At 33.3% G+C, this 72089-nt stretch overlaps 6 protein-coding genes across 7 annotated transcripts in view; 4 read left to right on the top strand and 2 right to left on the bottom strand.

Annotated features, from left to right (window-relative positions):
- LOC141692895 (ras-related protein RABF1) overlaps positions 1-3341 on the top strand; it is a 6891-nt gene extending 3550 nt beyond the window's left edge. The window contains exons 3-8 of the mRNA XM_074497849.1: positions 1756-1839; positions 1983-2077; positions 2231-2336; positions 2527-2616; positions 2716-2802; positions 3079-3341. Of these exons, the coding sequence (XP_074353950.1) occupies positions 1756-1839; positions 1983-2077; positions 2231-2336; positions 2527-2616; positions 2716-2802; positions 3079-3120 (504 nt within the window). The 3' untranslated portion in view covers positions 3121-3341. The remainder of the gene's footprint in view (positions 1-1755; positions 1840-1982; positions 2078-2230; positions 2337-2526; positions 2617-2715; positions 2803-3078) is intronic.
- An 8531-nt stretch (positions 3342-11872) lies between these two features.
- Positions 11873-18666, top strand: LOC141692693 (amino acid transporter AVT1C). The gene is made up of 13 exons (XM_074497608.1): positions 11873-12018; positions 12792-12983; positions 13372-13688; positions 14113-14327; positions 15141-15164; positions 15697-15877; positions 16553-16772; positions 17040-17175; positions 17637-17660; positions 17768-17912; positions 18078-18121; positions 18232-18294; positions 18434-18666. Exons 2-13 carry the CDS (start codon positions 12808-12810, stop codon positions 18527-18529), a joined length of 1641 nt encoding a protein of 546 aa, XP_074353709.1. The 5' UTR covers positions 11873-12018; positions 12792-12807; the 3' UTR covers positions 18530-18666.
- Positions 18667-24382: 5716 nt separating this feature from the next.
- LOC141690874 (uncharacterized) lies at positions 24383-25210 on the bottom strand. The gene has a single exon (XM_074495631.1). It carries the CDS (start codon positions 25208-25210, stop codon positions 24383-24385), a length of 828 nt encoding a protein of 275 aa, XP_074351732.1.
- A 14018-nt stretch (positions 25211-39228) lies between these two features.
- Positions 39229-42472, top strand: LOC141693292 (thioredoxin-like 3-2, chloroplastic). Of its 2 annotated transcripts, none has more exons than XM_074498335.1 (5): positions 39229-39632; positions 40941-41015; positions 41483-41585; positions 42030-42047; positions 42173-42472. In XM_074498335.1, the coding sequence occupies exons 1-5, from the start codon at positions 39325-39327 to the stop codon at positions 42275-42277; spliced, it is 609 nt and encodes a 202-aa protein (XP_074354436.1). In that variant the 5' UTR covers positions 39229-39324; the 3' UTR covers positions 42278-42472. The 2 variants fall into 2 exon arrangements, with proteins under 2 accessions (XP_074354436.1, XP_074354438.1); XM_074498337.1 differs by having other exon boundaries at positions 39230-39632; positions 41519-41585.
- Positions 42473-43442: 970 nt separating this feature from the next.
- On the top strand, positions 43443-46227 carry LOC141693038 (putative disease resistance RPP13-like protein 3). The gene has a single exon (XM_074498024.1). The coding sequence runs from the start codon at positions 43504-43506 to the stop codon at positions 46135-46137; it is 2634 nt and encodes an 877-aa protein (XP_074354125.1). The 5' UTR covers positions 43443-43503; the 3' UTR covers positions 46138-46227.
- A 2228-nt stretch (positions 46228-48455) lies between these two features.
- On the bottom strand, positions 48456-50790 carry LOC141692853 (small ribosomal subunit protein eS1-like). The gene is made up of 7 exons (XM_074497803.1): positions 50679-50790; positions 50543-50590; positions 50347-50452; positions 49413-49550; positions 49145-49330; positions 48844-49044; positions 48456-48760 (listed from the first exon to the last, which is right to left on the bottom strand). The coding sequence occupies exons 1-7, from the start codon at positions 50687-50689 to the stop codon at positions 48665-48667; spliced, it is 786 nt and encodes a 261-aa protein (XP_074353904.1). The 5' UTR covers positions 50690-50790; the 3' UTR covers positions 48456-48664.
- Positions 50791-72089: the final 21299 nt, after the last annotated feature.

Raw genomic sequence — 72089 nt, 5'->3', positions numbered from 1 at the left:
ATATATTTTATTACACTATATATATTTGGATAACATTGATAAAACATATTATTCTCTAAACATGTTTATTATTTACCGAACTTATATATTTTCAACGAAAATATGTTTGCATAAAATATTCCATGCAAACTAATACATTTTATGATGATCTAGTTGCTAACATATGTAGTGTTCAGAATCTCTAATAAAATTCAATCCGATTTAAATTAGAAAAAAGCCCGATCCGATCCGGCTCGAAAAAGCCCGGTGAGGCCCGCCTCGAGGGCCCAAACGGGCTCTGACATTTTCAGAAAGCCCGGCTTGGTCAAAGTCAAAGCCCGAAAAGCCCGGGCCGGTCAAAGCCCGGGCTTTTTAAGGCCCGGTCAAAGCCCGGCCCGGTGGACCTTTTGTGCATCTCTTCTATCCGAGTAACATAGTTCTGACTTTTCCTGGCACGAAAATTATTAGCAGTAATAACTTGATCTCTGCAGTCTGCCACTGTGCATGTATATAAACTGAGGTGACTTATTTTTTTTCTCTGCCTCATGATCTTGTCATGATCTTGTTGTGGTACTTAATTTGTATATGCTGTGAAGTCCTCTGGACTTTGCCTAGGTTTTGTTGGACAGTGTGTGAGTGATTATAGAGGAACTTTATTCAATTTTTGTATCTCTTTCTTGTATTTCTATTTTATTCCAGCAGTTTAATTTAGCTGAAAAATACAAGTCTAGTTTGCGGGCCTTTTAAGAGATGACGATATTGAATTGGGCATCACAAATTTGTAATTAAATCTGCAAAATAGGCAAGATGACAGTTTAATCCTTGTAGAATATATTTAAACAAAACTCAGAGGATCATCGGGAAGAAGTTAACAAAACATATTTTATAATCTTATTGATGAGGATCAAGGAATGAATATGTTAATTAGGATTTGGATATGTGTACTAGTTGTGATGTTCAATTGGAGATGATACAAACATGGGTTATGAAACTTATTTGGACAACAAATAAAGGAGCGATGCATGAAGTTGGACAAGTAGTTGATTATTATATAATAATTAATTAGAATTTTGCTTGCAAGTTTTTACCTTTCACTTGAAAGGGTTTTTCTTGTTTTAAGTATTTAGGATTTTATTTTCATATTTGGATTTGGTTTTTGGCTTTTTTCTATTCGGGGTTGGTTTTTAAATTTGTTTCCTGGAAGGATTCAGATATTGGCTAATTCAAACTGATATTGAATTTCTCTTGGAATCCTATTGGTTTTGGGTTATTGTCTAAGCCTATAAATACCCCTCTCATGTAATCTTTTAAGACAGATAATGGATGATATAAAATTTTTGTTTTGAGATAAACTATGAGTAGTTTTTCTTTCCTCTTCCTCTAAACTTCAATTACTGGATTGTTTTGAAGGTTAGATTTTAATTACTTTGTTTCTGGATTGATATAAGCAATTTGAGATTCAAAGTTCACGTTTCTGGATTGATCGTGTTCTTTTGAAATATCATTTTCTTCTCTTATCCCTTTTCTTCTTGTTTTTGTTTCTTTGTGGTGTGATCCACATCACTTATGAACACAGATTGTAAGTTGTAACTATTTAAATTTATCCGCATTTACTCATATATTGTGAAAGGTTATACGGTTTTGTGGAAATTATAGTTCAAAAGAATTGTAGATCTGGCTATGTTCTGAAAATGATTAGTGGGTTCCAGTGCTTCCCCTTTATGATTTCTGTTCATGACTGTTCACCTAATTGGTTGGCTTTAATAATGACTGTAGCTGGTGCTGTTAGGGGATTCTGGTGTTGGGAAAAGCTGCATAGTTCTTCGCTTTGTTCGCGGTCAGTTTGATCCATCATCCAAGGTAAGTTAATTATGAGTAGAAAAAGTTCTGCTATTTTAAAGTGGCGTAAAGTCTTTGTTATGCTGCATGCGTGTGTAATAATTTATGAACAGTCCTTAATCATTAATCTATTTTGATTTCTCATATAAGAATTACATTTTCAGGTAACTGTCGGGGCTTCGTTCTTGTCACAAACAATAGCCTTGCAAGATTCTACAACAGTCAAGTTTGAGATATGGGATACTGCTGGCCAAGAGAGGTATATTTTTATGACCAAATTATCATCCTGGCTGATTGTACCATTTAAGAATTCAAAAGTTATTCTTAAGGGCGCAGATTGACTTCTGTCTTTACCTGTTTCACGTGTATACATATCAGGAGCGATCACTAATTCTATGTGGTATCTTTTCAGGTATGCAGCATTAGCACCTCTTTATTACCGAGGTGCTGCAATAGCAGTTGTGGTGTATGATATAACCAACCCTGATTCATTTAATAAAGCACAATATTGGGTTAAGGTATAACAGTTTTTATGCTAATGCGATCATGCATCCTTCACATATTTTAAAATGTTACTTGCATATATTTTTGTTTTCTTCGGCATTTCCTGTTGCTAAGTATGCCTTAGTTGAATATCACACTTCTTCTAGAAATTCTTTAGTCTTGTTCTGCTGTCTTTTCTCCATTACTTATTGAGCTGTGTTATAGGAACTACAAAAACATGGGAGTCCAGATATAGTCATGGCATTAGTTGGCAACAAAGCTGATCTGCATGAAAAGCGAGAAATACAAGTTCAAGTGAGTGAACTGTTTATAGTCTAATACATTCAGAACATTTTATCTCCCTATCAATGCATGCTTGTTCTTTTCCTGATGCATTGGTGTTTTTTTCTGAAGGAGGGCATCAACTATGCCGAGAAAAATGGGATGTTCTTTATTGAGACCTCAGCAAAGACTGCTGATAATATAAATCAGCTGTTTGAGGTACATTTGTAACATTCAGTTATTTTTGTTTAAATTGTGTTTAATGCTTTAAATCCAAGCAAGTGAGCAGTGGTTAGAGCGGTTTGGGATACACTCAATGGTCATATTTTTTGTATGCCTGTTGATCACAGAAATGCTTTATTATATTGCATTAAAAAATTTGCAGTACTGTATATAATATACACATCTGTTCCTTTGGTTAAAGTTGTGTTTCCTTCCCTACTGTTTGATCATCTCATGTTGAAATCAATTTATTAATTTGTCCTTATTTTATAGGAAATTGCCAAGAGGTTGCCTCGCCCGTCTACACCTTCATGATTTCTGAAACTGGAGGTCAATTTAATAACATCCCAACTGGAGGAATCGGGTACTGGCCTATTATATCCATGATCATGTATGTTTGACTGGGGTTTGGTACTTTGACTTCAACATGTGTTTGTTGTGCCATATATTTTGATATTGTGATTTGACAGATTGGGATGCATGTAATATGTGAAAGACTTTTCTTCAATTTATTTAAAAAATTATTTATTTTCTTAGTCTTATCCATCAGTGAATTGGGTCTAATTGCCCTGATATGTTTCGTTCTTGAAGTTAATCCATAAGGTCGGCTGAAAGGAAACTGTGAAACCTCTCTCTTTCTCTAACACGTATATTATGTATATCTTGGCTCAATGGTTTCACGACAGGTTGCTTATATAATATGATAAGACTCTGTTCTCTTCAAATGAGATTTTGTATTCACTTGAGTAGAGATAATGCTGTTTGCGGTGTAAATTTATCCTCTTACACTCATGATCTCGGTTAAGAAGTTGAGTTGATTCGGTGGTGCCATGACCGAAATGATCATGAGAGGTCAATTTCAATAAACAACCTTTACATGCTTATCCAATACGTGCAGAGGTCATTTACATTAAACAGTATTTATACTACTTGACCAGGGGAAATGTTAAATAAATCCTACGATCCTCACACGGGATCTGTAAATACGTCTCTCTTTGCAAAATCACTTCGTTGATAATCCTTACGTCGCCCCATAACATGATGCATCTGAATAAGACGTTAAGACGTTAGAGTAAGAAACTCAAAAAATGCTCATTTATGGGTCGAAGAGTGCATCATAATCTTTTGGATTGTGAGAATGTTGGAATTGACATGAAGTCGAACATAATTTTCTCCCCATACCGAGTTTTGTGAAGGAATTTATCGTTCTAAAACCTCTACCTTTTCATGATCTTATAAATTTTAGAATTGTTAATGGGAAAAAAATCCTAACATAATTATGTGGAAAAGAAATGATGTGAAACAGAGGCTAGAGATAAAGCACGTGTATTTTATATAATATTTCATTTCATTCTGAGCTGTCATTATTGTCATGTACATCTTCCTTATCTTATAGAGCTACTCTATTATTTCGACACACTAGTAACAAAATTCCAAGGCGGCAACAAGTGGTAACAAGACTCTCTTCAAAACGCTGCTTCGATAATTCGATTAGTTGAAATGATTGAAATACATTGTTAATTTAGTAAAACTATGAAAAATGTTAAAATTACATTTTAATTCAGTAAAGCTATGATAAATGCTAAAATCTCTAAATTTAATTTTTAATAAATCTCAATTGTGAAGTACCAAGTTTTTATTACCTACATTTATTTTTAATAAGATGGACGTGCCTTTTGCATTCATGTGAATCTGAATAATAAAAATATTTATTTAAATCAAGGATCAATTATGCCACGTCATTCGTTAGTATTCAGTTTTGCGGTTAGTTTTTTATTTTGACAAATTTAGTACTTCGATTAAAAATGATATATTATAATTAGTAAATTAATAATAATAATAATAATAATAATAATAATAATAAATTGACATATCGGGGTTACAAACGTTTGATTTTGGTACCATCAAACTTCAATAGCACCGGGTAGGGCTATAAAATGATCCGGTTAGAACCGGACACCCCGTGCTCAAGTATAGTATCGTTTTGCTTTTAGTATGTCCAGATTTGGGTTCGGGATCATATTATTCGTATACAAACTGATCCCGAGTATTTGAGAACCGGATCCAAATCAAATATGAGCCTGTATCATATTTTTATTTTTTAATCGGGTAGTTTATGATCCACCGGATACGAGTAAAATATGATCCACTAACATTAAATATCATTTTTATTTCAATTATTCAGATTATTATTGGTATAAAATTAATATAATACTATAAAAATAATAATCATAACAGTCATATTTTATAGGAAATTAAAAATTATATAAGATATAAAGAAATATAAATTGTTTATTTAATTACAAATATAAAGGGTTTGAAAATATATTCTAAATATTTGGTCGAATCGAAATATGAGACATGGATCATATTTGGATATTCGGGTAGGATAATTTTATAAAAAATAATATGAAACCTAATTTGAGCGGGTATATGATTGCTCAGATATGGGATCATATTTTATTCGAAGTTAATTTTTCCGCCATATTTGGATCGTTTATAAAACTGATATGAGACATATATAATATTTTTGAGTCGGATATAAGCCGAGATATCGGATAGGCCAGATCAATTTAAAGCCCCAAGATGGGGACATATGATTATGTTGTTCTTGTTTGTACCTGGTGTCGAGAATATTAATAAATAACGTAGTCCGTAGGTCCTTCCATGCAATAAATTGTACTCCTTCCGTTTTTTTTCGTTTTTTTACATTTTTTTTTCGAATTTCTCATTCATTTCTTTACATTTCAAAATTTACCAAAAATAGTCAATGGTTCCCTTATTTCCTCATTTTTTCTTCATTTTTACACTATTTTTACCCCACTATCTCTCTTTTATACATTAAAAATCAATGGGTCCCGCCACTTCACCCACTTTTCTTTCTCTTTTTCACTACTTTATACATATTTCTCAATCTCCGTCTCCAATCTTTTTGATAACAAATGAAAAGCACGGAGGGAGGGAGTAGTACTAGTATGTATGTTTTGATGAATAACAGTTCATCTTTTGTCGGATGCGGTGGTAATTTCCGTTAACATGAAATAAATTGTGTTAAAATAAAATAAAAATTAAATTTCTTACTATATCATTTTACGTTATACAGTAGGAAACTGATTACATGAGGAATTGGTTGATTTTGAAATCCAATGGTACATAAGGAGATTTGACGTATTGTAATACATTTTTATTAAACATTTATTTTTTCTGCTTTCGCGATATTTTATAATTATCAAAACTTTTTTAAATTCAAATTTTATGGATCACAATATATTTCTTTCTTATCTTGATTTTATGACGTAATTTAGGGCCCATTCGAGTGAGTTACCTTTGGGCAATCTCGAACGGGTTGGTCCGAATTTGGACCGAAATTATTTTCGATTCCAAAATTTAATATTTTTGTGAATTTATCATATAATTCAGTTGTAGTTATGATTATGAAAATTGACTGATTTTTTGAAAATTGACCGAAATATTAAAAATATTTATTCAATTTGATCAATTTTTGATCAATTACAGTTAAATTATTCTAGTTTTAAAAAATTATTCGATAAATCACAAATTAATATATTAATTAAATAATTTTGATTATTAAAATCCGTAGACTTGCAGTAATATGATGACTAATATTACTAGAGATGCACAAAAAGCTCATCGGGTCGGGCTTTATCCGGACTTTAAAAACCCGTTTTTTTAAATCGGATTGGGTCGGGCTTTTTTAAAATCGGGTCGGGCCGGACCGGTCTTCCTAAGAAAAATAAGGCTCGTTTTAGGCCCGCGAGCTGGGTCGGATCGGGCCGACCGGGCTTTATCCGCGCTTTTTATTTATATATTAAAAAAACATTTTTATATTTAATAACTCGAATTATGAGTAGTTTAAATACCGGAGAAAATAATATCTTGATATATTAGATAGAGTAGTTTAGATACCGAAATAAATAATTATTTTTAATATAATATATAAATAATCGTATATACCTTAATTGTTTCTAATATTATAATATATTATTTTAAAAATCATAAAAAGTATTGTAAATTTTCAAATTTTATATAAAAAATTCGGTTTTTTAATCAGGTTTTTTAAAAAACCCGGCTTTTTATCCGGGTTTTTCGAGTTTGGGGCCGGGCCGAATTTTTTTGCCGGGCCGAATTTTTTTTAAAAAAAATGAGGCCTATTTAAGGCCCGCGGGCCGGGCCGGGCTTTTCCTAAACAGGCTTTTCGGGTTTTTTTCCGGATCGGATTGAATTTTGGATTTCGAATTTTTTAAATATCTGTGATGATGACCGGGTAAATAGCTTAATGTAAAGCAAGTACGTATGTTATCCAGACTCGAACACTCAACAGACAAGATATGGGTAAAGGAGGTTAGGGAAATAGCTTTCAATAATGAGAATAGCTTTCAATAATTTTGGTAATGTTTCAGTTTGGATCTAGATGCGATGGGTTGTAGTTATTATACTCCATACATCAATTTTAAAAAATGTGTGTGATGTGGAGAATCGACATGATCATTTGATCATTTTCATTTCTTTAGTAGATAAATGCCAGCTCGTTTATTAGTCTTGTGACTTCTACGCACTTGTAGATCCGATCTCTATCATTATTGGTTTCATTATTGTTATTGTTCACGTATCTTTTGGGATGGGAATTTGCGATTATCAAAGTATAAAGTTAATAGTTAATCTTTTCAAGTATATAGAGAAAAGAGATAAGTTGAGTTTTTTTGGGTATAATTCATCTATGTGTATATAAATCTAGTTCAAAAAAAAGTGTTTTCTGTCATAATAATAAAAAAGGGGCTTTTATAGATAATAACCAAATAATAATAAATAAAAATATCACAATAAGAAAATTATTATAATAATAAATTATTCATTAATAATACTATTATACATGTTAATGTTTCACTCAATCTCACAATGATGGATTGAGAGTTTTTTGATAATAAACACCGATAATGAGTCAAACAATTTAAAAACTATCTAAAAATAAATTCACCGATCCAAATGAACCAAAAATTTATAAATAAATCCAAAAGTCGTCCCAAAACGCAAAATAAGCAAAGATACAATCACAGAAATAAGAACTATTCTTGAAAGCCAGCCAAAAATATTTTAACTATTGTTAATAATATAACCAAAAATATTGTTAATAATTTTAACTATCACATTTATAATTTTCTTGTTAAAGAAATATAAATATTTAAATATAATAATTACAATCGTTTATACCACAGAAAACTTAACGACTTTTCATATTCTTCTGACTAAATATTTTTGCAACGATAAATTCACGAAAAATATCGAAAATTGATAAATAAAATTTAATTTTATCATAACCGTGTCTGAAATTTAGAGAATTATGTGCACAACTAAAAAAAATGGCCTAGTGTTAAAGAAAAAAGTACATGAAATAATAATAAAAAGACAAAAATTACGAGAAAAATGCAATTAAATATATAAAATAATTTCATTACATGACTAAAATTAATTAAAAGCAACACTTTATACATGTTAATATTAATATATTATATTATATACTAGAAATTTATCTAAGAGAAAGAAGTTATGCATGTCAATTTTAATATATAACAGTAATAAACAAAATGTCAAATAACAACTCTAACTAGTAGTTTACAATGATGTCATTAAAATAGCAGGTAAAACTATATACTTCAAGCACATATAACAATTTCCAATGCAAACGTTTATTGATTTTAACATGATTTCTATATTAGTGTTTTTTTAATTTACATGACATATTAAAGAAAAATTAAAATTAATTGAATGTACAATACTTTTAATATTTTTTATTACAATAAAAAAAATTTGCCTATCATCCCTAAATACATATACACTTACTTAAAAAGAAAGCGCCCCTAATATATTTGAGGCCCCCTATTGGGTAGAACAGCTCACACATATTAAAGAATATTATTTAATCTGTAAAAAAAGTATTTTATTTTAAATTTAAAACCAATAATCTAAAATATAAAATTCACATGGCACAAGACAGTGTATCTTGGTTAACATTTAATTTGTTTCTGATATACTGGATATAGGTGCACAAAATAAGAATATAGAGCGTTTTTAAAATCACAAATTTTTTGTCAAATGATGCAAATAATATATGATGGATTTTGATTGCTGCATGACATTTCTCTAACCATTATTACTAAAATAATAATAATTTTTGGGATTGTTATTTTGCCAAATTCTGGAATAAATATAAATTTTAGACATTTAAAGTCGATATATGTTGTTTGATTTGTAAAATAAGAAGAAAATTTGTTAGACATTTCTCAAACTCCAAAGATACGTCCAGCCTCATTGGAAAATGTAGGAGAATAACTTTAGAACATTTTAATTTCTTTTTTTTACATGTCTAATATTTTAATTTTTATTTAAATAATTAAATAAAAGAATTTTTGAAAAAAAATTAAATGTAAATGATTAATTATAAATAATTTTATAAACTAATATTATGTTTGATACTTCATCCTCCTATCATTTTAATTAGATTTCTAAGCATCCTTAGAAAGTTTTGAATTTTGTAAAATATGGAATATGCTTGTAATTTTTTAACAAAATAATTCGATCATTTGTATCAATATTATATGCAACTAGCTCTTAAACCCGTGCATCTACTAATTTTTAAATATTTTAATATTTATTAAATATATATTTTACAAATATTTGTAGCCGAAGGATATGGGTATATTTATAAAAAAATATGTAAGAACATGTAATATTCAAAGTGATTGTTATATAAAGAAAAACATTATTTTAATTTTCTTTATCGAACATTTTACTCTTTAAAATGAATGATTTGAATTAACTACGCAATAAGAATTGATCTAGATCATTGAAGTAGAGCATGATTATTATTAATGATGATAGCTAAACATTTCATACCGAGATGTTTTTAGTTTTTAACAGTAATAAAAATTTTAAAATTATCGTGAAATGGGCGATGATCGTTATATGCGTTGTTTTAAGAGTTTTTTTTTTCTTCTCACCATGTTCAAGTATCAGCTGTATTAATTACTTCCTCCATGCAATTCGTGGGCATACTCGACGTCACGTATTATGTGCTTACGGGGGTATAGATTGATTCTAAATTATTTATTCATAAATATGATTTTATGTTCATAATTTTTAACTAATTATCGATTCATAGAGAATTATCCCCTGCTCTTATTATAAGATCGTGAATGGATATACATATATTTTAGTAAAGAGAAAAATCTTCTTCTTTAAATCTTTTCGTCTCAAATCTATTTCTTTACGACCTTCTTCCATAGATGACTAAAAAAAGTACCGAGTTATTTTTGTACCGGCCTATCCCCTTGCCATTTTGCTCCTGCTGGGATAAACATTGATTATTTGATTGTGTTATAAGACATATATAAATTATACGTCAATTTTAATGGTAAAAAAAGTAATCAACCAAATTACCAAAGTAATGAAAATGGAGGGTAATCAATTGACTTGTGAATTACAGATGTGTTGAAAATTTGTGAAGGGTTTGGTTCGGTCGATTTGTATTCGGTTTAAAAAATATTAAAACCAAACGGCAACCATATTATCAGATCGGTTTTTATTTGGTTTGGTTATTAATTGGTTTGGTTTTTAATGGTGCGGTTTGGTTCAGTTTTGTTCGGTCTTGATTTCGGTTTCAATTTTTGGTTCGGGTTTGCTCATCCTTAGAACAATCACAAACGTGTACAATAAAATCTCGATGAATGAATACATTCGGAAATGTAATTTTTTTTTTACCGAGATTATTAATTTATTTGATGAGTTTATTTATTTATCGAATGTTCGTCTATCGATACTGTATATTTTATACTTATGAATATCCTACATTATTCTTTTATAAAATTCGTATAAAGAGGCTAACATGCTTCGATGGTTATAGAGAAAAATATATTTTTAAAATTACTATGATTCGAAGATCATGCTTCGGTTCATTGATTATAATAAGTTGGCTATGTTACACAAGAAATTTGGGTTTAAAACGATTTTTTTTATTAAAATTGTCTATGAACTCTAAATTTAACTATAAATAAAAAGTTGTACAATGAAAATACATGTACTCTTTGTTGTTTTGCCCTAATATAAAGCTAGTATATAGAAATGAGTTAATTAATAAAGTCTCAAATCGTTATATTTTATAGATATATTAAAATAAATATCAAATTAAATATATAGTAAGACACAATGTAAATAAATAACCTCTATCTCAACACTTAATATTATCAAAAGTTACACAAATGTGTCACTAACTCACGTGGTTGATATGCTAAAGTTACAAATAGGTGACTTGGGTTCGATTCCCATTCAAAGCAACAATTTTTAATATTTAATAAAATACAGGGTCAAAATGGTAATTACGAATAAAATGTTTTGGGTACAAGGGTAAAATATTAATTATGAATAAAATGTTTACCCAAAACTTGATGTTGCGGTATTATATATATAATAGATGTTTTTTATATCTTACAATTTTATTTATACTTACTATTTATCATATAAGAGATAACAACTTTTCTAAAATGAAAATCAATATAATATATTAGTCACATTTACTTAAAAAAATTAGAATTTTTTTTAGGACTAGCATTCATCTCAGTCTTAAAAGTTAAACACACATATCCTCAAATATTTTGTCTAAAAATTGAGCTCTAATTTAAAAAGGATGAGATAATTGGGGTTCAATTATCTTTCATTCCAACCATATCTATGAAAAATTAAAAAAAGGTTGAGTTTCTATGTTTACATTTTCAGATTCAAAATTAATAATATATTTAAATGTGTGTATGTGTATTAGATGAATCTTTTTGAAAAGGCGCAGTACCCTAGTTTTTTGGAAGAAAAAAACAGAGACATAAGAGGAGATGTGGATTTGAAGAACCATATAAAATATTAGGCAAACATATTAGTGATTCATTTACTGAATCATTTAGTGAATCATTTCCTATTCTAGTCATTTAAATAGTTAATAATTTTCCTGTCAAAAAAAATAGTTAATAATTTAATGATTAATTGCCCAATTACATGAAGTGCCCATATGTGTGACACATCAGAAGTAGCATATAAACCAAGGAGTGTAGAGACAAGCTGAAGTGAAGCCCCTTGTCTGTCATAAAGCCTTCTCATAAAGCTTCCAAAACAAATCTAATTGCCCCTGTAAAGCTCTGTACCTTTATTTCAGTATGTCTTCTCTCTCTCTCATGTCTGTGTTTATAACTCTCTACATTTATGTTTTTATCTTTGTGAGTGTTAGTATTTGTGTTCATCTTTTAGTCAAAATTATATTGTAGTTTACAGAGTTAACACTGTACCAACCGCAGCTCCTTGTTTCTTGTACTCTAAGATCTTTTTAAGCATTGTTTGTGTGTGTGTAAGAGAGAGGGAGGGGGAGGGGGAGAGAGAGACAGAGAGAGATAGAGATAGGGAGAGAGAGAGAGGGAGGGAGAGAGAGAGGGATAGAGAGAGAGAGAGAAGGGAGGGAGAGAGAGAGAGAGAGAGAGAGAGAGAGAGAGAGAGAGGGAGATAGAGAGAGAGATTACTTTTTCTTGAAATGTAAATAAATCTATTTTAGCTTGGTGTTCAAGATTTTCCTTAATTGTTGATATGGTGATTATTGGGAATGACATTGTGACCGATTATTATTTTATGCTTTTTGGTCATTCAACACATGTTAGTAATAGATATTATTGCAGATTCTTTACCAAGAAACTTGTAAGTGGCTTAAAGAGACTGGTCGCTGTGTTTTAATCTAGTGTATCTAATTTTGGACTATTATTTAAGTTGTTTTACAGTAAACTTCTTAATTTTTTGATTTGGTTGAAGTTTTCTCTTGCTCACTGATCCAAAAAGGGCATTTATTTATTTTTGGTCAATTTTGGTAAGGTTGTATACTAAGGAAAAGTATCCAGTACAGGTTAATTTTATACATGTGTGTTTGTATATTGATATTTCAGGTGAAATTTCGTTGAAATGAAGAATTCTGTTTCGGAGCAGAGTTTTTATATAGACAGTGACGAGGATGAAGAAATTAAGGACAATAAAGATGAGGATGATGAGGCTGATTCCGATTCTTCTAGCTATTCAAATGAGGATCAGCAACAGAGCAAGCCCAATTCTTTAAGTAATGCATGGCCTCAAAGTTACAGGTGATGAGTTCGATTTATTTCATTTTAATTTTAAACCTATTAAGATCTTACCTTGAACTTCAAAGAATACAAGATGCCATTTGGTAGGGGAATTGTCCAAATTTTAAACCTAATGATTTCAGCACATAGAACTAGTACAGACAATTCTAGTTTATGACTGTTACCGGTAAATTTGCAAAGATAAGGTGTTACATATTAATTTAGCGGTGATTTATTCCTTATTATTTCCATCTGAGTTCTATAAATTTTGGATTGGAAATATATTTATGTCCTTTTCTTATGCTTTGATGAAAGTTTTTAACTTTTTCTACGTTCGGTCTGTCTCTCTGAGCAACGGTTTATCAAGTATATAGCTCTTACAAGTCACATCATCTAAAAATTATTTCAGGCAATCAATTGATTTATATAGTAGCGTGCAATCACCAAGCCTCAACTTTCTTGGAACTCCTGCGTTATCGCGATTGGGCAGCTCGTTTCTTTCCTCATCACTTACAAGGAGGCATACTCCCGAAATATTGCCCAGCTACGGTAAACCTTTGATACCAAAAGATGAACCTCAGCAAAGACGCAGTTCTCATTCCCTCCTTCCTCCTGTTCCATCAAGGACATCTTCTTTGAAGAAAGTGATTCCTGATCAGAAATCCAAAGATTTGCATCAGCTTCCAGGTTCAGGACAAAGTTCGTTTGGCCAAGCTGTGCTGAACGGTAAGTTTGTCAATCCAATATAGGCTGCCAATAATTTGGATATTTGTAAAGTTTGATTTCGTTTTCATACTGATTTTTAATCCTCTAATACTACACTCTGTTTTAGCTAATTAACTTTTGTAAGTCATTTTCTCTTTAAACTCCTGTTATCGGAACTTTCTTCAACCAAATGAATGCTTCTTTGCTTTAAGGCTTATTCACCCTTGCTTTAGACGGATGCATCTTGCAGTAAATCTTGATATTGCATATGTAGTTAATCATATTGTCCTCAGGTTCCACTCTTTGAGTTCCTTTTTTTAGGAAAGTATCGGTGTGCCCAATTATATACATCTCCATGCTAAATTCTTATTTAAGCATCTCACATCTTAAAATCTTGGGCGCCAAACATTGTTCAAATAATTTAAGGTCATTTTATGTCATGTAGGTATTAATGTTTTGTGTGGAGTTGGTTTACTTTCTACACCTTATGCAGTCCAACAAGGAGGTTGGGCTGGGCTTTCTTTATTGCTCATATTTGGAATCCTATCATTTTACACGGGGCTTCTCCTGCGTAAATGCTTGGATAGTCATCCAGGTCTTGAGACATACCCGGACATTGGGCAGGCGGCCTTTGGCACAGTGGGACGTGTTGTCATCTCTGTAGGTCCTCGGAAACAAAAATTCACATTGCTTTCTGTTAATATATTTCTATGCTTGACTTTTAAATACTTTCTTATACATTTTTATTCGAATTCGTATTATTAATTACCTAAAATTCGAGTAAGATATTTAATTTGGAGACTGTATTTGCAATACATCTTAGAATTAATGCTTTTCCACTTGGCTGATTCTACCTCTCCCAATGCATCTGTATACCACACTTTGTACACAGGCCAGTTAGTTTTAAATCTTTCCCCCTTTCCAAAGATCTTTTGCAGTTGTAATTAATTGTATTAGAACATAACCAAAAAGGTTGTCATTGTCTGGCATAACATTTTTGTTTGCTAAGTAAACATTGAATTTCAAAAACTTAACAAACTGTAGATAAACTTTTGAATAGTATAAGTCTAGAGGATAAAGAATATTGTTGCAATAACAACTAAACTGAAAAGGACATGCCTATTTCTAGGATGTGATTCTTCTAATAAAAGGATTGAATATAAAAAAACAAAAAAGATTAAGAGTTAAATACGAAAGCTATCTATATTATGAGTAAAAGTATAATAAGATGCACAACTTTGCCTTCAAAATATACCGATTTCCTTAACGTGATATTACCAGAAGATGAAAATTTCAATACTAAAATTGTAGTAGAAGACTGGAAAGTGATTGTGCCAAGTTTCTATTGGATCAACTGGAAAACATGAGAAACGGAAGAATGATAATTAACTTTTGTTGGATGAAAAGTTCAAGATATTTAAATTCATACATAATAACATGTTTCTGACTGTTCTATGTGATTTTTTTTTGCAGATAATCTTATATGTGGAATTATACGTAAGTACATCCGCCTTTGCTTATCAAAGCTTCCCCCTCCCCCCGTTTTTCTGTCCGTTTCAGCTTTAGGAACTATCTAAAGTTTGAATATTTGCAACACTATTAGTACAACTTACAATTTATACATTAAGATTACTACATAGTAGTAATTTTTGTTGAATTCTTGTCAAAGCATTAGAATACTATTGAGTAGGTTCATCGAATAACTACAACCTCGTCCATTTTTTCAACTTGATCCAGAATTAATATTTTATTGGGCCTAAAAGTCAGGTGGCTCCTTGACCATAATAAAAAGCTTACATGTATTCCATACAATTTTTTTTTTTCTAAAAAAAAGTTTGTTGTCTTTTGGGCTGTTTATTCATTAGGAAGTATATGAAGTATTACAAATTTCTGGTCCTAAAATAGATCATAGCTTTCTGTAATGGTTTATAACTTCATTGATGGGTAAATTTCCTATATAAACTTGCCCAAACGTCTAAATATCGTTATTTGCAGAGTACTGAAATGAACTCCATTCTTCTCCTTGCAGGCTTGTTGTGTGGAATATATAATTTTGGAGAGCGATAATCTATCATCTCTGTTTCCATACGCACACTTAAATTTGGCAGGCTTTGAATTAAATTCACATCATCTGTTTGCATTAATAACCACCCTTGCTGTCCTTCCCACGGTTTGGCTCCGGGACCTAAGTGTTCTCAGCTACTTATCCGGTAAGTATTTTCAAGTTCTAGTAAACAAAACTCTACACAATGAATATGGATATAGAAAACACTAAAATTATGTCATTTTCATTGGTCTTTTAACGTATTGTAACAGCTGTTAGTATGATAATTTTTTTTGCTAATTAAAAAGTCAGTATTAATTTGTCTTGAAATACAAATGATTTCACTGATGTAGTTTTGCCTTATAAGGAGTGTCTTTAATAAGAAGTATAAATATAGAGTGTCAATCTTTGATTATTATATCAGATTCTGTTGTTTTTATATCATTAATTTGCCCATTCAACTGTGGAAAATATCTCTGAAAAGCAGGTGATAATAAAATATAAAGGATTTAAGAGTAGGAATCCGTTGCTTCTCTAAAGCAACTCCGACTTGTTTCAGTGATCATTGCATGACATACAAACACCTGATTTATGCCTGACACCTGGGACTCTTTTTTATTATTTGGAGTCATTAATTATTTAGAGATATTGCTATATGAACTTTAAACATTAATATCTTTTTTTAAAGGTGCAAGTCTAGATGTCTTATAAGCTGAGATGTATCAGTATATTTGTCCATCAATTTTTTTGCGTGTTTGGTAAGTTTCAGTTTATGCTATATCTTTTTATAGTGTATATCACCAGGTTCTTGACGGGTTATTATTTGTTTTTTTGTATCCAGCTGGAGGAGTTGTTGCGTCAATATTGGTATTTTTCTGCTTGATTTGGGTTGGAGTGATTGACGAGGTTGGTTTCAAAGCCAAAGGAACAAGTCTGAACCTCTCTACTCTTCCTGTAGCCCTTGGTCTTTATGGTTACTGCTATTCGGGACATGCTGTTTTTCCAAATATATACACATCAATGGAGAAACGTGACCAGTTCCCTCTTGTTCTCCTAACTAGGTAGTATTTTAATCAGCCAACTCCCTGGGTACTACTGTGCATATATTTGGTCAAACACATTTCCATTCTGTATTAGTAGTTTTTCTTTAAAGAAACAACAAAATGTGCTCAAAGAATCCTTTCTGTGAAACGGAAGGCATGTTTATGCGGTACTAGGTTCTTAGTTCATTAATTTCATATTTGACTTTACCACACTTTTTAGAACTATGTGTGTGAATGTTAATCTGTTTTGAAATTCAAATAACTGGAAATCTATTCTAACTGCAGCTTTGGTATCTGTACGGTGTTGTATGCTGGAGTTGCTGTGGTAGGATATCTGATGTTTGGAGAATCAATAGAGTCACAGTTTACTCTTAACATGCCCCATGATTTGGTTGCTTCTAAAATTGCTCTCTGGACTACGGTAAGAAAAATCTGATCTGTTATTTCTACCAAGAGTCCATATATCTTCAGTTACAACTTTGCATGTACAAGTCACATTTTTACATGAATAGGTAAATTTCAAAAATAAAAAATCTTCAACTTCTGAAATATTAGTTCGTGTTGGGTCAAAATTTGTCTAAAGCGAGTCGGTCTTTGTAACTTTTCCTTTTTACTTGGTTCAGTATATAGTCTCCATATTCTGCGATCAACTCAACATAAAGTATTACCACCTTTTCAAATAATATTTATATGTATTAAGCCTTATGCAATGTTTGCTTTCCGGTAAAAAACGAATCTATTCGGAATATTTTTATTGCCTTTAATATTTGATTACTTACCATAATGTTATTATTGCTACTATTAGTCAAGTGTTAACTAAAATTCTGAATACCATGGGGAATATGAATCATATCTTATTGTGTACTTATTATTCTTTTACAGGTGGTTAATCCATTTACCAAATATCCTTTTCTGGCAATTGTACCGATTCTTTATATTTCTTGGTCAATTAGTTCTCTGACCAATATGTTAGAATAATAAAAATTATGTTGTCCTTAATAAGAAGTACATATGCGCTGACCATTTCCCCGGTGGCAATGAGTCTGGAAGAATTGATACCTTCAAACCATCACAAGTCGCAGCACATGTACTCAATCATCATCAGAACATCATTGGTAGTCTCAACTTTACTTGTAGGCCTAAGCATTCCATTTTTCGGTAAGTAATCAGGATTTTTGTGTACTCTTCTTCATTTTGGTGCAAATGTTTGTGTAAAAATTGGCAAGAAGTTTGACCCAAATAATACTTTGATGTAATATGATGATGATAATCAGAATATTAGATGATGATCAACAAAATACTCTATGTGTCTAAATGTTGCAGGTCTGGTTATGTCATTGATTGGATCATTGCTAACAATGCTAGTGGTAAGTAACATATGTTATTAATAAAAAAATTATATACACACCCTGCTTTCAGCTACTACATTTATAGTTTGAATTAATTACAATGTTATATAAATAAAACATTCTTGCAGACCTTGATACTTCCTTGCATTTGCTTTCTGAGCATCGCGAGGGGAAAAATTACCCGCTTTCAGGTACTGATCATAACATTTTGGATGTAGGCAATATGATTTATAGTGGCAATTTTTTTTAATTAAGTTATTGTTTTCTGATTTATTTATATATCACTTGTTCAATTTTGCCGCCTCTGATATCTTAACTATCAATCCCCAGGGAATTTTTTGTGTGCTGATAATTACGGTTGGCGCCATTTCAGCAGCTTTTGGAAGCTATTCAGCCATATCAAAGATCATAGAAGAGTTAATCTAAATATTTTGGACATCTTGATATAAACATTTTTGCCAATGAACGATATTATATTTATTTTACTTCTATGTTGAAACTGTATTCTTTGTGTTCTGCCAAGGAACATCTTGAAATATAAAAAAGTTTTGGTGTTGCTTTTACATCCTAGATTTATACAGTATCTCATAAATAAAAATGTTTATATCTATTTGGGAGAATAGTTAAATTGTGGTGTTTGGAAACATAATTTAAGCTGGTGGATCCAGATTTTACAGAATAACTAAGCTGCTGCTTCAAAGTACAATTTCAGCTTAGCTTGTTCACGCTTCTATCATCATCATCATCATCATCATCATCATCATCATCAAGTATTCAGCTAATGATGCTTAGTGCGCAGCTTCATGATGATCCGTCAGGGCTATACAAACTTGTATATGTGTTAGCATTTCTTCAAGTCCAAGCCGTCATTCTATTGACAAGTTGAGTATCCTCCATTATGCAGTCCCCCAATGCCCTTTATTCAATTGTTCTTCACAATATAGCCGTGAAGTTTTCTCTGTCTGACAATGAAAATGTACTTTGCTGAAACAAAAAACAATGCTGGACAGTGGAAGGAACTTGGTTGCACCCCCTACATTTATCATCTCTTCGAATTCCTGCCTAGATTCTTGTTAAAGATCATTTCATTTTGCGAAGACATCATCTTTGAAACTGAGTACTCGTTGCTCGAATCAGCTCCCCATTACCCAGTCCTACAATTGATAGCTGATGAGGTGCTCCAGATTCCAGAAGTGTAATTAGTCTGTCCAATGTCAGAGCACACACACCATCCACCAAATGCAGCATAAGCCTGAGTAAAGAGTACTATTAAGAACAGTCTTCAATCCAAATTCAAATTAGCTTACAGACCAAGAAAACCACTTAAAATCTTAATAAATGTATATCATTATTCTGCTGAGATATTTGGATTTTGTTCTGCTGCAAACACTTTATTCTAAGTTGAACAATATACTGCCACCATTTTAAGTCCATCTCAGATTCAAAATTTTAAAGAAAGAGCTGAAAACAGAGGAAAACATGAATAGTGTTAGGTATGCAATAGAACCTTGGTGAATTAATAAAAAATTTCAGTCCGAATATAAGAGGAACAACGCAAAAAATGTCGTATTTTTAAATTCCATAAATGAATAATCCAGACAATTGATTCGAGAAAATGAATAAATATTATTCATGGGTACCTTGCTAAGAGGCATGCAAAATGGCGAGGGTCTGACCTGCAGCTGCAGGCATGGGTTTCGCCTTTTGAGTACAGAAAATTAATAACAAAATAATGAAGACAGTGGGTTCATAATGGATATAGGTTTGAATTTATATTTTATACTTATGAAAAACTGTTAATCAAAATTATTATACAGTATATCAACAACCTTTCTTCCTCTCTTATTGCAACACAAAATATTTTTGTAAAAAAATGTATAATACTAAATTATTTTATTTAATAATCTATGAATTTCTAAAAAAATAGGAGAAATTGAAACAAAGAAAGTGAAAACAACTACACATCATATAAAAAGTCTGCACCCAAGAATATATATTTATATAATCTTAAAGACTACTATTATCCATATATGATTTACCCATAAATTTACCCATGACCCATGATCGATTTTATTTTTTTACACATAAAACTTTATATTATACACATATCCATGAATCTTTCACATTTAAATCCATTTAATCCATATAGAAACTAAACTAACATATCAAGTTATACACCTAAACTGCCCCCTAATTATAACAACGGAATATTTTGAATTTTTTTGAATTGTATTATTTCTAAACATGATAATGCTTTTAAAACATGATAACCCATTAATTGATAATACTTATATGTGAAATTGTTGTAATATACTAGTAATAATGGTAACTATAAAAGAGCTACTAAATTAGAAAGCAAGAGTGGAGGGAAATATGAGCATAGAAAGAATTGCTCGGTGCAAAATTTTCATTCACAGATGCAATCTATTTATAGTAAAACAAAGGGAGCAAGTATTAAATGCAAGATAATAATTTCTACAAATCTATGCATAGCCTAACTATTGCAATATTGACCAACTATATGACAATCAATTTACAACACTCCCCTTTGATTGTTATGATAGTATGCATCATAGATTGCCTCGTTAAAATCTTGTCAAAGAAAAACCCAGTGGGATAAAAACTTTGGCGAAGGAAAAAGAGTACAATCTATCTTTTGAAAACTAATCATTCTCTAAATTTTGTTGCAACAAATCCTTGAGTCGACGCATTCCAATGTTATGTCGTAATTTACCAAATGTTGAATTCAGTAATGATTTCGTGAATAAATCTGCAAGGTTGTCACATGATCGGATTTGTTTATATCAACTTCTCCATTCTTTTGAAGCTCGTGCGTGTAAAAGAATTTTGGTGAAATGTGCTTCGTCCTGTCTCCTTTGATATATCCTTCCTTAAGTTGATCAATGCATGCAGTGTTGTCCTCAAACAAGACAGTAGGATTTCTTGTGATGTCCGGTAATCCACATGATTCTTGAATATTCTTGATGATAGACCGCAACCAAACACATTCTCTACTGGCTTCATGAATTGCAATGAGTTCCGAGTGATTTGTTGAGGTTGCCACTGTAGTTTGCTTCGTGGATTTCCAGGAAATGGCTGCATCGCAATATGTAAATACATATCCAGTTTGTGATTTTCCAAAGTGAGGATCTGACAAATATCCAACGTCTGCATATCCAATCAGCTGAGATGTTGAGTTTTTTGGGAAGAATAACCCAAAATCAATTGTTCCACGAAGATAACGAAATATATGCTTGATCCCATTCCAATGCCTGTCCATCGGAGCAAAGCTAAATCTAGCCAATAAATTCACAGCAAATGCAATATCTGGCCTTGAATTATTTGCAAGATACATAAGTGCACCAATTGCTCCAAGATATGGGATTTCAGGGCCGAGAACTTCTTCATCATCTTCTCGTGGTCGAAATATATCTTTATCAGGCTCTAAAGATCTAACCCCCATTGGAGCAGTCAATGGATGAGATTTATCCATGTAAAATCTGTTCAAAACCTTTTCTGTATATGTAGATTGGTGGAGGAAAATTCGCGATGACAAGTGCTCGACTTGTATACCAAGGCAATATTTTGTCCTTCCAAGATCTTTCATTTCAAATTCTGTCTTTAGGTATATGACAGCTTCATCAACCTCTGTAGCTGTTCCTACAAGATTTAAATCATCCACATATACAGCAATAATCACAAAATCAGATTGTGATTTTTTGATAAAAACACATGGAGAAATTTGATTACTAATATACTCATTCTTTTGTAAATAACGACTAAGTCTGTTATACCACATACGACCAGACTGTTTCAGTCCATACAATGATCGTTGAAGTTTAATGGAGTATATATGACGAGGTTTCTTGAACTTGTCCATTTTTAACCTTTCTGGGATTTTCATAAAAATTTCACTATCAAGTGAACCGTACAGGTATGCAGTAACGACGTCCATAAGACGTGTTTCCAATTTTTCTTTAGATGCCATACCTAATATAAAACGAAAAGTAATTCCATCCATCACTGGCGAGTATGTCTCTTGATAATCAATGCCAGGCCTTTGAGAAAACCCCTGTGCTACAAGTCGGGCTTTATATCTCATAATTTCATTTTTTTTTCATTTCGTTTTCTTATGAATACCCATTTATTTCCAACAGGGTTCACACCGATTGGTGTTTGGACAACAGGTCCAAATACTTCTCTTTTACGCAGTGAATTTAATTCTGTTTGGATTGCGTCTTTCCATTTTGGCCAGTCTTTTCTTCGACGGCATTCATCCACACTTTGTGATTCAGGATCAGAATTTATGTCTACATCCAATGCTGCGGAATACACAAATACATCATCGATTATGGCTTTACTTCGATCCCATAATTTCATATCATGCACATAATTTATTGAAATTTCATGATTGTTTAATCCCGTATCTTCAGGGACTGGAATCTCTTCAGGAGATAATACCACTTCAGGGGTATTTACTTCTTCTGGAGCATGTGCCACTTCAGGGGCAATTTTCTTTATTTTTCTTTTTCGTGGTGCAACATCTTTTGCACCGACCGGTCTACCACGCTTCAGGCGTGGCTTTGATTCTGTGACCAATTCTTTTGTATCTGATTTTTGAATTGGTATATCTATTCTAGCTGGAGTATTTACTGCAGGTATATGAGATTTAGTTATATTTCTAGAATCGTTAAATGCGTCAGGAATTTGGTTTGCCATATTTTGTATATGAATAATTCTTTTAACTTCAAGTTCGCATTGACCGGTACGTGGATCTAGAAAATATAATCTTGATGCATTATATGTTATGTCAGGATTAACTTTATTTGAATGTTTATCTCCCCCTAAGGGAGGAAACATAGACTCGTCAAAATGACAATCTGCATATCTTGCGGTAAATAAGTCTCCGGTTAGAGGCTCCAGATATCTAATTATAGATGTGGAATCAAAACCAACGTAGATACCTATTCTTCTTTGAGCTCCCATCTTCGATCTTTGTGGTGGAGCAATCGGTACATATACATCACATCCAAAAATTTTGAAGTGAGAAATATTAGGAACTTGACCAAGTACCAATTGTAGCGGAGAATGTTGGTTGTAGGAAGTTGGTCTAATCCTAATAATATTAGTAGCATGAAGTATAGCGTGACCCCAAATGGATGTAGGTAATTTTGCTTTCAACAACAGCGGTCTTGAAATAAGTTGGAGTCTTTTGATAAAGGACTCGGCTAACCCATTTTGTGTATGTACATGAGGAACTGGGTGTTCAACTGAGATTCCTATAGACATGCAATAATCGACAAAAGTTGCAGATGTGAATTCGCCAGCATTATCTAAACGAATTGACTTAATGCAATGATCTGGGAATTGAGCTCGTAATTTGATTATTTGGGCAAGTAATTTTGCAAAAGCATCATTACGAGTTGAGAGAAGACAAACATGAGACCATCTAGTTGAGACATCGATTAATACCATGAAGTACCTAAATGGGCCAGATGATGGGTGTATAGGTCCATATATGTCCCCTTGGATCCTTTCTAAAAAAATTGGGCTTTCAAGCTGAACTTTAGTAGGGGAAGGTTGAGTAATCAATTTTCCTGAAGAACATGCTGAACATGGAAGGTCATTGTTGGAAAGAACTTTAAAATCTTTAAGAGGATGACCAGTAGAATTCTCTATAATACGACGCATCATAGAGACGCCAGGATGACCTAATCTTTCATGCCAAAGTGTAAAAGATTTTGGATCTATGAGTTTGGAAGCAACGACATTGTGTGACTCAATAGTTCTAATTTTTATTATATATAATCCTGAGGAAAGTGAGTGAAACTTTTCTAAGATTTTCTTGTTGCTAGGATTAGCGGAAGTAATAAGAAGATATTCTCTATCAGCCTCAGAGGTAGTTTCGATGTGAAAATTATTGAGTCGGATATCTTTAAAACTAAGAAGATTTCTAGTAGACTTACTAGAATATAATGCATTAGAAATGTGTATGTGGGTACCGTTAGGTAGGACGAAACTAGCTTTTCCAAAACTTTCGATTATATTAAATACGCCGGAAATCGTTCCGACTTGAGCTTTGGTTTTGGTTATTTGGGTAAAATACTTTTGGTTCTGTAGAATCGTATGAGTTGTACCACAATCAGCAATGCATATATCTTCAGAATCCATTCTGTATATAATTAAGAAACATAATTTATTTGATAAGAACATAACATACTACATAGTTCAAATAAAAATAAAGCACACAATACACACTACTATAATAATTATATGAAACTAATCTTCAGCCTCCCATATGGGAGTTTCGTTAGGTTCATTCGGACCATTAATGCTTATTCCTCCAGTTGTGATTCTCGGAAAATCATCTATGTTATTGTTGGCGAAATTTGTTTCTACCATTTTCTCTTTTGATTTTTGAGAAGATTGGTATAACTTAACAAGATGATCTGGGGTATGACAATTACGTGTCCAATGCCCATTCATGTCGCACCTATAACAAATATTTTCAGTTTTTCCTGCTCGTGATGCCTTTCTTTTACTCTGTGATTCAGATTGCCACTTCCGGTGACCAGAGTTGTTATATGGACGAAAATGCCCATGGCTCCGACCTCGTCCACGGTACCGCCCTTGGCCCCGTCCACCTCTATACCCTTTTCCACGTACATTCGGCTGGAATGACATGTTATTTACTTCAGGTAATGGGGCAGATCCTGTTGGACGGGATTGATGATTCTTAATCACCAATTCATGATTCTGTTCAGCAACGAGGAGAGTTGATAGAAGATCCCCGAACTGAGTAAATTTGCGCTCCCTGTACATCTCTGCTAAGTTGATATTGTTGGAGTGAAAAGTTGATAGTGTTTTATCGATTTTTCTTTTCTCCGTAACTTTCTCACCACACATAATAAGCCTTGAACTTATTTTGAACAAAGCAAAGCTATATGCTCGGACACTCTTAAAATCCTGAAGTCTTAAATTAGCCCAATCATTTTCAGCTGCAGGTAGATAAACTAGTTTCTGGTGATCGAACCTATCCTTTAGATTTTCCCATAATATAAAAGGATCCTCGACTTCTAAGTACTCAGATTTTAAATCTTCATGCATGTGGTGTCAGAGAAAAATTATGGAGGTAAAGTTTTCTTCAGCCGTGGATTTATTTTCTGTCTTTATTGTATCGCTTAATTTCTTTGAACCCAAATGCAACTTTACATCTTGTACCCATGATAAATAATTATCGCCCGAAATGTCCAAGGAAACGAACGACAAGCTTGTAATATTTGTCATACTAAATCTGAATTAATACAAAAATTATTAAATTTTAATTCATCAAATGTAAATATTACATAAAATCCTACTTAATCGGGTGCGTTAACAAGTATGCAATAATCAATGTATATATCATTATTATCATTGATATTATAAACAGATCTATATATAAAATGACAAATGGATTTTCACCCGCCATACGGACGTCTGCGTATGCAGATTATCTCCGACCAATAATAAATTAAAGTGGACAATCCTGCATAAGTTAGTTAGGGGCAAAAAGTTATTATCCGATAGTTGTGCAATTTATAAATTAAGGTTCCCACTATACTTCGGTATTACCCAAAATTAAATGGTACCGTAAAATAATTTTAATAGGCGGTGCTCCGGCCATATATATTTAAATTATTAGTAGAGGATATAACCACGTCTACTTCGGTCATAGATATATAAAAATTATATGTAGAGGGTGTAACCACGTCTACTCATATATATGCATTTTTAAATTAAAATTATACCTTCTCAGTTTCGGCAGGGCTTCGTGCTGATAACGTGTTGTAATATAATAGTAATAATGGTAACTATAAAAGAGCTACTAAATTAGAGAGCAAGAGTGGAGGGAAATATGAGCATAGAAATAATTGCTCGGTGCAAAATTTTCATTCACAAATGCAATCTATTTATAGTAAAACAAAGGGAGCAAGTATTAAATGCAAGGTAATAATTTCTACAAATCTATGCATAGCCTAACTATTGCAATATTGACTAACTATATGACAATCAATTTACAACAGAAATCAATATATTCATGATTTATCATCTCTCACAATCAATTTTTTAAAATTCAATTCTTATCTCACAGTCAATCTTTTATTTATTTATTTATTTATTTCTATTCTATCTCTTATCTCTGTTTAATAAGTCTTTTGCTTTGATTTTTATATTGTTTGTATATTTATATTTATATATATATATATATATATATTCATATTTGGATGATTTATGCATAAGAAACGATGATGAACCCTAAATCAATTAATTCGAAAAGTGTTAATTCAGGTATGTATATGTATATATGTGTGCCTGAATATATGATATTATGTGTTAATTTGGTAAATATCTTCAAATTCTTTGCTTACCTATATTTATAATTTAGTTTTCTTTGATTTGTGCAGAAAAAAATTAAACTGATATAACAGGTAAATAATTTGATACCATTGAGGAGGTATGTATATGCTTTTACATTTATCTTAATCTATACCTAATGTATTTTAAAAATGATGATGAAAATTAGTGATTTTGCCTAAGATATTCTCTGACTAATTGTGCCATGTAATCAATATATGTTTACCTACTGCTTGATCTGGTGTCTCAGTGAAATGCTTATATTTTGACGATGTATATTTAATTTTGTGCAGAAAGTGAATAAATTGATACCAATAGTAAATAATTTGATTCCATGAACGAGGTATGTGTCTATGTACTTTTATGTTTATCTTGATCTGTACATGTTATATATGATTGATTTTCAAATTCTTATTCAGGTATTTTAAAACGATGATGGAGTTTAGTGATTTTTCCTAAAATATTGCCTAAGATATTGTAGCAATTAAATATTAAGTTTGAAATTTTTTGAATTCAAAATCGTAATAGATTGTATATCTTCTCTCAGATCTCTCCCAAGAATGGTTATACATACACAAAAGCATTAATTTTTTTTTCCTTCTTCTTTTGTAGCCTTTTTTTATATATATTCGTATATTTATGTATGATTTATTTGATTTGTGCAGGATGAAGCTGTAATTGATCATACACCAATTGTTTCGAAAGTGTTAGTACAGGTTTGTGTGTGTATTTTCTGACTATCATTGCATCTATTAAAAATTTAATTCTCAATAATTCTCTCACCTCTTCTTCTTAGTTATTATATGTCTATGAATATATATATTTTTAGCGTGTATAGATATATTTGTGTTTATATGTTTGGGTAATTTTTGTTTATACATGTCATTTGATTGGTTTATTATTCATATATCACAATCAGTTCATCTTATATTTTCATATTTGTGCAATTCTATTAGTACGATTATGGTGAAATATAGTTATTAAAATCACATAGATGATATATGGGTTCATCCAAATCAAGTAAGTTCTCCAGACAACGATATTACTTTTTGTTAGGTAATGAATCACATACAGAGGGGGGGGGGTGAATGTGTTTTTTTGATTTTAGGCTTAATGGTTGAACAAAGTAAATTAAATTTTGTATAGAAAAGTGTTCATGCAGAAATTAAACTTGCATAAAATAAAGAACACAAATCTTCAAAAACTCACTTAATTTTTATATTAAAAATTACGATTGTTTTGCTACAAAATTTCTTAGCTCTTTGATGTTAAAGATCCCAGCTTCTTCTTGAGAGTGATACAAGAAATTTTATCTAAATTGTTACATCTAACTAGATGACCAGTGTTAACTTTATAACTCAGTTAACTGCTGGTTTACACAGTGGATAATAAACATGCTATTAGTTTTTTTAAACTGTCACTTGTCATTTCTATTTATAGAAAAGCAGATCTTCCATTTCTGGCTTAGCATATCTTTAGCATCCCGTGTTTACTTTAATCTTTCTATGTCAGTTAATCTTTGCCATTGATCTTGCACACTCTTCAAGCTGCTTTTTGTAGACTTGTCAATCCAGCTGTTGGATTGTTTGTTAATTGTTTATCTTGGATATTGAATTGATCTGCAATTCTGTACTTTGAGAATGTACCTCGAGATCTCCAGTTTGAATTAGTAGCACACTTGACATCTCGATAAGTACATAGGCTTATCGAGATCTCTATCACTCCATATTGAGTTTGACTTGTAAAGGTCTTCAGCTTGTCGAGATTTCTAGTCTTCATATCTTCACTATGACTTATCGATAACTCTGAGTCCTCTAGTGAAGGAATGACTTGTCGATATCACCAATCTCCAGTTCTTTAAAATTGGCTGGTCGATATCTTCTTGAGTTCTCGAGTAGCTTTCCTGACTTCTTCACTCCCAGTGGATATTGCTCATCTGTCGAGTAGATATATAGCTCATCCGTCGAGTAGATATTGCTCATCCATCGAGTAGATGTTGCTCATCCATATATAGCTCATCCGTTGAGTAGATATTGCTCATTCGTCGGTACTCTCTGGAGTTCTCGAATGACTTCTCTATAACATTAAATCTGTGACTTGTAGAGATCTTGACTTAGAATATTTTTCTCCAAACAGATTTATTCAACTCCAAACTTCTTCAAAATTCTTCTGAGGCATGATCTTCTTGATCTTCTTTCAGATAGAATCCTTAGGCTTGATACTATTTTAGGAAAAAGACTCCAGTCTGCTCCTTTGCATTTTTACAGACTTTAAGTATTACAAGTACAAAATATAAATTTAGATAACAATACAACTTACTTAGGGTTGACCCCAAGCTTAACAGATTACTAAAAATAACTGTTCATTAATCTTCTACTCAGATCAGATGTTAGATGTCTGTTTGATTTGCTTTATACTATGATCAGAGATGCTAATGACATTGTTAGCTCCAGTAATCTTTGACATCATCTATTATATATTATACTTTTATAACCTTATCTTTTCTTTTAAGTTTTTTTCATGATTTAATTTTGAGTTAATTATTAAAATGTATATTTTTTGTTTATGACATGTTTGATGATTTTTCTGAAATATAGTGATGATTCGGAATGTGAAGAAAATGATAGAGATTTAAAGTCAAATGCACCTCCACAGAAGGGCAGTATATGACAGAGTATATGACATAGATGGCTTGATAAATTGATCATCCATTCAGTCACTAACAGCCTTGGTGTTATTGGGCGCATAAGTGTTTTTAATCTTGGTGTCATGGGTGCTAATCTTGGTGGACAGTTTGTGAATTCTGAAAGTAGTTTTTGAAGGTATTATATTTTCTCTTTTAAATATTACTAATGGTTTATATGTTAGTTTATCGATTACATATTTAATTAAAGTTTTGACAGAGTCTTCAATTGATTTTATATATTTCAACCTTGATAGGTAAAATATTTTACATTGATAATATCAATTTGATAATACTAATAAATAATATGATAAAATTGTGACGTAGATATAATGTCTATACCGGAATATGTATTCTAACATTTAATGGACTTATGTCGAGAAATCTTTCACATGGACTGACCTTCCATCAAACTTCCTTACTAAATCTGTGAGTTTCATTTGTTTACAAGTTTATAGCCTCAATATATACAAACTATGTTGATTGCAATATGTGGAAGTGTATGAGCCTCATAGATGGGCTACTTATATCAGTCAATAAGATCTCTAAAGTCGGACTTAAACAACAAAGTAAACTAATATGATACTATATTTTCGGAACAGTTCAACTAATGAATGTTTCAGTTGCGAGGATGATGCAATTTTAGCACTTAGAATTGTATATGGACTAATTTATATTTTACAATCTATGTTTTCAAAAAAAAACACTTGATATATTAGACAAAGCACAAAAATTGGCACTTCAACATTGGATTGATACATGACTAGGTTATATTTTTATTATGAGGAGTGGTGTAAAACTGATGCTGGCCAACCATTTTTCTATTGGTCAACTTTTCTTTTTCAGCTCTGACTTGCATATCTTAAATCATGTGATTTTTGGAATCCTGCATAAAGATCTTTAAAATTTTAGTGCGAGTTTTTTTTTGAAAGTTTCTTATGACCTACAATTTGTTCAATGTGATACACATTTATTCTGAAATAGCTATAAAATAAAGAAAAATTACTTTGTAATTTATAATTTTCCAGGTTACATGTTGGATATATTTAAACTCTGTAAGTCAACTTTATCCCATATATTTATCCCAACTAATAATATAAGGAATGCACATCAGTTGGACATTTTTGGTGTTATGTAAAACTGCAGAAACATCTATTTACTCTAAATATTGAATGGAAAGACAAATAACACATATTATGCTTAATATGTTAAATTGAATGTGATGACTCTGAATCAGATTTGAACTTGATGCAAGCCATTTTATGGTCAATGAGCTATTGGCGCGACGAAAAGCTTCGAGATTATCATCTGCACTTCAGTCAGGTAGTTAAGTTACTTACTTTATTGATTTATAGAAAATTAAGTGACCTACTAATATTTTTAAGATCCATGTTTTTTTAATTTCAGGATGAAATAAGATCACGATTAAGTTTTAATTAAATGACCGGTGTAAGATCTTATTCATTTCTACGAAAAGAGCACGTCTTAAGTCTAATTTATGTTTCCATAAACATGTTGAGATTCATACTTGCGGGTTTCTCCATGGTTATGTTGAAGGAAGAACCTATGCAAATTTGTGTTCTCGGATGCTCGAATTAAATGAGTGGCCTCCATCAAATAAGTTTGAAGATTTATTGCCCCGCCATTGTGACAATTTTATTAATGCATTACCTTCCAGGCATACAAAGATCAAAGGGATGGTTTTCTCAATCTTGTTGTGAAGTTGTCACCTGATGTACTTAAACTTCATTTGGGTCCAAAGACATACATTGCTTATGGTGTAAATTACCTTGCTGAAACCGAAAAGGTCAGTATGGGTCCTCGGGTTATCATATTTTCCCTCTCTCTTTACTTCCTTAAACACATCACTAAACTACACAATACAAACATTTAACATTTGTGTAATGTAGGCTTTTAAGTTGCTCAAGTGTTTTTTGTTTTAGAATGAATAATTATAAGAAGTATATGCATTTACCATCTGTTGGAGAAAGCAAAATAAAGATGATGATTATGTTAATTGTATTTTATTTATGTATAATATATTTATTAAAATAATTTTATTAAAATTATACTATAAAAAATAACAAGAATCCTGGAACCAAGATTCTGCCTTCAAAAGTATTGTTTCACAATGATTTTTTCTCATTTAATCATTTAAGGTCAGAATTAACCTCAAGAAGGATTTATTTTCATTGTTGCCACTCAGAGTTTTTCTTGAGGCAAGAATACAAGGACTTCAGGAATATAAACACACTCGGATATTTACATATGTCCTTTGATTCCATGATCACCTAAATACCATCTTCAACAGTATACTCCAGGTCAACTTCTTTTAACATCTTCTCCCCAATTTCTAACAAGCACAATTTTTTCTATATCAAGGGCCACACTCCCAGTTAAATGATTACTATCCAACTAATTTAAGTCATGATTCTGAACACTCTAGATAGCAAGATGGTTTATTATTATCTAATATTGTGTGTAAGAAAACCTTCACCAGCCGAAGTGTTGTATTATTAAACTAATGCAAGGATAATGATACTAATGAAATGCATGCCTGACTTGGTCACTTATTCAATCTTAATAGATACTTTATCCAAGGATTAGAGGCTTCAAGAAGCTAAAAAGAACTTTATTGAAATGATGAAAAGAAAGTTATACCCTTATTCATTACTTTATAATATATTCATACATTATTTTTTCAGGTAGGAAAGCTATGATCCGCATTTCATCTTCCAAAGGATACGGATGAATAAGTGATGTGGGAAGAAGTCAATAACTTATAACTTTTTAATTCGTGGTTTGAGTAGAAAAATTCAAATATATGAAATGTATGAACTGATAGATGAAATGAAAGAAAGATAAGTGTCTCCTAATGCATGATGCATACAATAATTTGATAAGTTTTTTGCGTGAAAATAGAGAGCAGAAGATGCAATTAATCTTCTAGGGGAATGTTACTAACGGTTTTTCTCTAATAATATCTTCCTTCAAATATCTAATCAATGCTTTTTGTAAAGTTGCAGAGTTCCAGCACGAGAGGTGTTCAATATTTCTCCGAGTATATGTGACTATAAGAAAATACTTTATTTCTAATTGTTTAATTGAATAGTTGCTATAGAGGAAGTGTTGGAAGCTAGGGAATTGTTTGATGCCGCAGTAGGTAGATCTTTTGGCAAATGGGTTATCTTACAAAGGAGCTTGCTTTCCAACATAAAACATTCTTAATAGAACTGGGGAGATTTGACGGAGTCTTAATTGAACTGTAGAGATCCGCAGAGCTAAGAAACATTTTTTTTTCACTTCTCAAGAAAGAGATGTAGGCTACTGAAGTAGTTAATGTGCACTATGTGGTAACTGAAATTTTCATATTTGAAAATGGGTACGCAACATGCTTTTTAGGAGATGTATTATTTGCATTAGGAATTTAATATAGTAGTTCCTTTATAGTATTATAGAAGTATAGTGTTTTTTCCTTTTTGCCCTGTGCATTGGTGTTATGATGCTTCTTTTGTTCTATCAATATATGATAGTTTAGCCTTTCAAAAAAAATGTCAGGGACAAGAAATGACTTTAAACTTAATGCAGCAAGGGATACCCTTGACATGTTTTTTTGGTTTGGAAGATGTTAGTAAATAGAACTATAATTTAAACAAGACATCTTTTAAAAAATAAAAAAGTTCATGTAAAAACAAGCTTTCCTTTATATCTTAATAATTTTTATTTATATTTAATATATTGAATAATATACATATTTACTACTATCTTCGATTTTATTCATGGGCGAATTATGAAAATACAGCATGTAGTAAGTTTTTTAAATAAAAAATGTTACAATTTTTTTTGTAATCATATAACAAGTAAAAAGTACAAATATACTATATACAAAAAACTTCACATTTATTACCTTTTAAATGAATAATTATGACATAATATTTTAACGAAAGTTCATTATAATTTAATTTAATATTTTATATAAAAATTATTATCATTTCAAACTAATTAACCAATTTTTGCAAAGATGCTATTACACAAACTGTTTCTATTTGTTGGATTTTTTTCCCCTTTTAAAGTAAGTCTAAAGTTAAGTTTTCTTTAATACAAAAGTCTCAATATATATATTAATGACAGTAGCTACCTAACACGTAACATTTTGATTAAAATATTATAAAATAAGCCTGTATAAACTAATAGAACTTTTGTTATCTAAGTTTATCCTAGATTCTAATGAAAAACAATTAGATGGAACTTTTGACTTTTTTCATTTATTTAATATTTATTAAACAAATATTTATTTCATAAAATATAAATTTATGTGTTAATTCTAGCTTAAATTATGGGTTTGGAGTTTGTGAGGAGAACAATATTATTTCTCTTATTTGTTATAACTATAACAAGTGAAGATTTAGTTAAAAGGTTATTATAAAATTATTTAAATGCAAATTTAAGTTATAATGGTGTATTGTAAATATCTTTTTATATTTAATTTGAATTAAAAAATTAATACATGAAATTTTTTAGTTTTAAAATTTTCAAAAGTTTTGATACGTTCATCATGTGGGTTTACAAACATAAGTACTTTGGTTATAAAATATAAAATAAATAATGCTTCATAGTTCAAAAATATAGGTAGTTATGCATTTTTGTTTCATTAATATTTTATTTTATGTATTAAAATTATATTAATTTTGGAAAAGGAGAAACTTTTTTTAGAAAAATAGAAAAGTTAATGTATTAATTGAAAAATTGATTAGTTATTAGTAATTATAATATTTTTATTTTACTTTATAAAAAGAAGCCTCCATAATTTTTGACAAAGGGAGAAAATAGAAAAGGTGAAATTGTTTAGTTAAAAAGATAATTAGTATGAAAATCAATTACAGATACTGATCCAGTAGAATTTTTTTAATATTTCGACTATTATAATACAATATCGATAACATTATTTTTTATATTAATATTATATTTCTTATATCATGTTATCTTTTAGATCATATTTTCTTAGATATGAGACGTTTTGCATTTTACTAAATTTAATATCAAAATTTTATTCATAAATAATAGCAGAATATATTTTGAGAAGTAGTAAAAAATTTTAGAATTCAAAATTTGAAATTTTAGAATAGTAGATATTTTAAACTTTACAATCAAAACAGCAGTTAAAAATACTAACATAAATGATATAAAATATTACAATTTTAAAGAACGTGAAGAATGCATATTTTACATCCATATATAGCATGCTATTAATATGATAAAATATTGTAAAGTTGAACCATGTATGCCTCATGTTATTTTCAATTTTATAACAAATAATAAACATAATTTCTATTATACATTTTATTAATAGAATACGAGTCGTCGTCAAAAATGAAATTGAGAAACAGTCGTAGTAATACCTTATTTTAATTTTATAATTATTGTATAGCCTCTTTTATATCTTTTTAGTTGCATTATAAGCAGAGAAACTATCAATAAATATCTTATTTTTATTTTATACCAATTTTAAAATTATTGTATATCCTCTACTATACTTTTCAGTTATACAGTTGAGGTTTCGTCGATAACAAAGTCGAGTAAGAATTAAATAATTTTTTTTAAAATTCTTATTTCTATTTAAAAATTATTTTTATCCTCTTTTATATCTTTTTAGTTGCAGAATACGAGGCATCGACAACCATGTAAAACTATGAATAAATATCTTATTTTAATTTTATTCCGATTTCAAAATATTGAATATCCCCTAATATACTTTTTATTTATAGAATATGAGGTGTCGTCAAAAACAAAGCCGAAAAACAATCAATTAATAGCTTATTTTGATTTATTCTAATTTCAAAACTATTGTGTATCCTCTTTTATACCTTTTTATTTGCAGAATACGAGACGTTGAATACGAGACGACGTCGAATACGAGGCGTCGTCGAATACGATGCCGAGAAACTGTCGATAAATATATTATTTCAATTTTATTCCATCTTTAAATTTATTGTTCATCGTCTATCATATTTTTTAGTTATAGAATATGATGCGTCATCGAAAACGAAGCCGAAAAACAATCAATTATTAACTTATTTTAATTTTATTCCAATTTCAAAAATGTTGTGTATCCTCTTTTAAACCTTTTTAGTCGACGCCGAAAAACTGTCAATAAAATATATTGTTTTGATTTTATTTCATTTTTAAATTTATTGTATATCCTATATTATACTTTTTGTTATTGAATACGAGGCTTCGTCGAAAACGAAGCCGAAAAAATAATTAATTATTAACTTATTTTAATTTTATTCCAATTTCAAAAATATTGTGTATCCTCTTTTATACCTTTTTAGTTGCAGAATACAAGACAACACCTAGGAACTATCAATGAATATCTTATTTTGATTATATTCCAATTTTAAAATTATTGTGTATTCTCTATTATCCCTTTTATGTTACCGATGACGCCGAGAAACTTTCAATAAATATCTTATTTTAATTTCATTTAAATTTCAAAATTATTTTTTTCAAGCAATTTTAAAATTATTGTATATTCTCTTTTATGCATTTTTGCTTCGACAACGCTCAGAAACTGTTTATAAATATCTTACTTTGATTTTATCCTAATTTCAAAATTATCGTATATCCTCTATTATACCTTTTAGCTACGAATACAAGGTTTCGTCAAAAACGAAGCTGAAAAACAGTCGATTACGATTTTATTTTGGTTTCATTCCAATTTCAAAATTACTTTATATCCCCTTTTATATATTTTTTGTTGCAGAATACAAGGCGTCGATGACAAAGGCATCGACAACAACGAGAAATTATAAATAAATACATTTATGTGATTTTATTTCAATTTTTAAAATTATTGCATATCATATATTATACTTTTTAGTTATAAAATACGAGGCGTCATCAAAAACAAAGTCGAGAAATAGTTAATTAATATCTTATTTTAATTTCATTTCAATTTTAAAATTATTGTATAACCTCTTTTATACCTTTTTAGTTTCAGAATACGAGACAACGCCGAGAAACTGTCAATAAATATCTTATTATGATTTTATTTCATTTTAAATGCATTGTATAACCTTTATTGTACTATTAATTATGAAATATGAGGCGAGCTCGAAAACGACGCCGAGAAACAGTCAATTATTATCTTATTTTGATTTTATTCCAATTCCAGTATATCCTATATTATACCCTTTTAGTTCCAGAACACAAAGGTCGTCGAAGACGACGCCACGAGATCGTCAATAAAATTTCATTGCAAGTAATAAATTAAGCAACGTGAATAACCATATATCTAAAAAATAGTAGAAAAATATTCTTTCAGAGGTATAGAACAGAGACCAGAGACCAGAGTTTAGCATATTGTTGGTGGGATGACCATTTAATATGTTGGCCAACATCTTCATTTGTGCAACATTTGATAATTACCTGAATTATCATGTTTCAACTTGCAAGTTTATTTTAATGGGATGTTATGTTGGCTTGAAAAGGTAAAAAACTTTTTTTTCCCGCTTGAATAACATATTTTCGCTTCTTATGTAGTTCAGTAGGTTGTCCCTGCATAAGCACAAATATGATTAGTTTAGTAGGTTACCAATTTTAAAATTATTGTATATCCTCTATTATACTTTTAAGTTATTGATTACGAAGTATCGTTGAATACGAGAATGAGAAATAATTATTTAATATCTTATTTTGATTGTATTCCAATTTAAAATTATTGTAAATCCACTTTTATACCTTTTTAGTTGTTGAACACGAGGCATTGTCTTCTCTGAAAAACTATCATTAAATATCTTATCTTGACTTTATTATAATTTCAAAATTATTGTATATCCTCTGTTATACTTTTTAGCGATAAAATATGAAGTATCATCGAAAAGGAAGTCGATTAACAGTCATTTAATATTTTATTTTGATTTTATTCCAATTTCAAAATTATTGTACGTTCTCTTTTATACCTTTTTAGTTGATGAATACGAGGCGTCGTATTCGACGATACCGAGAAACTATCAATAAATTTCTTATTTTGATGTTATTCTAATTTTAAAATTATTGTATATCCTTGAAACGAAGCCGAGAAACACTCAATTAATAACATATTTTGATTTTATTCCAATTACTAAATTATTGTAATTCCTCTTTTATTCCATTTTAGTTACAAAATATAAGGAGTCGGCCGACAACGCAGAGAAACTGTTAATAAATATCTTATATTGATTTTATTCCAATTTTAAAATTGTTGTGTATCCTCTATTATACCTTTTTAGTAACAAAATACGAAACGTCGTCGAAGACGACGACGACGAGTAATTATCAATAAATATATGAATTTGATTTTAGTCACAATTCAAAATTATTGAGAAAAAATTTAAGCAAAAAATTGACATGATCTAATTTTTATGAAATGTAATGACCGAAATTATGAACTACAAAATTTTGCATTTTTTTTAATTCACATTTTTTGTTAAATATACATATTTTAGTACTTCAAATATATATATATATATATATAATTTTAATGAATTGGGGATATTCATAGAACATACTTCACAAAATAATATATTTTATAATGTTTTGATCGTAGAACTTATGTAGTCTCCGATTAAATAGTGGTCTCCATAAAATTTTTCTTTATACATAAGGAAAATAAAAAAACAGCTTATTTTGTTTTTACATAACTTAAATATTTTATTTCAACAGTACTTAAAAAAGTTCATTTGACATAGTACGAGATCATATTTCCCAGGCATTAAATTATGGGATTTTTTATACATTTGTTTAGCATATATGGATTTCTTAGATGTACATATAGGCGTACCATAATATTATTATCATTTTAATAAGGATCGAAAATAGTGATGAATCGTGTAACATCTAAGCATTCAATTTCCATCTACACACAACAACAAAAAAGAAGGATTTAGTACTGTAAGGAAGTTTGGGACATATAAAGGTGTTACATTAGTATCTCAAATGCAAAATATGTTGTTTACATCTTCATCTTGCCCATTTTCTGTTTTGTTCTTCTCCAAATCCTCCTCTACAAGATCGTGAAACGTTGTCAGATCGTACTCGGTTATTTCAGTTTAATTGGTAAACACTTTACATGTAAATTAACAAAACAAAAAATATGTACCTTCATGAGATGTAACACTTAAATTTTTTCTTCCAAACTGTATTTATCAAATACCCATATCACAATATAGACATTGTATGCGTATTATAAGTACAGGTTAGATTGCAACATGTTTGTTTTTCGTTTAACTATTCAATGGATTGCTAAAATGCATGATTGTAATATTTGGTACAAAATATTCTTTGAACTGAGACTCAATCCCCAAGTTTTAAATATACTTCATCTTCATCTATAAATGTTAAATCATTATATGTTTAATTAATAACTATTTGATTTTATGATATGAAGAATATGCATAGATGAATATAATCAGATTCGAACAATTACTTAATCTGTCATTACTAATGTTCAACCAATGTATCATATGCAATATCATATATGAAAAAAAAATCAATGATGTAAGGGTGCATATAGAGGAGGAAGTAACAGAATGGACTCGGTGAATAACAATAATAACTTCGTTTTTTATTCAAATGATGGTTACTCTGTAGTTGTAGTAAAAATAATAACTGAAACTTTTTGATGCCTGATAAAATAATAGGAGATGTGTCAATTGAATTTCAATTTGGCCACAATTTGATATCTATACATTTTTTTCATAAAATTAAACCACATTAATTAAGTTATGCTATTGTAAAATTTGAAACTTTTGTTTTTCTCTCATATATTAGCAACAAAAAAAATAAAACTAAAATCATATTGCAACTATTCGTGACAATATTATTTCAGATACTTTTACCAAAACTCAACACCATGATTTCTCGCGAAAAATAAAATATTTAAGTTATAAAAAAAATGATAAAATAATTTATTTGGTGTTAATCGTAAAAAATAATAAAATTAATATATTTTTTCTTAGCATGCGTGGGCAAAGGTCCTTATTATGATACAAAGAATTTTCTTGCGATTCATTCTCCTACATAAACATACCTGTCTATGTAACAGTTATTTTCCTTAAAATTCTGTTCTCCAGTGTATACATACAAAATACACACAACAAAAAACATGTCCGGGACAATGCACATATCCCCACTTACAAAACCCTCATTAGACTCATCAAGATTGCAACTTTTTCAATCTAGACTCAAATTATCAACAAGCCCATCAATCTTGAAACTGGGTTTTGAATATTCAAGCAATTTTTGTGTAATTAAAGGTGGAAATGTAAAAGCTTTGACTAATTGTACACAAGGGTCTGTACAAAATGGGTTGGAATCATCTTCAGTGAAGCTAGAGTTGATTTCTAGTGAAACCCAGTTTGATCGTGTGATTGCTGATGCTCAACAGTTAGATGAAGCTCTGGTGATTTTATGGTATGTTTTGTTTTTACCATATAAATTTTGGGTTTTTAAATTGTTCTTGATTTTAAAGTTGCTAGCTTTTTGGATGATCAGATTTTTTTTACTTATGATGTTGATTGTATTTGTGATACTTAATTAAAAGGGGGACTTGTATTTTTGAATTTCATCGTTGATTGTTGAAGTAGATGAATTTATGAGTGATATGAATAGTAGGAAAAAATTTAAATGAAAAATGGAGGAGGACCATATGTTATGCATCTTTTGCTGCAGTGTTTTGCGAAATTTGTTACTGAACTCTAGAAGAAGCTATATTTATTTGGATCAGTGTTTTTTGTATCTGTTTAGGAAAATAAGTGAGTTCTCTAGTTCTCTGTATAAAGTAGTTTTTCATAATACCAATCTTACTACATCGTTTATGCGTTGATGGTTGATGTATGGGATGTGTTAAGATTTAAGAGACTTAAGAAACCTTGCACTTCTTTTGCTCCACTTTCCAGTGAAGATAAATAAAATAAAATCTTCTGTTCAAATCCGTTAACGGTGTTAGATGGGGTTGATAAGATAAAGTTTTTATCTAAGTGTGTCTAATGGACATTTGACTATTTCCACCAACATTTTTCTGAAGGGTAGGTTGTGATTATGTTTGTGATGTAAGGTTTTTGTTTTCTTTTTATAGGGCTTTTTTGTATTTGGTTTTTAATTTTGTTGATCTTGATATGATTTCGAATTGTTCAATATAGATTGTGAAGGTTCGCTACTTTAAAACATTGTGACATGAGGATATATTTCACAGTGTTCTATGGGTGAAACTCGAAAGTTAAAAATATATCGATATTGATGTGCACAAGAATTTACTCAATATCAGTAAAGAACATGTCCACTGGTCAGTTTCTCGCTTATGATTTGGTTAGGTGTGAGCTAAGTATTGGGTAGACTTTAATCCGTCTTCTCAATGAATGTTGAGTGAATTCTTCCATAATCTCAGACTACTGTCATAACACAGATTGTAATACTCCACATTTTGATTCTACCGGACTGGCCTAATTATTTCTCTTTTAATATGGGCTGGTAACCAAAGCAGTTCCCTATTTTAAAGGCCGTCAGTAGAATGTCCCTATTATATTATTCTAAAAATTAAATACAGCTTCTCCGCCATAGACCAAGATTTAGAAATAGGTGGATCGGATCTGTTTAGCTGCAACAGTCTTTTGGCTAGCAGTAGATCTTCATTCTTCACCCATATGTTTGTGTGTGTGTGTGTGTATTGAGACACGCACATGAAAGTTTGCATAATGTTATGCAGTTACTTTTGATATGCAGGATGGCAAGCTGGTGCAGAAAATGTATCTATTTGAAACCAAAATTGGAAAAATTGGCAGCTGACTACTTTCCACGGTTAGATTAATTTTCTCCATTTTTGAATGTAAGTATAATTATTTATTCTTCTAAACAGTAATAAGCTCTTAACTAGAAGCAAATCCATTTTCTTACCCCGTCTTACATTTTAATTGAAATGTTTCAGTTCAACATGCTTGTACTTGACTACGCATAACTTGTACGTCTTGAGTAAATTAAAACCTACATAAGTACTGGAGAGGATTTGAGTGTGTCACTGATTCTTTCAACCAAGTTGTTTTATATTGATTGTCGTCTTAAGTTTCTTCCAGTTTCCAGTTGCAGGTGATGAGAGGCTTTAATAAATCAATGCAAATCTTGTTACCAAATTTCCTTAGGTTGAACCTGTCATGTTTGTGGGGATGGGCTAGATTTTTTTACTGCGTACATAACATTGATTGCCAGTTGTTTTACTTTGTGCGCAACGGACAACGGATTGTTTTTCATATTTTTTTTGGAAGTGACAGGCTGATATATTACTTATCTTACATGTATTGGAACAGAGTAAGATTCTACTGCGTCGATGTCAACAATGTCCCGCACAGACTTGTGGTTCGTGCAGGGGTCACCGTAAGTTTCTCATTAATAATGCAGTTTTTGCAATGTATTGATTTTTACAATTTGCAATGTTTAGTAGTTATATGAACTGACACACACATACACAAGAAGTTATAATAAGAAAATTTTGTGGTTGCTTATACTTTTCGCTCATGACTGACCTACGTTGGTTACTCTACCCCTCCCTTCCCCCTTAACATATGGAATACCTGTTTCTGACTCTTTCCCATTAGCTTCGTATAATTACTTCCTACAAATCATACGTAACAATATTTTGTTTGTTCTATTAAGATAATTAATTCCATTAACTATTTTGCTTCCTGCTGTTCCGCGAATCAAAATTTTAGTGTCGTCATTTAACCTTTGCTTACCCATCTAAGCTAGCAGTTCTATTGTTTAACACGTGCTTTACATCATTCCATGTATTTGAATTGGTGGGGGCTCAAAACTGTGCAGAAAATGCCAACCGTTCAGGTAATCCTACTGTTCCATTTGATCCAGAATTTGTATCTTTTATATTCTGTTGCATCGTGCTTTCACTCGAAAGAACTCAGAATTTTCATGCATGTAACTAATGTCTTACATGTGCATTCTGATAGCTTTGGAAGGATAGCCAAAAACAGGGTGAGGTTATCGGTGGCCACAAAGCTTACTTGGTAGTTAATGAGGTCCGTCAAATGATTGAATGCGAGGATACATTGTAAATCTATTCTACAAGCACACTGGGTCAGTTTAGTCTTCATATATTACTCAATAAATATTTATGACATTTTTCCTTTACAAAGTTTCATCAGAAAGAAACTATTGTATGTACACACAGAGACTCGGTTGATGTTGATAACTTGGACCTTGTAAGATAGTCACATAGAGACAACAGCTGAATGTCCACTTCCTCTGCAGTATGCATGTTATAGCGCAATACTGTGAAACCTGTATTGTAGTTGAGGAACCATGTCTTTCGCCATTGTTTTACAGGGATATCGAACACCGGGAAAACAGTCATATGACATACAGCTATCGAAAAAAAATTATGAAAGAAATACTTGTGACAAATTATCGGAAATCTTCCCATATGGCCACAATCTATCGAAAAACATTACATGTAAAACCAAGTCAACATCTATATATATTATTATGTTGTAGGTCACTGTTAACGTTTTAATCGTATGATTTAATTAAAATCATCATATTGCACTTGAAGTAAAGCATCTGCAGTTATTGGCCAGTGTGGCTCCATATGCACATTTCTTATTAGAGGAACAATGATTACAAATTAAACGAAAGTATTGTGTCCTCTATGTGAACATAAAAAAAATTGAAAGCAAAGTAACTAATATGCTTATGCTTTATAATTATATAAAAATTAAGTAACCCATGGTGATGTGTTTGGTCGAGATAACTAAGAATGAAAGGAGGGGATGGAATTTAGGTGCAATTTGTACCCATAGTTTGGAGCGTAACTTTTTTTATATAGTTTAAAACTATAAAAATATGCATCCTTCAACTTATTTTTATAAGTGACATGGATTATGATCAGTTTTCTCTAACAACGGGCATAGGCAAATCAAATGGACTGAAAAAACAGCACATTTTTTCTCACAAAATTAAAACAAATAAAATTGAATAATTTATTGCTGTCTTCCTTGTACATAAACAAATCAAAAGTAAAGTAACGAAAATGCTTTATTATACATATATATATTGAAAGATAAAGCAACCATGAATAGAAAACCCAAAGTAATGCCTAATTTCCAAATATATAGAAAAATTCTTAACAACGTTAATCAACTTGTTTTAACTGATAGTTACTACTAATTATTTGCTTCATTGTTGTTTCTATTGCTTTATTTGTCTCTTCATTTTTTGAGAAGCTGGTTCTTTAGCATTCTACTCTGTTGAAATTTCTTCATCTGACTCTTAAAGAGAAAAGATGGCTGATGCAGCAGTATCCTTTGCTATTGAAAAGCTTGCTAATTTTCTTACTCAAGAAGTTAACATTAGGATCGGAGTGAAAGATGGTGTAAACTGGCTCAGAGATGAATTGGGCTACTTGCTAGTTTCTGTCAGAGTTGCAGAAGAACATGCAGCATCAATGCCTAAACCAAAAATGGATTTAATTCGCCAATGGATAAACAACGTCAAAGATGTCGCTAATGATGCTGTAATCATCCTGGAGAGGTTCAGTACCCTGCAACATGAAGGGGAAACTCCAAAACAAGGCGTTCTTTATCGTATGTGGAACGTTATCTGCATGTTCTGCAAGAAAGAAGCTAATCTATATGATATCGGCAAAGAGATCGAGTCACTCAAGGGAAGAGTCGTTGAGATCAAGAACAGGCATGAGCAGTACGGTATTACTAACATCTTAACCACTCCGATTGTGCACCAAAGAAAGAGACCATTGCTAAAAGCAACCTCCTTCGAACACCTTGTGGATGTGGTTGGTTTCAAGGATGATGTTAATATTTTGTTGGCTGAACTTCTTAAAGAGGATCCTTCTCTTAACATGATTTCCATTCATGGAATGGGAGGGTCGGGAAAGACCACACTTGCCAGTAAATTGTACCATTCTAGCGAGTTGAGCCATTTTCAGAGTCGTGCTTGGGTTTGTGTCTCTCAGGAGTATGACATCAAAGATGTTTTAAATAAGATGATAAAGTCTCTTCAGGGATATGAAGTTGATTTGTCCAAGATGGATGAGGTCGACTCGCTGCGACACCTGCGTAAATCATTGAAAGACTGCGGTTGCTATCTGGCGGTGATTGATGATATATGGGATATTGAAGTATGGGAAAAGATCAAAAAAGCTTTACCAGACAAGAAAAATGGCAGTAGAGTTATAGTTACCACGCGAAATAAAAAAATTGCTCAGAAAATAGATGACAGATGCTTTGTCAATGAAATCCGATTTTTGAAGGAAGATGAGAGCTGGGAATTATTCTGTAAGAGAGCAAAACCAGCCCGAAACCTGGAGAGCTTAGGTAAGGAAATGGTAAGTAAATGTGGAGGTTTACCACTTGCAATTGTGGTACTGAGTGGGCTCTTATTGAACAAGAAGAGCTCAGATTGGTTCAAGGTGAAGGACCGCATGTGGAGACAGTTGAAGAGTGACTCTGTGGAGATAGAACAAATACTAAGTTTGAGTTATGCTGACTTGTCTTTCCAGATGAGACAATGTTTTCTATACCTTGCAAGGTTCCCGGAAGACCACAGAATTCAAGTTAACGAGTTAAAGTTGTTATGGATTGCAGAGGAATTCATATCTGAAGCTGATGAAGCACATGGGTTAGTCATGGAGGATGTGGCGGAGGATTATCTGAATGAGCTAGTCAATCGCAATATGATTCAGATTGTAGAATTGCTGTGGGATGGACAAGTTCAGGAGTGCCGGGTCCATGATCTTGTACGCGATCTTGTCATACAAAAGGCCGCAGAGGAGAAATTGTTGGGAACTTTTGATTCCAAAAAACTGCATCCAACTCCCATCCGTTTATTGCAAGGACAACCACGACATGTCATTCACAATGGAATCAGTAAGTATTTGGAATTAATTGGGTCTAGTTCAGATGATGTTAAGTTGCACTCATTAGCACTAATTAATCAACTAACATATATTAGTAATTTAGAAGTAATGATGTTGTTGTACACCAGATTTAAATATTTGAGAGTACTAGTCTTAACTGCTGTAAAAACAAAGAGGATTCCTGAAGAAATTGGGGATTTGGTTCTCCTAAAGTTCTTAGGCTTAGTAGGTAGTTATTCTAGTGAAACTCTAGTAATTCCTTCAAGTATTTGCGAGCTTAAAAAGTTACAAACTTTGTGTGGAGCGGTGAATGAATGCTACGAACTACCTAAAGATATATGTGACCTAAAAGAGTTGAGGCATCTATACTTTAGTTATGGAGTACAATTTAAACAAGGAGTAGTCAGAGGAAGTTTGAATAGTGGTAAGCAGCACACAAAGCTCCAGACTATAGAATACATCCTGTATGAGGCTTGGATCAGGATCGATACTCCCAATTTGACCAACCTCGTTACATTGGGAATTAGAGCAGAAGGAAAAAGTGGTGCCAGCAGTTTGGAGTCCATTGCTTATTTAGCAAGTCTCCAAACGTTCTCCCTTTATGCTGGTAGAACTGTTCTTCCAACACTGGAACCTCTTTCGTCTTGCCAACATCTTAAAAATGTCATATTGCGGGGTGAGATAAGAGATCCGTCAATACTTCAATTTTTGCCAGATTCAGTCACAGACCTAACACTTATTGATAGCATGCTTGTACAAGATCTGATGCCGACTTTGGGTAGTTTCCCAAATCTTACCCATCTTCATTTAAATAGGGTGTACAAAGGGTCGAGAATGGTAAGCGGTGATGATGCATTTCCAAGTCTTCAGCTTTTGAAATTTGAATATCTTCGCAATCTAAAAGAATGGCATATTGAGGTTGGAGCTATGCCTTCTCTCAAATACTTGACAATAGAAAATTGTCCTTGTTTTGAGATGGTTCCACGACTGGAACATTTACCTTCCATACCAACGATATATAGCCCTTGGAATAGGCGGTGAAAAAAGGAGATTTAAATTTTTAGTCTCAGTGTGCCTCAGAAACCTATGTGTTCATCAATTCTTAAATTGTTGTTATGGTCATATTTGTCATTTCGCATAATAACAATTTGTATCTCTTGTTTTTCTTAATGTTAAAGACTTGTTCATAATTTACAGTTGTATTTTATGATGGAATAAGTAAGTATTTGGAATTACTTGGGTCTAGTTCTTATAATTTGAAGTTGCAATCTTTGGCACTAATTAACAATGATAGTGCACCTTCCAAACTAGAAGAAACTAATCTTTGGTACAGAAGATTTAAGTATCTGAAGGTGATAGTTTTGGCTGGTGTTAGTATCAGGGACTTGGTTCTCCTAAAATTTTTAGGATAATTGGGTGGTATTTCTGATAAATTTTCAGTAATTCCTTCAAGTATAGGCAAGCTGAAAAAGCTACAAACTTACCAACCTTCATTTGAATTAGGTGTACATGGGGGTCGAAAATGGTATGCAGAGATGCTGCATTTCCAAATCTTCAGTTTTTGAAGTTTGATAATATCTACCATCTGAAAGAATGGCAAGTTGAAGATGAAGCTCTGTTCTCTCAAATATTTGACTCTAGATAATTGTCAGATGTTTTAAGCCAGTTCCGCAACAACTAGGCTGTTTACCTCCCATACCAGAGATATTTGGCCCTTGTTATCGGTGGTGTCCCCAGGAGAGAGTATGCATAAATTGGAGAAAATATGCATAAATTGTACGTCTGGAGTTGATGAAAACCTACATATGTACTGGAATGTATTCGAAGGTGTTAACAAATTGTTTCAACCAGCTGTTTTATTTTTAGTCTCTTCCGGTTTCCAGTAGCAGGGGATGAGAGTATTAGAATAAGTATTAGCTACTACTAGAGCTGGCCAAATGTGCACATTCGGGACCGGTTCGTACGGAAACCCGTAATTATTCGGCCCGAATCGGGCCGGTTCAAACCCGCACAATTCGTCAAATTAGTCGAGTCGGTTACGAATATAATACTGGAAAACCGGGACCGAGCCCGGCCCGGCACCAACCCGCACTAGTCAAGCAGAAGGCGGTAAGTATTTTCTCTGTACTGCTTTCTAGTGTCTACTACATGGGATTATGTGCCTACAGCCTACACTACACTACTCCTACTCCTGTCTCCTGCCTCTGCACTAAAAATATAATCATACTTATAATATATTATATTAAGTAATTGGCAGAAAGAAGAGAGAAGGCTGGCGCACGCACGGGTTAACTCGTACGCGGTTATTTTCTTGTGCGGTTACGACTTCGGTTTTCCTCGATTCGAGCCCGGCCCGAGCCCGGTTCGTTAATTAACAAGCCGGTTCAGTGTTACCATTTCGAGTGTCCAACCCGTGTGCGGCCCGGCCCGGCACGCACGAACCGCTGGCGGTGCGCACGGCCTGCAGGTTAACCGCACGAGCCCGCACAACTCGTACGCGGTTATTTTCTTGTGCGATTACGACTTCGATTTTCCTCGATTCGAGCCCGGCCCGAGCCCGGTTCGTTAATTAACAAGTCGGTTCAGTGTTACCATTTCGAGTGTCCAACCCGTGTGCGGCCCGGCCCGGCACGCACGAACCGCACAGATGGCCAGATCTAGCTACTACATGCATCACATGATCATGATTTTCATTTTTTTATTTTATTTTGTACAAGATTGTGTTTCCATGATATAATGGGTTTGATTTACATTCCTAGAGGGAATGGAGTTTTCATTCTTGTTAACCCAAACACTATCACTTAAATACACAACGATCATGAACCAAATGCCCCCCTAAATTTTAAAGTTCTTGCACTTAATGAATTGTATTTCTGATAAAATGTTGGTAATTCCTTCAAGTACCAAGATGCAAACTTAAAAAACTGCAAACTTTGTGTGGTGCTTGTGAATGATTGGTACCAACTACCTAAACATACAGATATATGTGAGCTAAAAGAGTTGAGGCATCTATACTTAACTCGGGGACTAGTCTGAGGAAGTTTTGGGTAGTTTGACAAACCTTACCAATCTTCATTTCAAAATGGTGTACAGGGAGTCGAAAATGACCTGCAGAGGTGATGCATTTCCAAGTCTTAACTTTTTAAAATTATAACAATAATTTGCATCTCTTGATATTTTTCATGTTCAAGGGACTTGCTCAATATTTCAAAGTCTATACAGCAGTTTTATTTAAAGACACTGTTTTGAGACCACAGTACCACTCAAACCAACATAGACAAACATCAAAACTAATTCACAACTGAAATGATTAAAATGAAAAGCCAAAGTCTGAGGAAACTAACAAAACAAACACAAAATTAACAGAAGGCAAATATCATATCACTGTTTAACAAAATAAAGGTGCAAATATCTTTCAAACTGCTTGGCTATTAAACCGCAAAATTTTATAATCCAATTAATAATGTCATTCTAAAATGATAAAGAAAACTTATCCAGTTGAAATATCAATGAGATTCCAAACCAGAAAATAACAGTAGAAGCATGGTACACAGACTAAACATGATACTTATGCTCCAACAACTTCTGTGTCTCCCTCTACCATTGTTTCCTCAGCTGGTCTCTCGAGCTTCACACCAACATCCTCAGAGTAGTCACCATGAACCTATACAAGTAATCACATATCATTACACCAATATTTTAGAAAATTAGTGATATGAATTTTACCAACTATTACAAAGCACATACCTCCATCAATTTGCCAATGTCAAATTTAGGTGCTTTTAAGATCTTTACTTTGCGAATAAAGACATTTTGCAGAGGGAAAATGCTTTGAGTTGCCTTCTCAATCTCTCTGCCAATAGACTCTGGGATGAACTTAGCCACCAATTCCTTAAGATCACAAGAGCTCGCCTGATTCCTCATGATTTCAACCATCTTGCGGCGAATCTGGAGAAAACGCATTTCAATTCTTTCATTACTACTTCCATTACTTTCACACATTCAAACTTATTTGCATCAACACAGTATTTTATGAATCAGGACAAACCTGACGGATCTGGCTGGACTGTGCATAGCAGGTTCTCTTCTGCTGATTGGCACGTTTCTTAGTAAATCCAATGCAAAACATGCGCAGGGTGAAACTGTCAGTTGTCTTCACATCTACATGAGCTTCAATCAGTGTCTGCCACTTACGTACCAAAGACCTCAACTTATCAGTGGTGAAGTCCATTCCCTGAAAAGGTAAAAGTAAAAGGTCATTTTTTCTTGCAAATAGCTATATAAAAAACTGGAAGTGCAAAAGATATTTTACACACCCAGAAGTTTGTAAGGACATTCTTTCCTTGCACATCCTCTGCTCTCAGGCGAATCTTCCTGTAAGCCTGGTCCTCGTCTTTCTGAAGGTCAGCAAGACTAACCTCAAACACTCTATGTTTGAGTCCTTCCGAAGCAATCTATATAAAAATAAGCACATGTAACTTAATACAAAAACCTTGAAAGATAATTATAGCATAAAAAGTACAGATATATCATATATGTAATACTCTATATAACTGGCACATTATCAATAAAAAACAGACAACTAAAACTGCTGGCCACGTACAAAACATGTCCATCAATTTTTTTTACAAACATCACCTAGGAATCGTCCTTCAAATAGAAAAGTATGTACAGCACAAAAACATTAACCAATTCTACTGCTAAACTCAGACACAGTACAAAATTATGAACACTCCCTTTCTAATATGTACATTCAAATTAAAGTCTATTATCAGAGGCGCATCTCCTACCTTCCATCCAACAGTAAACATGTGTTGAGCATTTCAAATTTCTACAAACATAATTGTTAAGTATAAGATAGATGGAACACTGCAACCAACAATCGAGGAAATGTTGCATCTTTTTTATCATCGTAAGAAAGTTATCATAGATAAGGAAAACATATAAACAGTGTGTCTTTATTCGAAGCAAATAATAAAATACAGTCTCAAATAGTAGTGTTTGTGTTCTAATCCATATACAACATGTCCACATCAATCAAATAGGTTACAAACCAAAATGCAGCCCGAATAACTCAAGCATATACTCAATACAATATCGCAACATTTAGTTCACATATAATCAACCCACAACATCATCTTAACTAATACAGACCTCTTTGATTACATAATTGGCATGAACTAGATAGTTTCCAATAGATATAAACAACAAACACAAACAAGTCGAAAACACGAAAAATAAGAAATATACCTTTGTACCCTGGGTTCTGCTAACAAGAGTTTTACCAACATTCTTGTGTTCAAAAACATTAGGAGCCTTAATATCATACCAATCCTTCTTGGTATATGGGTCAGTCCTGTTTCATCATATTATTACACAACACAATCAAAACATTTACAAACAGTATACATACATATATTTAAGTGACATAAGTGAAGATACTCACGCCTTCTTCTTTCCTCCCTTCTTTCCCTTGGAGATCCTCTTGTTCTTCCTGCATTTTAACAAAATTTAGAGATTTTTATTACATGAACATAAGTGTAAGTATAGGATGTAAGTATGTTTAAGGATTGAAATGTTACCCGACAGCCATGGTTGCAGAGAGATGAGATACGAGGATGTTCGGCGAGGGCACAAAATGTGAAGAGAGGCGATGAGTGTTTAGGGTTTATGTTTGCTTTATAACGTTGGTTTGGACCGGATTTTAGCTGCTCTGTGTCTTTTGGGCTTTAATGGCCCAACTGCAAACATTTTACTTTACTCGATTAATGGAAAAAAGCCTATGAACTCATTTATTCAATTTAATTGAAAAATATTTTGTTTAGATTTATTTGAAACAATTTTAAGTTGGTTGATAAAAAAAACTCTTTATTTTTTATTTTTTTCCTCTTTAGAATCATTTACAATTTCAATTTTATATTTTAACCAAACCGAATAAATGACGAACCAATAATGTGATTGCGGTTTGGATATAATATTTTCAAACAGAATAAAAATTGAATCAAATAAATTATTCATATATATATATACATATATTAGTTTTGATTAAAGTTTGTAGATTGTCTTACAAGTACTTTATCTTGTCATTACTATGAGACGTTTAACAGAAATGTATATGGTTCCAAATTCAGGTTGACCTCCTCAGCCTCATCAAACTTGTCATGCAGCTGCACATTATTTATCAGTTTGTTGAATTTTTCAAAAACCTCAATACTGTCATCTTTAGGTTTAGCCGTGAAACCCTCACATTGTGAGATCATAATTCTTCTCTGGTTTGACCTCACTTCCTCAGTACCTCCACACAAAATTTCTATATTCTCCTATATTTTCTTGGCTGACTCACAGTTGATATGTTGTTGGACATGACAATATCAAGAGATTCAATTAGAATGAGTTACAAATCACTGTTAAGTGAGACTTTCTCCTTATCTTGTTCAATGTATGTGGGTGAATATTTCGGAACATAGTGACCAAGAATGACTACATCACCTTCGGTTGTTTATGGTACCCTTACCATAAAAATGAAGGGTCCATACTTGAGAATTTCAAGATACATTGGATGAGTCATCTTGATGAACAACATCATCTTCTTTTTCCACATAGTGTAGTTTCCTTAGTCAAAGAGAGGGATCTTGATACTTCTAAGTTTTTGTGCACTCATACTTCCAAGATCTAATATGTTTACTTTCAGAACTGAAACAAGAAGATGCCTTGTTCTAGTTCCTTGATGTGGATCTCTATCGATGGTTTTCATATGTCAGCGATTGTTATATATGAAATGCACATAAAGAGGGGGTGAATGTGTGTTTCTTGATTTTTCTTTTGAAATTTGAAAATTGCTTTCAATAAAATCAAGTTTTATGTTTAAGGTTTGGAACTCAACATGATATATAGAATTTGTAGTGATAATTAATTGACTGTTGATAACACAGAAAAATAATTATCAAAACTTACTTGATCTTTATATTAAACATCAAATTAGTTGTGCTACAAATCTATGTTCTTCAATACTTTAGAACACAACTACTCTTTGAGAGAATACAAGAAATTCTATATTTATTTTCTACTACTGAACTAAGGACTCGTGACATGTTGTATTAATCAACATGCACAGTTTACAAAAATTACACTAAAATAGACCAACATATTTTCTAAAGTTCTTTTGTCTATTTCTATTTGAAGTGCAGCAAATATGCATATAATCTTCTTGGTCCGTGACCCTCATTTATCCAATTCATTTTAACCCTTAATCTTGCACTCCTCATGTTGTATTTGCAGACTTTCTATTTTGATGATAAAATGGTTTGTTGACAGATAATCTTGAATCTTCAGGGTTGATGCTTTCTGCAATTCTTGAAGCTGTTATCAAGATCTTCATATTGTATAGAGATGTTCGTATCGAGATATAGAATGGATTGTCGATATCTCCACTTCTCTACATGTATTCTGACTTATAGATATCTCCACTTCTCTACATGTATTTTGACTTATCGATATCTTCATTTTTCTCCATGTGTTTGACTTGTTAATATGTCCAATTCTCTACATGTATTTTTGACTTTTTGATATCTCCGCTTTTCTGCATATATTTTGACTTGTCGATATCTCCACTTTTGTACATGTATTTTTGACTTGTTAATATATTCACTTCTCTATATGTCAAATTGACTTATCGACATCTCCACTTATTTATAGGCTAGATCAACTTCTCTGCAAGTAAAATGACTTCTCAATAGGTAATATGACTTATATACAAGTGAGGTGACTTCTCTACAAGTAAATCGGCCTTTTTATAGGTGAAGTGACTTCTCTATAAGTAAGGAGGCTGTTAGATAATGAATTACACACAGGGGGGTGAATGTATTTTAGTGTTTTTATGCTTTTCTTGACTATTTATGGTTGTGAACAAAGTGAATCAAATCTTGTAGTGAAATGTGTTACTGCAGAAATTAAACATGCATTAATAAAGAATACAAATCTTTCAAAACTCACTTAATTTTATATTAAAATTAAGAATGTTTTGATACAAAAATTCTAGGATTTTTGATAAAGAGCTTAGCTTTTCTTAAGAGAATTACAAGATTTTCTATCTTAATTATTACTCCTAACAAAGGACCAGTGTTAACTTTATATTTCAGTTAACTACTAGTTTACACAATGTAATAAGACATGTTATTTACTTTAGTAAACTGTCACTAATCATTTCCATTTTGGGAAAAGTAGAACTTCCATTTCTGGATTAGCATATCTTTGCACCCTGTGTTTACTTTGATCTTCCTTTGTCAGTTAATCTTCACCATTGATCTTGCACATCCTTCAAGTTGCTTTTTGTAGACTTGTCATTCCAGCTGGTTGGATTGTTTGTTGATTGTAGATCTTGGATATTGAACTGGTTGGCAATTTGTACTTAGAGATTTTACCTCGAGATCTCCAGTTAGGCATATAATGATCTTGATATCTCGATAAGTATAATGACTTATCGAGATCTCTAATACTCCATAGTAGATTTGACTTGTAGAGGTCTCTGAGTTCTCTATAAGAGAATTTGGCTTGTCGAGATCTCTCAGCTTCATATCTTTGCTTTGACTTGTCGATATCTCTGAGATCTCTAGTGACATTTTGACTTGTCGATATCTTAGAGATCTCTAGTGACATTTTAACTTGTCGATATCCCAGAGATCTCTAGTGAAGAAATGACTTGTCGATATCTCTAATCTTCATGTCTTCAATTGGCTTTTCGATATCTCTCTGAGTTCTCTAGTAGCTTTCCTGACTTCTCGATAAGTCATTTGGAGTTCTCGAGTGACTTCTTTGTAACACTAAATATGTTACTTGTAGAGGTCTTGACTTAGAATATTTTTATCCAAACAGATTTATTCAACTCCAAGCTTCTTCATAATTCTTCTGAGGCATGATCTTCTTGATCTTCTTCCAGATTAAATTCTTAGGCTTGATACTGTTTAAACAAAAAGACTCCAGTCTGTTCTTTGACATTTTTACAGACTTTAAATGTTACAATACAAAATTCAAACTAAGATTACAATACAACTTACTTAGGATTGTCAATTTGACATAGTCTTGTTAAAGTACAGGCATGTCTTGCACAACAATCTCCCCCAATTTGTGAGAAGATTGCTTAACACAAATTCATGCATGTTAACAAGACTTACCCCAAGTTAAATTGGAAAGTAAAGTAATTACATGAAAATTGATACAATTACAACTTTTATACAGTAGAAAATTTACAAAGTTTAAGTAGTTACAAGCATCAGGTAAAGATTGTTTTTGCTTCTGTTTCTTCTCTAAGGATATCCCTTAACTGAACAAGAATTTTAAGTTCTTCTATAATAGGTGTCCCACTTAGAGCTTCTACAAGCTTGATTCTGTCTTCCTTTGGATAACCACTGTCTAGTAAATCAATTCTAAATCTTGAGTTGGCCAGCTTTGATGTTAAGAAACTTCCCATTTTTAGATATTCTGCTCCTTCCCTTTGCTTTCAGTTCTTCTGACCTTTTCATGAACATTTCAATTTCCTCATCATACTTTCTCTTTCTTTCCTCATATTCAGCTTCATTCCTTTTTCTTCTTTCTTCTCTCACAATCAACCATTCATCCATACTTGATCTCCATGCTCTTGTAGCTGGAATCCTTATCCTTTAGCAGGCTTATCACTCTTTTGATTTCTGTGAGAGAGATTGAATCCATTAAAGTGCAACCAAGGAAGGTGAAGGACCCATCTTTATAGAAAATTTTAACTTCCCTCAGAGATATAACCTAGACTCTAACTATTTTCTCAGCAAGTTATTGAAAATAATCTTCATCTGAGATGCACCATTTCAAAGGTAGAAAGTCAGATTGCTTGAAACAGTTCCAGATGGCCCTTTCAATGACTTCTACTTTTTCTGTAGGCTTGGCTTTCTTAGGCTTCCTCCCTACAGATTTATGATTGACTTTTAGTAAAGGCTTGGCTAAAGGTAAGGTTGTGATTTTCTTGAGAGTTGTTTGGCTTGTGGTGATTGGAATTTTTAGGAAAGAGTTAGCTGTTTATTTGTGTAGGAATTTTGGCTTAGAGGTTAGAAGTGGTTTGTTGATTGAGGTTGTTGGCACAGAAGATTTAGCTAGAGGTTGAGCTAGGGATGTTTGGATTTTTAGGGTTTGCTGTGGTTCTGAGCCATCATGTCTCCTCTTACTCCTTCTCTCATTTACTCTCTTCTTCTCATCATTTTTCTTGTCATCCTCCTTTTTCTTCTCTCCACCCTTGCTTTCAGATGGCTTAGTGGATTGACTTGGATTTGAGCCAGAAGGATTTTGATCATCTTTCTTCTGCTCATCATCATCCAAATTATCCTTGTTGATTTGAGTTTTGGGCAAGTTAGCTTCAACATCACTCAGGTATCTCCCCAATAGCTTTATCATCTCTACATCATCAAAATTCTTATTCTTCTTTGATTTTAAACCAATTTCCAGAATCATGTTAAGCTTCTTGTTGGCCATGACACATTGTTTAGGGATTTGGAAATGTTTGAAGTGTTTGGTGTTTGGACATATGTATGTTATTCCCTTGCTTGGTTGTAGGTATGCTTCAGGAAAAGCAACCACTTATGTATTTTTCAATTCAGCTAGCAACAAGGTGTCTTCATGAGTCACAACTCTGACTTTGTTTATCAGAATGTCCAACTCAGATTCCCTCCTTGAGACAAGATAATTGAGGGACACCTGCATACATCTATCTATTCCAGAGTCATTTGTATTGACCACTATCCTCTTTTGTAGAAAATTGTCTTGATTTACCATGATCACCCTTAAGAAGTTTACTGTCTTGTCTAGGGCCTTTTTGTATGTGAAGTGATTATTGTTGAGAGAAATTTTTAGGGCCTTGAGTAATGCATCAAATTTTTTGCTCAGACTTGGTCCTTCAGCAGCCCTAATAAGTCTCTCCATGTCAAGATCTACTTATTGATTTAAGATCTTTTCAGCACCCTGGACTTGTTGAGTAGATGATCTGGATCTTGCTAGCCTAGTCTATATCTCCCCTTTAGTCTTGTTGACAGGCATGAGGAGATGAGTAGGATTTTCAGGCCTTATCTATTTTGGAAGTGATGGTAGAGGAATGTTGAGCTTTCCCATGATGGCTCCCAAAGCAACAGAGTTTTGCATTTGAAGGTTGTTAGTCCCTTAACAATATAGCAAGAATTACATAAGGGGGGTTAAATGGAATTCTTGAACCTTTTTCACGAAATAAAAATGTTCAACTCGAATATAGATATAAGTGTTTTTGATTAGCACAATGCGGAATAGAAACTTAATTGAATCAAAACATAAGTAATTAAAAATAAGAGTCTTTAAAAACTTTCTGGTGGATTTAAACCATTCCACCAGAGATATATATTATATATCGAGAGGACTCTGTGTGCAAGAATGCTCACAGCTGCTTACAAATTGAACTACTGGGAATACAGGGAAATGCTAATAATTCTACTTACAAAGATTTCTCTATTTTTGTGTATCTCACTTCTTTTCTATTTGCTACGTTCTTGGTTTATATATTACCAAGATTACAAAGTCAAAAAGGCTGAACAAATATAAAAACTATCAGTCTTAAGCTTTGCTGCTTTTCGTCCTCTATTACCCGGTTAATGGGCTTCCACAGTAGATTTGTATACATCTCGACGGTTGTGCTCAGCTTTCACTGTTCAACTGCTGTTTGAATTCTTTATTAGTTGAGTACATGATCATCCGTCGGGTTGTTGATCATCCGTCGGTTGCTTTCTAGGTTATCCGTCGGGTAGCAATCAAGCATATGACTTCATTTCACTTATATAGAATTACAAGTCATCATTTATGTACAATTAATCAACCTATTCTGCATATCTAGTTAAAGTCAACATGACTTATATGCTACTACAGATTCTATACAAAGGTGTATACATAACTGTGCTACAGACTTATTATTACATAAACTACTCACTCGATGGATAATAAGTTAACATCCGTCGGGACTACAATGAGTTATCCGTCGGGACTATAATTCTTATCCGTCGAGTGCTACATTATTTCACTAAGTAAAATCCACTTAGATGTTTTGTTTATGAAATCATCAAGTACACAACATATGCACAATAATCTCCCCCAATTTATGTCTACTGGAATTGTAGCCATAAATTAAGAGGTACTTGATGATAACAAAACATCCTAAACATACAGCTTTAAAGATAAGTAGATAATACTGAAAGTGCTTCAAATAATCAAAGTGTACAAGGTTTGGCTCACAGTCATTTCAAGATGCTCCTCTAGCCTGAGCAGATTTTTCTAGTTCCTTGAAGGTCTGGATCTTCTTCCAAGCTTTCTGTTATTTTCCTCAATCTGATTTTGGAGCTGCCTGTGGAATTCCAGTTCATCAGATTCTAAGAGATCTAGCTTTTCTTGCATTTCCAAGAGAGTCTCATTGCTAGAGATACTCAATTGGTCTTCTAATCTGAAGAATCTTCTCACACCCTTGTCATCCATGAACTCCATCAGCCAGTAAGGCCTTAGATGCATTCTTCTCCCTGTGTATGGGATGATTAGAGTCTTTGGGAGTGCATCTTTAGCTCTAACACTCCTTAGTTCTTCAATCTTCTTCAATACTAGTCTTCTTGCAGTGACATTGAACCTAAAGTTTTTCTTGAAGGATGAATAAACTTTAATCAGCACAGCTTGGATCTCTTGAAAAATCCTGTGAAGTGGCCACTAAATCTCCCTTCCTCATTTGTACTTGAACACCAACCTTTCAGGTAGGTTCCTGTATGCATCAATTCCCCTTACTTCATCCACTTCATCCAGATAAAGATTTAATCTGAAAATTCTTTGATGTCACACAAGTACAAGTAGTCTCCTCCGTTGACTTTGGGTTGAGCTTTAACTACTGATTTGGATTTGAGAGGTGACAGCTTCACTTTCTTGACTGCCCTTGACTTTGTCCTTTTTGGCTTGCTAAGGATTGGTAAGCTGAAGTCAGGAATTGGTATGTTATCCCACTCTATTGGCTCATCCTTTGGCACAATAGGTTCACCATGAATATTCCTGTAGGGATCCACCACCCTTATGTCTTCAAATACCACAGAGGGCTTTGATGCTTGAGTTGTTGTTGGTGTGGATTCCTTAGGAAATTGATCTTCCAATTCCTTGTCAACAATGTCCAGTTTCTTTTTTGTTCTTCTAGCCAATTCTTTCTTCCTTGGGAATTTCTTCTGTTCTTCAATTTTCTTCTTTAATTCAGCAGCTTCAGATGGTTGAGAGGGAATTTGTTGAGATGAATTCACAGCCTGTAGCTTGGCCAAGACAGCAATCTGCTCTTTCTTTTGTTTAGACTTCTTTGCATCTAGAGCAGCTTGCTTCTTTTCCTGCTTCAATCTGGCTTTTTCTTCTCTCTTTGCTTGAGCAAATTGTGGATGTCCAGCTACCACACAAATTTCCTTTCCATTTCTGAATATCTTAGCAATTCTCCTTTTTGAAGCTGAATCAGCTGGATCTTTATAGAAGACAATAGATCTTGACAGAAGCTTCTTCTCATCAGGCTTGGGTGTCTCATACACAGTGTCCAAGGGGTTCTTCAAAGATGATTTTGGATAATTTGCCCTTGGTTTTAGAATTGTTTCAGCCTTTGGAGACTTGATGCAGGAAGATTATCATCTTTTCAGATAATTCATGCTTATTTCATTCACACTGATTGGCTTGACTTGAGAGTGATGGATGGCTGACTTAACTGGCTCCTTGACAAGTTCAAACTTTTTCTGTATTTCCTCATCAATCTTATTCCAGTTGATCAAACTCAACTTTCCTTTCTCAGCAACTTTCAAATTTGTTGCTACTGCTTTAATCAGATCTATACCATCTACAACTGTTGACTTGGAGATAGTAATTGAAGGTACAATTACTTTGCTGATTTGAACTTGAAGTTTCTCTCCCTCACTTGGTCCTTTCTCCCCCTTACTTGATTCTCTCTCCCCCTTTTTGTTATCATCAAGTTGAGGAGTTAGGCCTTCTACTTTAGCCAGTTGCATGAGAAGATTTATCTGAGCTTGTTGATTTTGAAGAAGGATAGCCACTGAATTCTCAATAACCTGAACTCTATCTTCCAGCTTGGCCAACTTCTTTTCAGAATCTGATTCTCTCCTCAATCTTAGTAATAGATCTTGCATGGTACCATATGGCATGACTGAATCCAGCTTCTCAGAATTGTAGGTCTTCAAGTCAGCTATATCCCTTTTTAGTTCATCCACACTCAGATTCTGTCTTAACTGCTGGATCTTCATGAGATGTAGAGAGTCTAGGTGAGCTTGAAGAATAGCCTTGGTACCAGCATCTGAAGTTTCCTGAAGAGCCTTTTGAATAGCCATCACTTGCTTAACCAAAGATACACCAAACTGTCCTGGTGTAGATTCCTTTGTCCATGTCCATTAAGGTAAACTTGAAACAGAACTTGGGCCTTCACCTCCCCCTAAGTTCATGCTTCCATCCAAAGAAACAGAGTCATCATCATTAGAATTTACTTCAAATTCTTCAGATGGCTCACCAGCTTGAGAAGGCATCCTATTTACAGCAGCTTTATCTCTTTGAAGAGATTCTGAGGTGTGTACTAAGTTCAAAGTATGTTCTGCCTCCACATTGCCCTGAGCAGCCAACAGTTGATAAGCTGACACAGGATGAGTAAAAGTGTCAGCATCCAAGGAAATGTTATCAATTATAGCTTTGTAATGTTGCTGGAATTGTCTTCCCTTTTCAGCATCATCCACAATCATTGACTCACTAGCAATGGCTGGATCCACCCTTATTTCTCCTGTACCTGCTTTTCTCTCAAAATCTCTCTTTTGTTGCATCAGGGTCTCACCCTGGCTCCCCACCCTCACACCCTCACCTTCACCTACTAAGGTGGGACTCCTCTCACTCACTTTTGCCAATCCTGAATAAATGGATTGCTGAGTTTCACTCTTTTCCTCTCCTTTTGCCTGGGAGCAACCCAGCCTCTCACTCAATAAACTCTCCTCTCTCAGTCCTAAGAGTGACTGTACAACCACTAAATCTTCTGCACTTGAAATAATTGAAGTTTGAAGTTGTGCAGAGATACTCGACGGATAAGTGATATCCGTCGAGTGAGTGGTAATGCTATCTGACGGATAACTGTTGTTAAGCTTATCCGTCGGGATACAATCACTACTCGACGGATGAGCAATATCCATCGAGAGAGTAGAAATGAATGAGGTGGGAAGAGAAACTATTGTTGACTCTGTGTTGATTGAAGATATTTGAGGCACATATGTCACAATAGAATCTGAAAGAATTGGCAAGTGAGCCAACAAATCGTCTAAAAGATGATGCTCACTTGCACTAGATTTTGGCTTCCCCAACAGAGTTAAAGAAGGGGAATCAGGAATTGAAGTGTTTATCATATCCACTTCCAGAGAGTTTGTTGGTGAGTATGGTGTTTCAGATGCTTCTATTATTAGAGATTTTAGCTGTGACTCCACATTTATTGGAGCCACATCAAACTGAATTTGAGAAAATGCAGAGACTGTGTCTTTAACACTAGTTTGCACTGTGTGTGTGCCCTGTGCATCCCTAGAGGTTTTAGATTTCTTCTTTCTTGTGTAAGTTTGGGGTGAGCTTGTGTCCTTAACCCTTTTGGCCTCTGCTCTTGGCTGAGAGCTATGTTCAATAACTGCATCCTTTTGGGAGGATGTAGCTAGAAGTGAGCTTTTATCCTTTTTAAGCACTGCAGTTTGTTGGGAAACTACAGTATGGCTAGGCTGGGATTCACTCAACTCTCCAACCTTATTCTTGGGGTTTCTTTGATATTCACCCCTTCCCTCACCTAACTTACCCTCCCTTACACTCCCCTCTTTGGCTTTGGTGGATTTTTCAACTGGTACCTTTTGAGAGATACCAGAGGGGGTTTTCATTGATTTGGATTTAGAAATTGTAGTAGTTTTGGCAGCTTTGGTAGGCAACTGTTTGGTCATTGTCACAGTTGCCATAGCTACTCTTGAACTCAAAGAAATAGAGGAGGTTGGAATAGTTATAGGAATGGATAAACTTACCTCAATTACCTGAGGTGTCTGCATTACAGGAAAATAGAACATTGGCACATCCCTGTGATGGTTGGCTCTGTTCAAGTCTGCAATGAGTCTTCTCTCTTGAACCCAACAAGCCAGTTTGTTGTTTGGGTTCTCAAGCACAATTTCTTGACATAGATGGTTAGCCAATAACATGAAAAATCTAGCATAATACACATTCTTTCCTCTTTTAGCTAACTCACCTAGTTTAAAACCTAACTCAATTAAGACAAGGTCACTGAAATTGTAAAATTTATCTGTGACTAGCATGTATAGCATGTTAAGCATGGAAATGTTTACAGAATCAAAATTACTGATTTTTCCAGAGAAACCTTAGTAACTACATTACACATGAAACTCCACTCTTTCCTAAGACCCATTCTTCTAATATCACTTAGTTTAATAGTAGGAAATGCATAATGCATGGAATTACGCATATTGATAAGATCAGTGTCAGTGTGTGGTGAAGTCACATTATTATCATGAATTTTGAAACATGCTTTTATCACATCACTATTGATACATAATTCGTTACCTTTGATGGTTAGAGTGATGGTCTTGTCAGTAGAGTTGTAGATTGCAGTGGTCCACATCTCTTCAACAACTTCACAGAAAATTGTGGGTGATTCCAGCATGGCGTAATTTAACTTGGAGTTCTTCACAAAGTCCATCATCTTGTGATAGTCTTCTGATTGCTGAATACCCTTATTGACCAAAGCAGTGAAGTTGTTCTTCTCATAAATGAACCCAGTTTGAGACATAATTTTTACTACAGGTGCCATTGTTAGAGAAAGAAAGCTTGAAGAGAGAAAAAGAAGATTTGCTTGAGAGAGAATAAAATAGAAGCAGTTGAAATTGAGAGTGATAAAAGAAAATAATTGGAATGAAATAAGCTTTATACTATCTCAAAAATAACGGATAAAAATAATAAAGAAGATTAAATTAACCAATAGAAATTGCCTAAAATAGCCGTTTAAAAATAAACTGTAAAAATTCCACCCATTATCCGTCGTGTAATGCTTACAAACTGTAAGTATACTCGATGGATAATGTTCAGGGAATTAACGGCTGAGATTTAGACAATTCGACGAATGAGGATAAACTGTTATCCGTCGAGTTTTAAAAGATTCCAGAAAGGTGATTGATTTTTATTGGCAAATAGTATATCGACGGATGACTAAACTCGATGGATAAGGGTCATCCGTCGAGATGTAAATTTTGACTTAGCCAAAATTTCATCCAAGACTTAAAAATCAGCTAAATTTCTGGCTACTTTTCAACTTGCAAAATAACTCAGATAAATTAAGAGTAATTAAGCATACCTAACTCACTTACCAACCTTGAAAAGGTGGATTCATCCAGTGGCTTGATAAAGATATCTGCAAGTTGCTTCTCACTTGGAACAAAATGTAATTCCACAGTAACATTCATCACATGTTCCCTTATGAAATGGTACTTGATGTCTATGTGCTTTGTCCTTGAATGTTGCACTGGATTTTCAGTGATTGCAATTGCACTTGTGTTATCACAGAAAATAGGAATCCTTTCAACTTACAAACCATAGTCCAGCAATTGATTTTTCATCCATAAAATCTGTGCACAGCAACTGCCAGCAGCAATATATTCAGCTTCAGCTGTAGAAGTAGAAACTGAATTTTGCTTTTTACTGAACCTAGACACAAGCTTGTTTCCTAGAAATTGACAGGTTCCTGTTGTGCTCTTTCTATCAATTCTATAACCTGCATAATCTGCATCTGAATAACCGGTTAGATCAAAACCAGAATCTCTAGGGTACCAAATGCCAAGTTTTGGTGTTCCCTTGAGATATCTGAAAATTCTCTTAATAGCTATCAAGTGAGATTCTCTAGGATCAGCCTGAAATTTAGCACACAAACATGTAGCAAACATTATATCTGGCCTACTAGCCGTTAAGTACAGAAGTGAGCCAACCATGCCTCTATAACTTGAAATATCCACAGACTTTTCAGTAGTGTTTAATTCAAGCTTAGTTGTAGTGGCCATGTGAGTTTTTCCAGATGTGCAATCCATTAGATCAAACTTCTTTAAAAGATCAAAAATATATTAGTTTGACTAATGAATATTCCATCACTAACTTGCTTAACTTGTAAACCAAGAAAGTAAGTCTGTTCTCCCATCATACTCATTTCATACTTACTTTGCATCAATTTGGCAAACTTTTTGCAAAGTTTCTCATCTGTAGAACCAAAAATAATATCATATACATAAATTTGAACAAGTATGCTAGAGCCATTAACATTTCTGAAAAATAAAGTTTTATCTACAGTACCTCTTGTGAAGTGATTTTCCAAAAGGAACTTTGATAAAGTGTCATACCAGGCTCTAGGTGCTTGCTTCAGTCCATAAAGTGCTTTCAGAAGATAATAGACATATTCTGGAAAATTTGGATCTTCAAAGCCAGGAGGTTGACTGACATATACTTCTTCCTCCAAATCTCCATTCAGAAAGGCACTTTTGACATCCATTTGATAGACCTTGAAATTGACATGGGCTGCATAGGCTAAGAAGATTCTGATGGCTTCAAGTCTTGCAACAGGAGCAAATGTTTCATCAAAATCTATTCCCTCTTGCTGACAATAGCCCTTAGCAACCAATCTAGCTTTGTTCCTGACTACTATGCCATTTTTATCCATATTATTTCTGAATACCCACTTGGTGTCTATTGGATTATTTCCTTTAGGCTTGGGTACCAGCTTCCACACTTTATTCCTTTCAAATTGGTTTAGCTCCTCCTGCATAGCTAAAAGCCAATCAGGATCTAACAAAGCTTCTTCTACCTTCTTTGGTTCTTCCTTTGATAGAAAGCTGATGTATAGACATTCTTCCTGAGTTGTTCTTATTGTTTGAACTCTAGAAGACACATCACCAATGATAAGCTCAAAGGGGTGATCTTTTGTCCATTTCCTTTGCTTAGGTATATTAACTCTAGATGAAGAGGCCTCATGATTGTCTAGATGTGTGATTGAGTTTTGATTGCTAGAAACTCCCCTTGAGTTTATGGATCTTTGATTTGAGAAGGGAGAATTTTCTGTAGGTGATCTGTCTTGACCTCCTGCTCCTTTTGATAACCCGACGGATGGTGAATTTTGATTATCGACGGATGAGGCAGGTTGTCTTCCGACGGATAACTCAGATTGCCTTTCGACGGATGAAGCATTATGCAACTCGACGGATGTTGAGTTTTGTGCTTCATTGGTGGTAGATTTGTCTGCATTATCCTTAGACACTATTTCTTGATCACTCTCATCATCACTTTCATCACTAACCATCTCAACATTGTCAAATTTGAGGCTCTCATGGTGATCTCCATCTTCCAGTCCTTCAATCTTTTTATCATCAAACACAACATGTATAGATTCCACAACAATGTTGGTTCTTAGATTGTAGACTCTATATGCTTTACCAACAGCATATCCAACAAAAATTCCTTCATCTGCTTTAACATCAAACTTCCCATTTTGATCAGTTTGATTTCTTAGAATATAGCATTTACAGCCAAAGACATGAAGAAAGTTTAGAGTTGGCTTCTTGTTCTTGAACAATTGATAGGGTGTCATGCATCTTGCTTGATTAATCAGAGAAATGTTCTGAGTGTAGCATGCAGTATTTACAACTTCAGCCCAGAAATATATTGGAAGTTTAGATTCTTCAAACATTGTCCTTGCAGCTTCAATAAGTGATCGGTTCTTTCTTTCCACTACTCCATTCTGTTGTGGAGTCCCTGCTGCTGAAAACTCATGCAAGATCCCATTTTCTTCACAAAATGCTCTCATGACATAGTTCTTGAACTCAGTTCCATTGTCACTCCTGATTCTTCTAATTTTGAAATCAGGATGATTGTTAACTTGCCTTATGTGATTGATGATGATTTCACTAGCTTCATCTTTAGACTTTAGGAAATATGTCCAAGAGAACTTTGAGAAATCATCTACAATTACTAGGCAAAATCTTTTCCTTGAAATTGACAATACATTGACTGGTCCAAACAAATCCATGTGAAGCAGTTGCAAAGGCTCTTCAATTACTGAATCAAGTTTCTTCCTGAATGATGCTTTAATCTGCTTCCCCTTTTGGCAGGCATCACACAGTCCATCCTTTGAAAACTCCACTAGAGGAATGCCTCTTACTAGTTCTTTCTTTACCAGCTCATTCATGGTCTTGAAGTTTAAATGGGATAGCTTCTTGTGCCATAGCCAACTTTCATCCTGACTTGCTTTACTGAGAAGACAAGTTACAGATTCTGCTTTAGTTGAGTTGAAATCAGCTAGGTATACATTTCTTCTTCTCACACCAGTGAGAACCACTTTGTTGCTTTGATTATTAGTCACAACACAGGCTTCTTTGTTGAAGGTTACTGAATTGCCTTTGTCACAAAGCTGGCTGATACTCAATAAATTGTGTTTGAGACCATCCACTAAGGCAACCTCCTCTATAATGACATTGTCCTTTGAAATCAAGCCATATCCCATAGTATAACCCTTGCTGTCATCTCCAAAAGTAATACTTGGGCCAGCTCTCTCCTTAAACTCTGTGAGCAGGGTAGAATCACCAGTCATGTGTCTTGAACAACCACTATCCAAGTACCAAAGATTCCTTCTATTTCCCTGCACACATCAAAATCAAATCAAGTTGATTTTGGTACCCAAGTTTCCTTGGGTCCTGCCTTGTTAGCTTTCTTCTTCTGTTTCTTAGGTCTTAACTCATTTGACTTAGGAATTTCAGATTCTTCCTTAGTCATTTGGGTTGGGCCTTTGAAACCATTTAATGCAATAGAATTATCATGCATATTATGGCTACCAGGAAATTGCATGCTTGGTGTAAACATGTTATTCCAGTAGGGCATGCTAAATGGCATTTGAGGCATACTATATGCAGCATAATATGGATTAGGTGCAAATGGCATATTAGCAAACTGTGCATTCATGTTCTGTGTAGGCATAGCATTAATAGGCATGGGAGGCATTGCATTCATGTTAGGAAATTGAGACTGAACAGACATGGGAGTAGGCATGGCAGATTTGCAATTAACAGACAAATGATTTACACTACCACACTTGACACAAATTTTTCTAGGAGCATATTTATCAGGTGTGCAGTTATTGTGTTTGTTAATCCCTACTTTACCATTCCTATTGTTTTTCCTTTTAGTCTCTATTTTTACCTCAATTTTCTCAAGTCTGTCACTTAACTGTTTGACAGTCATGTGACCAACATTAGCCTTTTTCCCTTTCTTTGCTTGACTTGACTCTCTTGAAACAAAGTTCTTGGAAACAGACCCATACTTCTCATTTAGCTTGATTAGTTTGGCTTTGCTAATGGGCTTGCTCACAGCCGACGGATGAGGATTTTCATCTTTCGACGGATAACACTTTTTGTTATCCAACGGATAGTCCTCATCATCCGTCGAGTCTACATCTGTCAACAAACCATCTATCAAAATAGGTTCTAGTTTCTCTTTATTCTTTTTCCAGGCTTCATCACAAAAAGACTCAATTCCTTGAACTTTGGTGATTTAAGCATGGACATCCCTGGATGTTTTCCATGCTTTAATCACCTCTTGTTCACGCTCGAGCTGCTTCTTTAAAATCTCTTCCTTTTTCAAGGACTCAGTTAATTCCTCCTTGGCAATCTTACACTCAATTTTTAGTTTCTCAAACTCGACAAACTGAGACTCAAGCACATTATTCCTCTCACTTAAAAATAAGTTGTTTTCTTTGATTTTAGCATTTTCTTTAGTGAGAGACTTAAGTGTAACACACAAATGATACAATTCTGTAGACATGTCATTTATGGCATCATTACACTCAGCTTTAGATAAATGTGCAAGATTTGTAGTGATTACCTGATTGCTTGAGGAACTTGTCTCTGTTTTATCAGACTTGGCCATTAGGGCTAGATTGACATAGCTGACATCTTCATCTTCATCCAAACCATCTGCTGCCCAATCATTCTCTTGTGTAATAAACGCCCTTTCCTTTTGTTTGAGTAGATCAAAGTATTTTTGTTTATAATCCACATACTCAAACCTTTTCTTACTGGAATCTGACTTTCTACACTCATTTGCAAAATGCCCTGCCAAGCCACATTTGAAACATTTGAATTTTGACTTATCCACCATGTTTCTATTTGGCTTGGCTGTTTCAAAGTTCTTCTTGAACTTGAGCTTGGAAAATCTCCTGGAAAGAAATGCTAGGTGCTCATCAATGTCCTCCATGTCATCTTGGCTCAATGAATCTTCACTTTCTGCTGCAAGCCCCCTGCCCTTATTCTCACAGACCTTTGAAGTTGATTCAACAGCTTCCATCTTCACTTCCTTCTCCTTTTCCAAATCAGCAACTAGTGCAATGGATCCTCCTTTCTTCTTTCCTCTCTCCATCCTTTCATCCTGCTCTATCTCAAGCTCATAGGTCTTCAGGATTCCATACAGTCTCTCCAAAGTAAACTCCTTATAATCTTGTGAGTTTCTCAATGAGACTGTCATTGGTTTCCATTCCTTTGGAAGAGATCTGAGAAATTTCAGATTAGAGTCTTTAGTCTGATAGACTCTTCCATGCAACTTAAGAGCATTTAGTAGTTTTTGAAATCTACTAAAAATGTCAGTGAGTGACTCACTTTCCTTATTGTGAAAATGCTCATATTGCTGAATCAAGAGCTGCATCTTGTTTTCTCTAACTTGCTCAGTTCCATCACAGATTATCTGTATAGTATCCCAGACTTCCTTGGCAGTTTTGCAGTTGATAATGTTGTCAAACATGTCTGCATCAAACATGTCTGCATCAACTCCATTGAACAGAATGTTCATGGCCTTTTTATCCTTCCTGACTTGTTCAATGTCAGGATCAGACCATTCGTGCCTTGGCTTGAGAACTGATGGCTCGTTTCCTGTTGCAGCTCTCATTGGAACGTGAGGGCCTCTTTCTATGCAGTCCACATAGGCCTCATCTTGAGAAAGCATATGAAGATGCATCTTTACCTTCCAATGATGGTAATTATCTTTATCTAGAAAAGGAATTTTGACTCCAACGTCTTTCTTGTTCATCTTGCTGAATTGTTTTGATCTTTAAACTCTTTGTAGATTAAGAGCTTGCTCTGAATACAATTGTTAGTCCCTTAACAATATAGCAAGAATTATAGAAGGGGGGTTGAATGGAATTCTTGAACCTTTTTCACAAAATAAAAATGTTCAACTCGAATATAGATATAAGTGTTTTTGATTAGCACAATGCGGAATAGAAACTTAATTGAATCAAAACATAAGTAATTAAAAACAAGAGTCTTTAAAAACTTTCTGGTGGATTTAAACAATTCCACCAGAGATATATATTATATATCGAGAGGACTCTGTGTGCAAGAATGCTCACAGCTGCTTACAAATTGAACTACTGAGAATACAGGGAAATGCTAATAATTCTGCTTACAAAGATTTCTCTGTTTTTGTGTATCTCACTTCTTTTCTATTTTCTACATTATTGGTTTATATATTACCAAGATTACAAAGACAAAAAGACTGAACAAATATAAAAACTATCAGTCTTAAGCTTTGCTGCTTTTCGTCCTCTATTACCCGGTTAATGGGCTTCCACAGTAGATTTGTATACATCTCGACGGCTGTGCTCAACTTTCACTGTTCAATTGCTGTTTGAATTCTTTATTAGTTGAGTACATGATCATCTGTCGGGTTGTTGATCATCCATCGGGTTGTTGATCATCCATCGGTTGCTTTGTAGGTTATCCGTCGGGTAGCAATCAAGCATATGACTTCATTTCACTTATACATAATTACAAGACATCATTTATGTACAATTAATCAACCTATTTTGCATATCTAGTTAAAGTCAACATGACTTATATGCTAATACAGATTCTATACAAAGGTGTATACATAACTGTGCTACAGACTTATTATTACATAAGCTACTCACTCGATGGATAATAAGTTAACATCCGTCGAGACTACAATGAGTTATCCGTCGGGACTATAATTCTTATCCGTCGAGTGCTACATTATTTCACTAAGTAAAATCCATTTAGATGTTTTGTTTATGAAATCATCAAGTACACAACATATGCACAACAAAGGTGCTTATGAGAGTCCACAGGGTCTTTATGTCTGTCTGTTGACTTTTGACTAGAGAAGTCAAAGCCTGAACCTGAGTGTTGAGAGAAGCATTTGATGTTTCCAGAGAAGGTACTTGAGTCTTGAGTTTCTGAATGTATTGTGAAGAAGAGCTTGTAGTAGAGATAGCAGTAGATTGGCCAAAAGTAGCTTGCACAAATTTCTGAATTTCATCCATGACCAAAGGTGAAGGAATGTATCTTGCAGTGTGCACTTGATCCAACTTCAACCTTGTGTCATTGGAGTTACTGATATTATCTTAAAATACTTTGTGCAAGGCTACAAATGATTCTTTGAGCTGATTTACACTTTTATCAATCCCACCGAGATCATACCTAGACATTTGTTCTGAGAAGGTTTTGAATTTGATTTCGATCTCAGTTTGAGAGGGGATGATTTGGTCCATCTTTTCCCTGACCATCTTCATGACTTTGTCTTGATGTCCATTCAATATTATTTGTAGAGCTTTTCCAAAGTTGCGGAAAGCCTTGATTTGAGGCTTGTAGACCTCATTGATGGCGTCATATACCTCTTGTGGAATGAGGGATCTGGCATTGCTTCCCAGAATTGTAATATATTCCTCCCTGAATTTTGCTAACACAACATCCTTCTCAATTGTGAATTCCTTGTCCAACCAAGCATCACAATTGGCATTCTGACTAGCTTTATCAACAATCTTTGCTTGATTATCTTCCACATCAGCCTGGTAGAAGAGCATGATAGCTTGGTAGTCTTGATTGAACATGTTGGATGTGAACAACTGTTGTGAGATTTGAGCCAGGCCTCCAAGTTGATCAACTCTAAGATCTTCAATTGTAGATGGTTGATTTTCAGTATCTTGGAGCCATTGGGAGATGAGGTGTGATTGAGAGGTAGAGGGGTTTGAATCAGAACCACATGTGACTAAATTCACAATTTTACTCACAGATTGCTCTGTGGTTTTGACAAGTTGTTGTTCCTCACATAAAGTGGGAACCTCCAATTGAATTAGAGGGGATTTGACTGGGTTACTTACATGTGCACCAGTCTCAAACCCTTGTGCTTCTTGCAAAGCACTATCACCTGAAAGTGATAAACTTGCCTCTCCCATAGCAGGGTCATTGGTAATTGTACTCCCAGCTTCAATTGTCAAGACAATTTCAGCTAGGGTTTTGAGGGAAGTTGTTCCTACATGAGGAACCTCCAATTGAATGGGAGATGATTTAGATAGCTCCCCCTCAGGAGTACTACCCTCAAACCTAACAGCCTGTGAATGTTGATTTGCACATGAAGGTGCATTTGTGACATCCATGGGGTCTTCAGTAAAAATTGATGAATCCCCCATGGTTTTGATGGTGTCATCAAGGTCTACCCCAGCTAGTAGCCTCTCACCATCTGAATGTGGTGTCTGGGTTGGTGAGCAAGGTTGCTTGAACCAAGTCACTTGAGTTAGTTTGTACTTGAGAATTTGATTCAAGTGTTTTAAGTAGAGAAGAAATTTGAGAGATTAGAGATTGTTGCTCATTAGTGAGTATTGGCAGCTCCCCCTGAATAGATGAGGGAGCTTCAAAAGATGTGCTCTCACTGTGTGTGCCATCCTTATTTCTTCTACCATACACTTGGATTTGATCAAGTGCAGGTTGTGCAGACTCTGTACGTGATGCATTTGGGTGAATGCTCTTTTCAATAGACACTTCCTGTTGAGAGGATGTATCTAGAGTCTGTATAATCCCAGTATTTACAACTATATCCTTTTGAGAGGATGTAGAGGTGACTTGAGTGGTCAGCTCAGATTTCTTATTCTTCTTTGATCTTTTGACCAATGATGACTCAGGCTCTATTTGTTCCTCACCACTCTCTTGCATGACTGTTAAGGTTACCCACTTTCTCTTCTTTTTACTCACCTTATCCTTTTGAGAAGATGAGGTGGTTGGTTTCCTAGCTACTACAGAATTTGAAGAAATGGTTTCAGCTTGGGAAGGTCCATGTGGGTGTTCCTGTGTTTGTACTTCCACAGGTTCAGGGACCATGGTTGTGCTAGGTTGTGCATTATATTTCATATCTGCATTGTGTAAGGGTAAGTCCTAAATCTTTCCATCATATATGGAGTGATTTTCAGACTCACATTTACCTTGTTCTTTGTAGTAAGTGAGCCAAATATTATTTTGGACACTTGCTTACAGTTGCCAATTTTAGTGCTATCAATAACATTTAACAAGTCTATGTTTGTTACTTTATTATTTAAAGTAGACATAATAAATCTAGGAAATAATATTTCCTTACCTCTAGCAGATAGGGGCATTATCATCCCGGTTGCAAGTTCTTCCAGGATCAATAGGCCAATATTCAAGTGTTTGTTGTGGGCTATTGAGTACACCAGCTTTTACACCACACTTAAAATGTTGTCATACCATGTCTTCCTGCATGTGAAGGCCCTCACCACAGAATCAAAGACAAAGGACCACTCCTTCCTTAGATTGGTCCTATTCAAGCTTGACAAGTTGATTTTTCCACCATAATTGATGAAGTCCATAAACTCAGTCAGTTCATCAGGAGTTGGCACCTCCACTAGATTTGCAGTTGGCAACCCCAAAGCTCTATTCACATCTTGTTTATTGAACTATATTTGTTGGCCTCCAATTGTGCAGGTCACCACCATAGAGAGAGAGTTATCATTCATATCAGTCCTCACTACTGCCGAAGTCCAAAATTCATGCAGAACATCCAGATACAGAACAGGGTTTGCAGTCAAAGCTCCTGCAAGGTAA

Source organism: Apium graveolens, chromosome 10 (assembly GCF_009905375.1).
Source record: "Apium graveolens cultivar Ventura chromosome 10, ASM990537v1, whole genome shotgun sequence".
NCBI classification, from domain to species: domain Eukaryota; kingdom Viridiplantae; phylum Streptophyta; class Magnoliopsida; order Apiales; family Apiaceae; genus Apium; species Apium graveolens.
Note: the sequence above shows the minus strand (reverse complement) of the source record. Positions and strands in the feature narration are given on the sequence as shown.

Bases quoted from the DNA above. Each gene is read 5' to 3' on its own strand.
- LOC141693038 (XM_074498024.1), top strand. From the start codon at position 43,504: ATGGCTGATGCAGCAGTATCCTTTGCTATTGAAAAGCTTGCTAATTTT.
- LOC141690874 (XM_074495631.1), bottom strand. From the start codon at position 25,210: ATGCATGAAGATTTAAAATCTGAGTACTTAGAAGTCGAGGATCCTTTT.
- LOC141692853 (XM_074497803.1), bottom strand. The intron at 49,331-49,412 runs GTGTGTAAAATA...TTACCTTTTCAG, and splicing joins ATGTCCTTACAAACTTCTGG to GGAATGGACTTCACCACTGA. The intron at 49,045-49,144 runs GTTTGTCCTGAT...CGTTTTCTCCAG, and splicing joins AGTCCAGCCAGATCCGTCAG to ATTCGCCGCAAGATGGTTGA.
- LOC141692693 (XM_074497608.1), top strand. From the start codon at position 12,808: ATGAAGAATTCTGTTTCGGAGCAGAGTTTTTATATAGACAGTGACGAG. The intron at 15,165-15,696 runs GTAAGTACATCC...TTCTCCTTGCAG, and splicing joins TCTTATATGTGGAATTATAC to GCTTGTTGTGTGGAATATAT. The intron at 16,773-17,039 runs GTAGTATTTTAA...TTCTAACTGCAG, and splicing joins CCTCTTGTTCTCCTAACTAG to CTTTGGTATCTGTACGGTGT.
- LOC141693292 (XM_074498335.1), top strand. From the start codon at position 39,325: ATGTCCGGGACAATGCACATATCCCCACTTACAAAACCCTCATTAGAC. The intron at 39,633-40,940 runs GTATGTTTTGTT...TTTGATATGCAG, and splicing joins GAAGCTCTGGTGATTTTATG to GATGGCAAGCTGGTGCAGAA. The intron at 41,016-41,482 runs GTTAGATTAATT...TGGAAGTGACAG, and splicing joins GCAGCTGACTACTTTCCACG to GCTGATATATTACTTATCTT.